This window comes from Balaenoptera ricei, chromosome 17 (assembly GCF_028023285.1).
Source record: "Balaenoptera ricei isolate mBalRic1 chromosome 17, mBalRic1.hap2, whole genome shotgun sequence".
Lineage (NCBI taxonomy): Eukaryota > Metazoa > Chordata > Mammalia > Artiodactyla > Balaenopteridae > Balaenoptera > Balaenoptera ricei.
This window is the reverse complement of record NC_082655.1, coordinates 48,943,271-49,015,359: the sequence shown is the minus strand read 5'-3', so window position 1 is coordinate 49,015,359 and position 72,089 is coordinate 48,943,271.

Genomic DNA, 72,089 nt, shown 5'->3' with positions numbered 1-72,089 from the left:
TGTTTTTCTGACAAGAAATAGAGGGATGGAAACTAGGTCTCATAAGGAAAGGTCAAAGTAAATACTTTTTCATTTATTCATTTGTTTTCTGTTTTGTTTTTCAAAGGAAGAAAAAAGGGTGAGAAGTTATTTTTAATATATGAAAACTTAATTTCTGAAAAAGTCCTAAACAGATTTTCTTTTCAGTGGCAAATAAAATAAGGACATACAGAATTTAATGAGCAGGTGATTTTTCCTTAGAGATAAAGTACGTCTTCCTGACCACCAGAAGGAAAAATATACTAAGGGACCTATAGAGAAGATTATGGAATTTTAGTCCCTAGAGATCTTCCAGGTCATTAGAAGGTTTGGACATTCACCTTGCTAATGGCAGTGTGTTATGCCAGATTGGAATTAGCTCATTCCTGTTCAGAATTTTGCAGTTGCTTCCAGGAATGCTGCAGGAGTTTCCTCTAGAAACCAGCACCCATTTTAATCAGAGGTGACTACAGCAATATTACTAGGACCTGATGGCTTTGTGGTAGAATTCTCCATGCCTGTTCAAGGCTTTGATTATTCCAAGAGGACAGGGTTAAGCTAGACCAAATCTTCTGAGCATTTGCTCAATGACCTGCAAGTGCCCTTGCTGGATTTCATAGGCAGGTGACTGCAAAAGCCCCCTCCTGACCTAGAGGCTTCCTTGCTCCCTAGGATTTTGTTCTGGTTTCATTATGGAGATCATCAAATTGCAGTCCCATCCTTTTGACTGTTTTCTGCTTCTCTGACTTTGGGAAGTTCACCTTACTAAACTGTCAAGATCTTTGCACTTAGGGAAGGCTTTTAGTATGTAAAGGAGGTTAACCTCGGAGACTGCAGGGAAATAACTTTGGCCTATTTCAGGGTAAAGCAACTTGACAACAAAGGCACACAATCTCAGTATTACTGGTTCATGTTCATGCTTTTAGAACCAATCAGGGTAACTTTTTCAAGGACTTGGAATAACTTTCACAGGCTATTAAAGCCATTTCTAAGATGGCTGAAGGTTTATTCTATGGCTATCTTCCAGGTTTGCTTTTTGTATTTTTAACATCTTTATTGGAGTATAATTGCTTTACAATGGTGTGCTAGTTTCTGCTATATAACAAAGTGAATCAGCTATATGTATACAATTATCCCCATATCCCCCCCTCTTGTATCTCCCTCCCACACTCCCTATCCCATCCCTCTATGTGGTCACACAGCACTGAGCTGATCTCCCTGTATGATGCAGCTGCTTCCCACTAGCTATCCATTTTACATTTGGTAGTGTATATATATCCATGCCACTCTCTCACTTCGTCCCAGCTTACCCTTCCTCCTCCCTGTGTCCACAAGTCCATTCTCTACGTCTGCATCTGTATTCCTGTCCTGCCCTTAGGTTCGTCAGGTCCTTTTTTTTTTTTAGATTCCATATATATGTGTTGGCATATGGTATTCATTTTTCTCTTTCTGACTTACTTCACTCTGCATGACAGACTTTAGGTCCAGCCACCTCACTACAAATAACTCAGTATTGTTTCTTTTTATGGAGAGTAATATTCCATTGTATATATGTGCCATATCTTCTTTATCCATTCATCTGTCAATGGACACTTAGGTTGCTTCCATATCCTGGCTATTGTAAATAGTGTTGCAATGAACATTGTGTTACATGACTCTTTTTGAATTATGTTTTTCTCAGGTTTGCTTTTTTTAAAAATTGTTTTTAACACTTTTATTGGAGTATAATTGCTTTACAGTGTTGTGTTAGTTTCTGCTGTATAACAAAGTGAATAAGTTATATGTATACATATATCCCCATATACCCTCCCTCTTGTGTCTCCCTCCCACCCTCCCTATCCCGCCCCTCTAGGTGGTCACAGAGCACCGAGCTGATCTCCCTGTGCTATGCGGCTGCTTCCCACTAGCTATCTATTTTACATTTGGTTGTGTATATATGTCAATGCCACTCTCTCACTTTGTCCCAGCTTCCCCTTCCCCTTCCCCATGTCCTCAAGTCCATTCTCTACATCTGCATCTTTATTCCTGTCCTTCCCCTAGCTTCTTCAGAACCATTTTTTAAAATTAGTTTCCATATATATGTGTTAGCATATGGTATTTTTTTTCTCTTTCTGACTTACTTCACTATGTATGACAGACTCTAGGTAGTTTTGCTTTTGAGTTTCCAACTTTGCCTGGGTTAAATGGGCTGAAGGAAATAGAACTTTCCTCTATCTTGTGGTGATAGGAGATGGCAGCTCTCACCTGGCTGTTTCTTGCTCATAACCTCAGGATATGGAAGAAATTTTCTGACAGATGAAATGTATTTAGAATCAAGATTTAGAATCTTTAAATGTGAATGAAAATAAAATACAAAGAATAGATTAAAATTATGTCATATTTTGTTTAAATAAATATTTTGAAATATATTCATATACAACAAAACTTTTTAAAGCACACATAGTTATCTAATTTTATATCATTGCTTAAACAGATATGTGGTGTAGTTTAATTCTTGGATTTAGAAAGTTTGGTTTTGTATAGTTAAAATTATTCGAGAGGTGAATGAATGATTTAAATAGTACTAAACAATAATATCTTATTTTTGCATGGTGCTTTTAAGCTTTTTTTTTTTTTTAAACATCTTTATTGAAGTATAATTGCCTTACAATGGTGTGTTAGTTTCTGCTTTATAACAAAGTGAATCAGTTATACATATACAATATGTTCCCATTTCTCTTCCCTCTTGCATCTCCCTCCCTCCCACCCTCCCCATCCCACCCCTCTAGGTGGTCACAAAGCACCAAGCTGATCTCCCTGTGCTATGCAGCTGCTTCCCACTAGCTATCTATTTTACATTTGGTAGTGTATATATGTCCATGACACACTCTTACCCTGTTACATCTCACCCCACCCCCTCCCCATATCCTCAAGTCCATTCTCTGGTAGGTCTGTGTCTTTATTCCCGTCTTGCCACTAGGTTCTTCATGGCCATTTTTTTTTTTTCCCTTAGATTCCGTATATATGTGTTAGCATACTGTATTTGTTTTTCTCTTTCTGACTTACTTCACTCTGTATGACAGACTCTAACTCCATCCACCTCATTACAAATACCTCCATTTCATTTCTTTTTATGGCTGAGTAATATCCCACTGTATATATGTGCCACATCTTCTTTATCCATTCATCTGTCGATGGACATTTAGGTTGCTACCATGTCCTGGCTATTGTAAATAGAGCTGCAATGAACATTGTGGTACATGTCTCTTTTCAAATTATGGTATTCTCAGGGTATATGCCCAATAGTGGGATTGCTGGGTCGTATGGTAGCTCTATTTGTAGTTTTTTAAGGAACTTCCATACTGTTCTCCATAGTGGCTGTATCAATTTACATTCCCACCAACAGTGCAAGAGTGTTCCCTTTCCTCCACACACTCTCCAGCATTTATTGTTTCTAGATTTTTTGATGATGGCCATTCTCACCGGTGTGAGATGATATCTCATTGTAGTTTTGATTTGCATTTCTCTAATGATTAATGATGTTGAGCATTCTTTCATGTGTCTGTAGGCAATCTGTATATCTTCTTTGGATAAATGTCTATTTAGGTCTTCTGCCCATTTTTGGATTAGGTTGTTCGTTTTTTTGTTATTGAGCTGCATGAGCTGCTTGTAAATCTTGGAGATTAATCCTGTGTCAGTTGCTTTATTTGCAAATATTTTCTCCCATTCTGATGGTTGTCTTTTGGTCTTGTTTATGGTTTCCTTTGCTGTGCAAAAGCTTTTAAGTTTCATTAGGTCCCATTTGTTTATTTGTGTTCTTATTTCCATTTCTCTGGGAGCTGGGTCAAAAAGAATCTTGCTGTGATGTATGTCATAGAGTGTTCTGCCTATGTTTTCCTCTAAGAGTTTGATAGTGTCTGGCCTTACACTTAGGTCTTTAATCCATTTTGAGTTTACTTTTGTGCATGGTGTCAGAGAGTGTTCTAATTTCATACTTTTACATGTACCTGTCCAATTTTCCCAGCACCACTTATTGAAGAGGCTGTCTTTTCTCCACTGTATATGCTTGCCTCCTTTATCAAAGATAAGGTGACCATATGTGTGTGGGTTTATCTCTGGGCTTTCTATCCTGTTCCATTGATCTATATTTCTGTTTTTGTGCCAGTACCAAACTGTCTTGATTACTGAAGCTTTGTAATATAGTCTGAAGTCAGGGAGCCTGATTCCCCCAGCTCCATTTTTCGTTCTCAAGATTGCTTTGGCTATTCGGGGTCTTTTGTGTTTCCATACAAACTGTGAAATTTTTTGTTCTAGTTCTGTGAAAAATGCCAGTGGTAGTTTGATAGGGATTGCATTGAATCTGTAGATTGCTTTGGGTAGTAGAGTCATTTTCACAATGTTGATCCTTCCAATCCAGGAACATGGTATATCTCTCCATCTATTTGTATCATCTTTAATTTCTTTCATCAGTGTCTTATAATTTTCTGTATACAGGTCTTTTGTCTCCTTAGGTAGGTTTATTCCTAGATATTTTATTCTTTTTGTTGCAATGGTAAACGGGAGTGTTTTCTTAATTTCACTTTCAGATTTTTCGTCATTAGTGTATAGAAATGCAAGAGATTTCTGTGCATTAATTTTGTATCCTGCTACTTTACCAAATTCATTGATTAGCTCTAGTAGTTTTCTGGTAGCATCTTTAGGATTCTCTATGTATAGTATCATGTCATCTGCAAATAGTGAGAGCTTTACTTCTTCTTTTCCGATTTGGATTCCTTTTATTTCTTTGTCTTCTCTGATTGCTGTGGCTAACACTTCCAAAACTATGTTGAATAATAGTGGTGAGAGTGGGCAACCTTGTCTTGTTCCTGATCATAGTGGAAATGGTTTCAGTTTTTCACCACTGAGGACAATGTTGGCTATGGGTTTGTCATATATGGCCTTTATTATGTTGAGGAAAGTTCCCTCTATTCCTACTTTCTGCAGGGCTTTTATCATAAATGGGTGTTGAATTTTGTCGAAAGCTTTCTCTGCATCTATTGAGATGATCATATGGGTTTTCTCCTTCAATTTGTTAATATGGTGTATCACGTTGATTAATTTGCGTATATTGAAGAATCCTTGCATTCCTGGGGTAAACCCCACTTGATCATGGTGTATGATCCTTTTAATATGCTGTTGGATTCTGTTTGCTAGTATTTTGTTGAGGATTTTTGCATCTATGTTCATTAGTGATACTGGCCTGTAGTTTTCTTTCTTTGTGACATCTTTGTCTGGTTTTGGTATCAGGGTGATGGTGGCCTCGTAGAATGAGTTTGGGAGTGTTCCTCCCTCTGCAATATTTTGGAAGAGTTTGAGAAGGATAGGTGTTAGCTCTTCTCTAAATGTTTGATAGAATTCACCTGTGAAGCCATCTGGTCCTGGGCTTTTGTTTCTTGGAAGGTTTTTAATCACAGTTTCTATTTCAGTGCTTGTGATTGGTCTGTTCATATTTTCTATTTCTTCCTAGTTCAGTCTCGTCAGTTTGTGCATTTCTAAGACTCTGTCCATTTCTTCCAGGTTGTCCATTTTATTGGCATAGAGTTGCTTGTAGTAATCTCTCATGATCGTTTGTATTTCTGCAGTGTCAGTGGTTACTTCTCCTTTTTCATTTCTAATTCTATTGATTTGAGTCTTCTCCCTTTTTCTCTTGATGAGTCTGGCTAATGGTTTATCAATTTTGTTTATCTTCTCAAAGAACCAGCTTTTAGTTTTATTGATTTTTGCTATTGTTTCCTTCATTTCTTTTTCATTTATTTCTGACCTAATCTTTATGATTTCTTTCCTTCTGCTGGCTTTGGGGGTTTTTTGTTCTTCTTTCTCTAATTGCTTTAGGTGCAAGGTTAGGTTGTTTATTCGAGATGTTTCCTGTTTCTTGAGGTAGGCTTGTATTGCTATAAACTTCCCTCTTAGCACTGCTTTTGCTGCGTCCCATAGGTTTTGGGTGGTCGTATCTCCATTGTCATTTGTTTCTAGGTATTTTTTGATTTCCCCTTTGATTTCTTCAGTGATCACTTCATTATTAAGTAGTGTATTGTGTAGCCTCCATGTGTTTGTATTTTTTACAGATCTTTTCCTGTAATCGATATCTAGTCTCATAGCGTTGTGGTCGGAAAAGATACTTGATACGATTTCAATTTTCTTAAATTTACCAAGGCTTGATTTGTGACCCAAGATATGATCTATCCTGGAGAATGTTCCATGAGCACTTGAGAAAAATGTGTATTCTGTTGTTTTTGGGTGGAATGTCCTATAAATATCAATTAAGTCCATCTTGTTTAATGTATCATTTAAAGCTTGTGTTTCCTTATTTATTTTCATTTTGGATGATCTGTCCATTGGTGAAAGTGGGGTGTTAAAGTCCCCTACTATGATTGTGTTGCTGTCGATTTCCCCTTTTATGGCTGTTAGTATTTGCCTTATGTATTGAGGTGCTCCTATGTTGGGTGCATAAATATTTACAATTGTAATACCTTCCTCTTGAATCTATCCCTTGATCATTATATAGTGTCCTTCTTTGTCTCTTGTAATAGTCTTTATTTTAAAGTCTATTTTGTCTGATATGAGAATTGCTACTCCAGCTTTCATTTGATTTCCATTTGCATGGAATATCTTTTTCCATCCCCTCACTTTCAGTCTGTATGTGTCTCTAGGTCTGAAGTGGGTCTCTTGTAGACAGCATATATATGGGTCTTCTTTTTGTATCCATTCAGCCAGCCTGTGTCTTTTGGGGGGAGCATTTAATCCATTTACATTCAAGGTAATTATCGATATGTATGTTCCTATTCCCATTTTCTTAAATGTTTTGGGTTTGTTATTGTAGGTGTTTTCCTTCTCTTGTGTTTCTTGCCTAGAGAAGTTCCTTTAGCATTTGTTGTAAAGCTGGTTTGGTGGTGCTGAACTCTCTCAGCTTTTGCTTGTTTGTAAAGGTTTTAATTTCTCCATCAAATCTGAATGAGATCCTTGCTGGGTAGAGTAATCTTGGTTGTAGCTTTTTCTCCTTCATCACTTTAACTATATCCTGCCACTCCCTTCTGGCTTGCAGAGTTTCTGCTGAAAGATCAGCTGTTAACCTTATGGGGATTCCCTTGCGTGTTATTTGTTTTTTTTTCCCTTGCTGCTTTTAATATGTTTTCCTTACATTTAATTTTTGACAGTTTGATTAATATGTGTCTTGGCGTGTTTCTCCTTGGGTTTATCCTGTATGGGACTCTCTGTGCTTCCAGGACTTGGTTAACTATTTCCTTTCCCATATTAGGGAAGTTTTCAACTATAATCTCTTCAAATATTTTCTCAGTCCCTTTCTTTTTCTCTTCTTCTTCTGGGACCCCTATCATTCGAATGTTGGTGTATTTAATGTTGTCCCAGTGGTCTCTGAGACTGTCCTCAGTTCTTTTCATTCTTTTTTCTTTATCCTGCTCTGCAGTAGTTATTTCCACCATTTTATCTTCCCGGTCACTTATCCTTTCTTCTGCCTCAGTTATTCTGCTATTGATCCCATCTAGAGTATTTTTAATTTCATTTATTGTGTTTTTCATTGTTGCTTGGTTCCTCTTTAGTTCTTCTACATTCTTGTTAAATGTTTCTTGCATTTTGTCTATTCTATTTCCCAGATTTTGGATCATCCTTACTATCATTATTCTGAATTCTTTTTCAGGTAGACTACCTATTTCCTCTTCATTTGTTAAGTCTGGTGTGTTTTGACCTTGTTCCTTCATCTGCTGTGTGTTTTTCTGTTGTCTCATTTTGCTTATCTTACTGTATTTGGGGTCTCCTTTTCACAGGCTACAGGTTCGTAGTTCCCGTTGTTTTTGGTATCTGTCCCCAGTGGCTAAGGTTGGTTTAGTGGGTTGTGAAGGCTTCCTGGTGGAGGGAACTAGTGCCTGAGTTCTGGGGGATGAGGCTGGATCTTGTCTTTCTGGTGGGCACGTCCACGTCTGGTGGTGTGTTTTGGGGTGTCTGTGGCCTTATTATGATTTTAGGCAGCCTCTCTGCTAATAGATGGGGCTGTGTTCCTGTCTTGCTAGTTGTTTGGCATAGGGTGTTCAGCACTGTAGCTTGCTGGTCATTGATTGATCCTGGGTCTTGATGTTGAGATGGAGATCTCTGAGAGATTTTTGCCGTTTGGTATTACGTGGAGCTGGGAGGTCTCTTGTGGACCATGTCCTGAAGTTGGCTCTCCCACCTCAGAGGTACGGCCCTGATGCCTGGCTGGAGCACCAAGAGCCTTTCGTCCACACGGCTCAGAGTAAAAGGGAGAAAAAATAGAAAGAAAGAAAGAAAGAGGCTATAATATAGTGAAGTAAAATAACGCTATTATAAAGCAAAGCTATACAGACAAAATCTCACCCAGAAGCGTATATATATACACTCACAAAAAAAGGAAAAGGGGAAAAATTAATATATCCTGCTCCCAAAGTCCACCTCCTGAATTTGGGATGATTCGTTCTCTATTCAGGTATTCAAAAGATGCAGGCACATCAAGTTGTTTGTGGAGTTTTAATCCACTGCTTCTGATGCTACTGGGAGAGATTTCCCCTTCTCTTCTCTGTTCGCACAGCTCCCAGGGTTCAGCTTTGGATTTGGACCCGCCTCTGCATGTTGGTCGCCTGAGGGTGTCTGTTCCCCACCCAGACAGGACGGGGTTAAAGGAGCAGCTGCTTCGGGGGCTCTGGCTCACCCAGGCCGCGGGGAGGGAGGGGTACAGAGGAGGCGGGGCGAGCCTGTGGCGTCAGAGACCGGCGTGACGTTGCAGCAGCCTGAGGCGCACAGTGCATTCTCCCGGGGAAGTTGTCCCTGGATCACGGGACCCTGGCAGTGGCGGGCTGCATGGGCTCCTGGGAGGGGCGGTGTGGAGAGTGACCTGTGCTCGCACACAGGAATTTTGGAGGTGGCGGCAGCAGCCCCAGCGTCTCACGCCCGACTCTGGGGTCCGCGCTGATAGCCGCGGCTCGTGCCAGTCTCTGGAGTTCGTTTAGGCGGTGATCTGAATCCCCTCTCCTTGCGTGCCACGAAACAAAGAAGCAAGAAAAAGTCTCTTGCCTCTTCGGCAGCTGCAGACTTTTTCCCGGTCTCCCTCCCAGCTAGCTGTGGTGCACTAACCCCTTCAGGCTGTGTTCACACGGCCAACCCCAGCCCTCTCCCTGGGATCCGACCGAAGCCCAAGCCTCAGCTCCCAGCCCCGCCCGCCCCGGCGGGTAAGCAGACAAGCCTCTTGGGCTGGTGAGTGCTGGTCGGCGCCCAGCCTCTGTGAGGGAATCTCTCCGCTTTGCCCTCCGCACCCCTGTGGCTGCGCTCTCCTCCGTGGCTCCGAAGCTTCCCCCCTCTGCCACCCGCAGTCTCTGCCCACGAAGGTCCTTCCTAGTGCGTGGAAATCTTTCCTCCTTCACAGCTCCCTCCCACTGGTGCAGGTGCCGTCCCTATTCTTTTGTCTCTGTTATTTCTTTTTTCTTTTGCCCTACCCAAGTACGGGGGGAGTTTCTTGCCTTTTGGGAGGTCTGACGTTTTCTGCCAGCGTTCAGTGGGTGTTCTGTAGGAGCAGTTCCACGTGTAGATGTATTTCTACTGTATCTGTGGGAAGGAAGGTGATCTCCGCGTCTTACTATTCTGCCATCTTCTCCCCAACCCCCGCTTTTAAGCTTTTAAAACATTTTTGTATAACTCATTTATTTGATTACTCACTCATATTTAAATATCGTTCATATGCTTCTAAATACAGAAAATTAAATTTAAAAAATGTTACCTCACTCAACAAAGGCAATTTTTATCCCTAGAAATTAGAAAGCTTCTAGGTGCTTTACACAAGATAAATATTAATTGCTAAATGATTACAGTCATTTTGGTAACTGAAACTCAATTTAAAATAATAATTAATTCTACTCGCTCTTTTAATTCATGTAACACACTTCCTGGGAAAGGCTCCAAGTTTACAAGTTTATATTCATACATTTAACCCCACTATGTTTCTCAGAACATAAGTCAGGCAGATTTTACCACTTCCATTTTATGGATGGAAAATCAGTTCACAATAAGACGCCCATTTGTTAGACAGAGTTGCCCTAGTTAACACAGCAGAACAGGACATGGTTTTCCTACAGGTATCCTGTGCTACCACCTTTCTCCAGTGGCTCAAGACCACCCTCTGGAGCTCTTCACTTAAGTGTGCCCTCCCAGATGTTGCCTTCCCATGGTATCATCCCTTCTACCCAATCCTTTCCCTCACCCTCAATCCTACATCAAGTCTGTTCATTGTTGGGCTTTCAGGGATCTTCTAACCCTTAAGTTCAGTCTAAAGAGCCAAAGGTTGTTAATACTTTATGTTTGACTCCACCATATGTCACACATGCATTAGCCTGATTCCTTGACTAGTCTTCCAACCATTGGATGATATAACTTCTGTGTTTATCACATATTCACTTTATTAACAAAAGTTGTAGAACACATATACACACACACATAGGCCCACACACACTTTTTCCAAAATTGTGTAGCACTCACTATCAACCAGGGAATTGAAAACCCCCTTTAAACATTTTATGACTGAGGTTTCCAAAGTGACTTGGAGAGAACTTCTGCAATGGCAACACTTTTTCCCACGTCCCAGAAGTTTTATTTTTAGCTCAAAACTATAACTTATGCAGAAATATAAGTAAATGAACACTTTAGATACACTTTTATGCCCAGGAGCCTCAAGAGAGTCTCACAATTAAAAAATTCAATTTTCTATATTCTTTAAATATCAGTAAATACAAGAAAGACAAGTGTATGTAATATTCATGAAAAACATTTCCTATTAATGGGCTCAGATGTGAAAAATAGGTCGTTTTAATAATTCTGATTTTTGATGCATAGGCGGACCATAATTCTACTTTTTGCTATTAAAATCTATCTATCTATCTATCTATCTATATACATATAGTGACAAAATTATATATATATAATATATATATTATATATATATATATAGTGACAAAAGCAACATCATTATCTGAAGAAAATACCTGATGTGTAATATTATTAAGAAATTATTATTAAGAAATGTAAACTTCTTAGATTACTAAAACCTATCTTTACAAAGCATTCTATGTTTCAAGAAAGCTAACTGTTTCCCCAGAGGAGGAGCATTTAGAGGATATTTCTCATTGGACACTTTTTGGTTCCTAGAAAGGAGGTCTGTTCATGTGTAGATGGTGGTAATGGGTGAGATATTTTGATATTTCTTCTAGTTGGTCCCTGACTGAATTCACTGCCTCTCTGGAGAGGGTGAATGATGGTTTAAAGTTATCTGTTTAGCTTCATAGTTATTGGACTCTTGGAGGGCATTCTGTCATATTGCATTTACGAACTTTCATCCTCTCCTGTAAATAAGTATTTCTAAGGTCACATGGTTTATTTGCTTCCTTCAGGCTTCAGAAGCTGGAGGCTGACCTTCCTCCTTCCTTCCAAGGAGATCTGAATAGAAAAACTTCAAGGTTGGAAACCACATGATGGCAAGATTGAATCTAAGTTCTTCTGTTTAGCAGGTAAGCAGGGGAACGTTCTTACCTTCAGGAATTAAGTTCATTATCTAAAAGTTTAGTTAATATTACCTTCCTCATAAGATGTTGTAAAAATTAAAGAAATAAAATACATGAAATGATGGGTACATTGTCAAAACTCAATACATGTTGGTCTCTCCTAGAAAGTAAAAATCTGTTACTATATATAGAAAACCCAAAGGATCCCACACAAAAACTACTAAATCTAATAAATGAATTCAGTGAAGTAACAGGATACACAATTAACATTCAGAAATCGTTGCATTCCTTTACACTAACAATGAAATATCAGAAAAAGAATGTAAAAAAAAAAAAAACCTTTTAAAACCACACCGAAGAGCAGAAGAAAGAAGACCTACAATCCTGCAGCCTGTGGAACAAAAAACACATTCACAGAAAGATAGACAAGATGAAAAGGCAGAGGGCTATATACCAGATGAAAGAACAAGATAAAACCCCAGAAAAACAACTAAAGGAAGTGGAGATAGACAACCTTCCAGAAACAGAATTCAGAATAATGGTAGTGAAGATGATCCAGGACCTCGGAAAAAGAATGGAGGCAAAGATCGAGAAGATGCTAGAAATGTTTAACAAACACCTAGAAGAATTAAAGAACAAACAAACAGAGATGAACAATACAATAACTGAAATGAAAACCAAACTAGAAGAAATCAATAGCAGAATAACTGAGGCAGAAGAACGGATAAGTGACCTGGAAGACAGAATGGTGGAATTCACTGCTGTGGAACAGACTAAAGAAAAAAGAATGAAAAGAAATGAAGACAGCCTAAGAGACCTCTGAGACAACATTAAGCCCAACAACATTCACATTACAGGGGTCCCAGAATGAGAAGAGAGAGAGAAAGGACCAGACAAAATATTTGAAGAGATTATAGTCCAAAACTTCCCTAACATGGGAAAGGAAATAGCCACCCAAGTCCAGGAAAAGCAGTGAGTCCCATACAGGATAAACCCAAGGAGAAACACTCCAAGACACATAGTAATCACAGGGGCAAAAATTAAAGACAAAGAAAAAGTATTGAAAGCAGCAAGGGAAAAATGACAAATGACATACAAGGGAACTCCCATGAGGTTAACAGCTGATTTCTCAGCAGAAACTCTACAAGCCAGAAGGGAGTGGCATGATATACTTAAAGTGATGAAAGGGAAGAACCTACAACCAAGATTACTCTACCCAGCAAGGATTTCATTCAGATTCGATGGAGAAAATAAAACCTTTACAGACAAGCAAAAGCTAAGACAATTCAGTACCACTAAACCAGCTCTACAGCAAATGCTAAGTGGGAAACACAAGAGAAGAAAAGGACCTACAAAAACAAACCAAAAACAATTAAGAAAATGGCCATAGGAACATACATATAGATAATTACCTTAAATGTGGATGGATTAAATGCTCCAACCAAAAGACACAGGATTGCTGAATGGATACAAAAACAGGACCCATATATATGCTGTCTACAAGAGACCCACTTCAGACCAAGGGACATATACAGACTGAAAGTGAGGGAATGGAAAAAGATATTCCATGCAAATGGAAATCAAAAGAAAGCTGGAGTAGCAATCCTCATATCAGATAAAGTAGACTTTAAAGTAAAGAATATTACAAGAGACAGGAAAGGACACTACATAATGATCAAGGGATCAATCCAAGAAGATATAACAATTATAAATATATATGCACCCAACATAGAAGCACCTCAATACATAAGGCAACTGCTAACAGCTATAGAAGAGAAAATCGACAGTAACACAATAATAGTGGGGGACTTTAACACCTCACTTACACCAATGGACAGATCATCCAAAGAGAAAGTTAATAAGGAAACACAAGCTTTAAATGACACAATAGACCAGATAGATTTAATTGATATTTATAGGACATTCCATCCAAAAACAGCAGATTACACTTTCTTCTCAAGTGCACATGGAACATTTTCCAGGATAGATAACATCTTGGGTCACAAATCAAGCCTCAGTAAATTTAAGAAAATTGAAATCATACCAAGCATCTTTTCTGACCACAACACTATGAGATTAGAAATGAATTACAGGGGAAAAAACGTAAAAACCACAAACACATGGAGGCTAAACAATACGTTACTAAATAACCAAGAGATCACTGAAGAAATCAAAGAGGAAATCAAAAAATACCTAGAGACAAATGACAATGAAAATACGACGATCCAAAATCTATGGGATGCAGCAAAAGAAGTTCTAAGAGGGAAGTTTGTAGCTATACAAGCCTACCTAAAGAAACAAGAAAAATCTCAAGTAAACAATCTAACCTTACACCTAAAGGAACTAGAGAAAGAAGAACAAACAAAACCCAAAGTTAGCAGAAGGAAAGAAATCATAAAGATCAGAGCAGGAATAAACGAAATAGATACAAAGAAAACAATAGCAAAGATTAATAAAATTAAAAGCTGGTTCTTTGAGAAGATAAAATTGATAAGCCATTAGCCAGACTCATCAAGAAAAAGAGGGAGAGGACTCAAATCAATAAAATTAGAAATGAAAAAGGAGAAGTTACAACAGACACTGCAGAAATACAAAGCATCTTAAGAGACTACTACAAGCAACTCTATGCCAATAAAATGGACAACCTGGAAGAAGTGGACAAATTCTTAGAAAGGTAGAACCTTCCAAGAATGAACCAGGAATAGAAAATATGAACAGACCAATCACAATTAATGAAATTGAAATTGTTATTAAAAATCTTCCAACAAACAAAAGTCAAGGATCAGATGGCTTCACAGGGAAATTCTATCAAACATTTAGAGAAGAGCTAACACCCATCCTTCTCAAACTCTTCCAGAAAATTGCAGAGGAAGGAACACTCCTAAACTCATTCTATGAGACCACCATCACCCTGATACCAAAACCAGACAAAGATACTACAAAATAAGAAAATTACAGACCAATATCCCTGATGAATATAGATGCAAAAATCCTCAACCAAATACTAGCAAACAAAATCCAACAACACAATAAAAAGATCATACACCACGATTAAGTCAGATTTATCCCAGGGATGCAAGGATTCTTCACTATACGCATATCAATCAATGTGATACACCATATTAACAAATTGAAGAATAAAACCCATATGATCATCTCAATACATGCAGAAAAAGCTTTTGACAAAATTCAACACCCATTTATGATAAAAAACTCTCCAGAAAGCGGGCATAGAGGGAACCTACCTCACATGATAAAGGCCATATATGACAAACCCACAGCAAACATCATTCTCAATGGTAAAAACTGAAAGCACTTCCTCTAAGATCGGGAATGTGGCAAGGATGTCCACTCTAATCACTATTATTCAACATAGTTTTGGAAGTCCTAGCCACAGCAATCAAAGAAGAAAAAGAAATAAAAGGAATAAAAATTGGAAAAGAAGAATTAAAACTGTCAGTGTTTGCAGATCACGTGATACTATACAGAGAGAATCCTAAAAATGCGACCAGAAGACTACTAGAGCTAATCAATGAATTTGGTAAAGTTGCAGGATACAAAATTAATGCACAGAAATCTCTTGCATTCCTGTACACTAATGATGAAAAATCTGAAAAAGAAATTATGGAAACACTCCCATTTACCATTTCAACAAAAAGAATAAAATACCTAGGAATAAACCTACGTGGGGAGACAAAGAACGTGTATACAGAAAACTATACGACACTGATGAAAGAAATTAAAGATGATACCAACAGATGGAGAGATATACCATATTCTTGGATTGGAAGAATCAATATTGTGAAAATGACTCTACTACCTAAAGCAATCTACAGATTCAATGCAATCCCTATCAAATTACCAATGGCATTTTTTATGGAACTAGAACAAATCATCTTAAAATTTGTTGGAGACACAAAAGACCCCAAATAGCCAAAGCAGTTCTTGAGAGAAAAAAACGGAGGTGGAGGTATCAGACTCCCTGACTTCAGACTATACTACAAAGCTACAGTAATCAAGACAACATGGTACTGGCACAAAACCAGAAACATAGATCAATGGAACAAGATAGAAAGTCTAGAGATAAACTCACACACCTGTGGTCAACTAATCTATGACAAAGAAGGTAAAGATATACAATGGAGAAAAGACAGTCTCTTCAATAAGTGGTGCTGGGAATACTGGACAGCTACATGTAAAAGAATGAAATTAGAACACTCCCTAACACCATACAGAAAAATAAACTCAAAATGGATTCAAGACCTAAATGCAAGACCAGACACTATAAAACTCTTAGAGGAAAATATAGGAAGAACACTCTTTGACATAAATCACAGCAAGATCTTTTTTGATCCACCTCCTAGAGTAATGGAAATATAAACAAAAATAAACAAATGGGACCTAATGTAAATTAAAAGCTTTTGCACAGCAAAGGAAACCATAAACAAGACGAAAAGACAACCCTCAGAATGGGAGGAAATATTTGCAAATGAATCAATGGACAAAGGATTAATCTCCAAAATATATAAACAACTCATGCAGCTCAATATTAAAGAAACAAACATCTCAATCCAAAAATGGGCAGAAGATGTAAATAGACATGTCTCCAAAGAAGACATACAGATGGCCAAGAAGCACAAGAAAAGCTGCTCAACATCACTAATTATTAGAGAAATGCAAATCAAAACTACAGTGAGGTATCACATCACACCAGTTAGAATGGGCATCATCAGAAAATCTACAAACAACAAATGCTGGAGAGGGTGTGGAGAAAAGGGAACCCTCTTGCACTGTTGGTGGGAATGTAAATTGATACAGCCACTATGGAGAATGGTATGGAGGTTCCTTAAAAAACTAAAAATAGAATTACCATATGACCCAGCAATCCCACTACTGGGCATATACCCAGAGAAAACCATAATTCAAAAAGACACATGCACCCCAATGTTCATTGCAGCAGTATTTACAATAGTCAAGTCATGGAAGCAACCTAAATGCCCATCGACAGACGAATGGATAAAGAAGTCGTGGTACATATATACAATAGAATATTACTCAACCATAAAAAAGGAACAAAATTGAGTCATTTGTTGAGACATGGATGGATCTATAGACTGTCACAGAATGAAGTAAGTCAGAAAGAGAAAAACAAATATCGTATATTAACACATGTATGTGGAACCTTGAAAAATGTTACAGATGAACCAGTTTGCAGGGCAGAAATGAGACACAGATGTAGAGAACAAACGTATGAACACCAACGGGGGAAACCTGCAGTGGGGTGGGGATTGTGGTGTGCTGAATTGGGTGATTGGAATTGACATGTATACACTGATATGTATAAAATTGATGACTAATAAGAACCTGCAGTATAAAAAAACAGAGAAACAAATAAAACAAGTAATACTAAATTTTTTTGGGTTATTTGTATGGAAATATGTTAATATAAATGTTTCAGACTTTACATGAAATTTTATAAAATCTTACATGTTCTGATATAATGTTATGTCATAATTCTAGAAAAAAATTATTATAATTAATAAATGATTTCAGCAAGGTTGCAAGACATAAGATTAGTATACAGAAATTTGTTGCATTTCTATACACAATAATGAAATATCAGAAAGGGAAAGTTAAAAAAAAATCCTGTTTAAAATGTCATGAAAAAAAAATTAACTCAGAATAAAGTTAATCAACAGGGGTAAAGACCTGTGCTTTGAAAACTATAAAACATTGATGAAGGAGATTGAATATGATTCAAAGAAATGGAAAGATATCCTGTGTTCTTTGATTGGAAAAATCAATATTATTAAAATGGCCATACTACCCAAAGCAATCCACAGATTTAATGAAATCCCTGTCAAAATACCCAGTATATTTTTCGTAGAACGAGAACAAATAATATTAGAATTTGTGTGGAATTACAAAAGACTCTGAATTGCCAAAGCAATCCTGAGAAAAAGATCAAAGCTAGAGGTATAACTCTAGCAGACTTTAGACTCTACTACAAAACTACAGTAATCAAAACAGCATGGTATTAGCACAAGAAAAGATACATTGATCAACAGAAGAGAATAGAGAACCCAGAAATAAACCCATGCACAACCAGTCAATTAATATATGACAAAGGAGGCAAGAATATACAATGGACAAAGACAATCTATTCAACAAGTGGTGCTGGGAAAACTGGAAAGCCACACATAAAACAATGAACTTAGAACATTTCCTCACACCATATACAAAAATAAATTTAGGTTTAAAGACATAAATGTAGAACATGAAACCATAAAACTCCTAGTAGAGAAATGGATGAAACACTCTTTAACAAAAATTGTGGCAATATTTTCTAAAATCAGTCTCCTAAGGCAAAATAAATAAAAACAGAAACAAACAAATGGAACCTAATCAAACTTAAAAGTTTTTGCACAGCAAAGGAAACCATAAACAAAACGAAAAGAAAATCTACAGGATGGAAAAAAAAATTTGCAAATGATGCAACTGACAAGGAGTTAATATCCAAAATATACAAACTGCTCATACAAGACAATATCAAAAACAAAAACGAAAAACAAGTCCAATCAAAAATTAGACTGAAGTCTTGAATAGACATTTTTTTCCAGAGAAGACATACAGATAGGCAACATGAAAAGATGCTCATCATTCTCTAGTTACTAGAAATATACAAATCAAAACTCAAATAAGATATCACCTCACACCTGTTAGAATGGCTATTCTCAAAAAGTCTACAAATAACAAATGTTGGAAAGGTGGCAGAGAAAAGAGAACCCTCATACACTGTTAGTGATAGTGCAAATTGTTGCAGCCATATGGAAAACAGTAAGGAGATTCCTCAAAAAACTAAAAATAGAAGTACCATAAAATCGAGCAATTCCAGTTCTGGGTATACATCCAGAAAAAAATGAAAACCCTATTTTGAAAAGGCACATGCACAATAATGTTCATATCAGTACTATTTACAATCACCAAGAGATGGAAGCAACCCAAGTGCCTATCAACAGACAATTGGATTAAGAAGTGTTTGTATATATATAAACACACACAACATTCACACAGCACAACATTTGCACAACACAACATTAAACACACCAGCATTCACATTATGGGGTCCCAGAAGGAGAAGAGAGAAAAAGGGGCTGAGAATATATTTGAAGAGATAATAGCTGAAAATTTTCCTAACATGGGAAAGGAAAAACTCACCAAAGTCCAGGAAGCACAGAGAGTCACATACAGGATAAACCCAAGGAGGAACAGGCCAAGACACATATTAATCAAACTTACAAAAATTAAAAACAAAGAGAAAATATTAAAAACAACAAGGGAAAAGCAACAAATAACATACAAGGGAATTCCTATAAGGTTATAGACTGATTTTTCAGCAGAAAATCTGTAGGCCAGAAGGGAGTGGGATGATCTATTTAAAGTGATGAAAGGGAAAAAACTACAACCAAGAATTATCTACCCAGTAAGGCTCTTGTTCAGATTTGAAGGAGAAAGCAAAAGCATTACAGACAAGCAAAAGATAAGAGAATTCAGCACCACCATCCAGCTTTACAAAAAATGCTAAAGGAAATTCCACAGGCAAAAAAGAAGAGGCCACAGTTAGAAACAAGAAAATTATGAATGGGAAAGCTCACTCGTAAAGGCAAAAGTACAGTAAAGGTAGGAAATCATTCAAACACAAATATGATAACAAAACCAGCAATTGTGAGGAGAGTACAAATGCATTATATTGAAATGTATTTGAAATTAAAAGAACAGCAACTTAAAACAGTTATATATATATATATATATATATATATATATATATATATATATATATATATATATATATAGACTGCTATATCAAACTTCATAGGAGAGACTTCCTTGGTGGCACAGTGGTTAAGAATCTGACTGCCAATACAGGGGTCATGGGTTCAATTCCTGGTCTGGGAAGACCCCACATGCCGTGGAGAAACTTAAGTCCGTGTGCCACAATTACTGAGCCAGTGCTCTAGAGCCTGCGAGCCACAACTACTGAGCCCACATGCCGCAACTATTGAAGACTGTGCACATAGAGCCCATGCTCTGCAACAAGAGAAGTCACCACAATAAGAAGCCCCTGCACCACAACGAAGAGTAACCCCTGCTTGCCACAAATAGAGAAAGCATGAGCACAGACAAAAATAAATAAATAAATAAATTTATTAAAAAAATAAAAATAAAAACTTCATGGGAACAGAAAGCTGAAAATCTACAATTGATACATACACACACACACACAAAGGAATCCAAATAAACAATATGTTTAGTCATCAAATCACAAGAGAAGAAAACAAAAGAGGAAAGGAAACAAAAAAATACAAAAACAAATCTAAAACAATTAATAAAATGGCAAAAAATGCATATTTATGATTACCTTAAATGCAAATGGATTAAATGCTCTAACCAAAAGACATAGACCGGCTAAATGGATACAAAAACAAGAACCATATATACGCTGTCTACAAGAGACCCACTTCAAGTCTAGGAACACATACAGAATGAAAGTGAGGGAATGGAAAAAGGTGTTCCATGCAAATGGAAATCAAAAGAAAGCTGGAGTAGCAATGCTTATATCACACATCCAATATAGGAGCACCTCAATATATAAGGAAAACATTAACAGACTGAACCAGGAAGAAACAGAAAATATGAACAGACCAATCACAATTAATGAAATTTAAACTGTGATTAAAATACAAAAGTCCAGGACCAGATGGCTTCACAGGGAAATTCTATCAAACATTTAGAGAAGAGCTAACATCTATGCTTCTCAAACTCTTCCACAAAATTGCAGAGGGAGGAACATTCCTAAACTCATTCTATGATGCCACCATCGCACCGGTACCAAAACCAAACAAAGATATCACAAAAAAAGAAAATTACAGACCAATATCACTGATGAACATAGATGCAAAAATCTTCAACAAAATACTAGCAAACCAAATACAACAACACATTAAAAAGATCATACACCATGATCAAGTGGGATTTATCCCAGGGATGCAAGGATTCTTCAATATACACAAACCAATAACTATGATACATCATATTAAAAATTGAAGAATTAAAAACCATGCGATCATCTCAATAGATGCAGAAAAAACTTGTGACAAAATTCAACACTGATTTATGATAAAAAAACTCTCCAGGAAGTGAGCATAGAGGGAACCAGCATCAACATAATAAAGGACATATATGATGAACCCACAGCAAGCATTATTCTCAATGGTGAAAAACTGAAAGCATTTCCTCTAAAATCAGGAACAAGAAAAGTGTGCCCACTTTTGCCACTATTATTCAACATAGTTTTGGAAGTCTTAGCCATTGCAATCAGAGAAGAAAAAGAAATAAAAGGAATACAAATTGGAAAAGAAGAAGCAAAACTGACACTGTTTGCAGATGACATGATACTACATATAGAAAATCCTAAAGATGTCACCAGAAAACTACTAGAGCTAATCAATGAATTTAGTAAAGTCACAGAATACAAAATTAATACAAAGAAATCTCTTGCATTCCTATACACTAACAACAATATATCAGAAAGTGAAATTAAGGAAACAATCCCATTTACCATTGCAACAAAAAGAGTAAAATACTTAGGAATAAACCTACTGAAGGAGGTAAAAGAACTGTACTCAGAAAACTATAAGGTGATGATGAAAAAAATCAAAGATGAAACAAACAGATGGAGAAATACATCATGTTCTTGGATTGGAAGAATCGACATTTTCAAAATGAATATACTACCCAAAATAATCTGCAGATTTAATGAAATCCCTATCAAATTACCAATGACATTTTTCACAGAATTAGAACAAAAAATTTTACAATTTGTATGGAAACACAAAAGACCCCAAATAGAGAAAGCAATCATGAGAAACAAAAACACAGAACTGGAGGAATCAGGCTCCCTGACTTCAGACTATAGTACAAAGCTACAGTAATTAAGACAGTATGATACTGGCACAAAAACAGAAATATAGATCGATGTAACAGGATAGAGAGCCCAGAGATAAACCCACGCACCTATGGTCACCTAACCCATGACAAAGAAGGTGAGAATATACAGTGGATCAGACAATCTCTTCAATAAGTGGTGCTGGGAAAACTGGATAACTACATGTAAAAAAAAAAAAAATGAAATTAGAACACTCTCTAAAACCATACACAAAAGTATACTCAAAATGGATTAAAGACCTAAATATAAGGCAAGACACTATAAAACTTAAAGGAAAACATAAGCAGAACACTCTGACATAAATCGCAGCAAGATCTTTCTTGAGCCATCTCCTAGAGTAATAAGAATAAAAACAAAAATAAACAAATGGGACCTAATGAAACTTAAAAGCTTTTGCACAACAAAGGAAACCATAAACAAGACGAAAAGACAACCCTCAGAATGGGAGAAAATATTTGCAAATGAAGCAAGTGACAAAGGATTAATCTCCAAAATATACAAACAACTCATGAAGCTCAATATCAAAAAAAACAACAACCCAGTAAAAAAAAATGGGCGGTAGGCCTAAATAGACAGTTCACCAAAGAAGACATACAGATGGCCAAGAGGTACAAGAAGAGATGCTCAACATCATTAATTATTAGAGAAATGCAAATCAAAACTACAATGAGGTGTCACCTCACACTGGTCAGATTGGCCATCATTAAAAAATATACAAACAATAAATACTGGAAAGGGTGTGGAGAAAAGGGAACTCTCTTGCACTGCTGGTGGGAATGTATATTGATACAACCACTATGGAGAACAGTATGGAGGTTCCTTAAAAATCTTAAAATAGAACTAACATATAACCCAGCAATCCCACTTCTGGGCATATACTTAGAGAAAACCATATTCAAAAATACACATGCACCCCAATGTTCATTGGAGCACTATTTACAATAGCTAGGACATGGAATCAACATAAATGTCCATTAACAGAGGAATGGATAAATAAGATGTGGTACATATATACAATGGAATATTACTCGGCCATAAAAAAGAGAAAAATTGGGTCATGTAGAGACATAGATGGACCTTGAGACTGTCAAACAGAGTGAAGTATGTCAGAAAGAGAAAAACAAATTTTATATATTAACAAATATATGTGGAATCTGAAAAAATTGGTATAGACTATCTTATTTGCAAAGCAGAAATAGAGACAGAGACATAGAGAACAAAAGTATGGATATAAAGGGGGAAAGTGGGGTTGGATGAATTGGGAGATTGAGATTGACATATATACATTACTACATATAAAATAGATAACTAGTGAGAAACTACTGTATAGCACAGGGAACTCTACTCAGTGCTCTCTGGTGAACTAAATGAGACGGATATCCAAAAAAGAGGGGATATATGTATAGGTGTTGCTGATTCACTTTGTTGTACAGTAGAAACTATCACAATATTGTAAAACAAGTATACTCCAATAAAAGTTTATTAAGAAGTTATTCTAGGCAAAAGGAAATCAAAAGAAAGCCTGAATAGCACTACGTATATCAGGCAAAACAGTCTTTAAAATAAATGATGTTACATAGACAAAGAAGTACATTACATAATGATTAAGGGAGCCATCCAAGAAGAAGATAACAAAATTGTAAATATATATGCATCAAACATAGGAGCACCTCAATATATTAGGCAAATAGTAACAGCCATAAAGGGAGAAATCAACAGTAACACAATAATAGTGGGGGGGTTTAACACCCCACTTTCATCAACAGACAGATCATCCAGACCGAAAATCAATAAGGAAATGCAGGTCTTAAATGAACACTACATCAGATGGATTTAATTGACATTTATAGAACATTCCATTCAAAAACAGCAGAATACACATTCTTCTCAAGTGCACATGAAACATCCTCCAGGATAGATCAAATGCTGGGGCAGAAAGCAAACCTCGGTAAACTTAAGAAAACAAATCATATCAACCATCTTTTTTGCTCACAATTAGAAATCAAATACAAAAAAAAAAAAAAACCATGCAAAACACACAAACACATGGAGGCTGAACAATAAGCTACTAACGCACCAACAGATCACTGAAGAAATCAAAGAGTAAATCAAAAATACCTAGAGACAAATGAAAATGAAAACACGATGATTCAAAACCTATGGAACACAGCAAAAGTAGTTCTAAAAGGGAAGTTTACAGCAATACAATTGTACCTTGAATTGAAACAAGAAAAATCTCAAATTAACAACCTAACCTTACACCTAAAGGAACTAGAGAAAGAAGAACAAACAAAACCTAAAGTTAGTGGAATGAAAGAAATCATAAATATCAGGGCAGAAATAAATGAAATAGAGACAAAGAAAATGAAAAAGAGACATAGACGAGATCAGTGAAACTAAAATCTGTTTCTTTTAAAAGTCAAATAAAATTGATAAAACTTTAGCCAGAATCACCAGGAAAAAAGGGAAAATGCTCAAATCAATGAAATTAGAAATGAAAAAGAAGTTACAATGGACACTACAGAAATACAAAGGACCATAAGAGACTATTACAAGCAACTATATGCCAATAAAATGGACAACCTAGAAGAAGAGGAAAAAATTCATAAAAGGTACTATCTCTGAAAACTGAAGCAGAAAAAAATAGAAAATATGAACAGACAAATCACAAGGAATGAAATTGAATCTGTCATTTAAAAAATTCCAAGAAGCAAAAGTTCAGGACCAGATGGCTTCATAGGCATATTCTATCAAACATTTAAGGAAGAGGTAACGCTTATCCTTCTGAAATTATTCCAAAAAATTGTAGAGGAAGAAACACTCCCACACTCATTCTATGAGGTCGCTATCTCCCTGATACCAAAACCAGACAAAGTATCACAAAAAAGGAAATTACAAGTCAATATCACTGATGAACATAGACGTAAAATTCCTCAACAAAATACTAGGAAGCTGACTCCAACGATACATAAAAAGGATCATACACCATGATCAAGTGGAATTTATTCCATGGATGCAAGTATTTTTCAATATGTGCAAATCAAACATTGTGACACACCACATTAAGAAACTGAAGAATAAAATCTCTATGATCATCTTAATAGAGGCAGAAAAAGCTTTTGACAAAATTCAACACATATTTAATCATTAAAACTCTCCAGAAAGTGGGGATGGAGGGAACCTATCACAACCTTAAAAAGGCCATATATGACAAACCCACAGGTAACATCATACTCAATGGTGAAAAGCTGAAAACATTTCCTCTAAGATCAGGAACAAGACAAGGATGCCCACTTTCACCATTCTTATTCAACATAGTTTTGGAAGTCCTAGCCTTGGCAATCAGAGAAGAAAAAGAAATAAAAGACATCCAAGTTGGAAAAGAAGTAAAACTGTCACTGTTGCAGATGACATGACACTATACATAGAAAATCCTAAAGATGTTACCAGAAAACTACTAGAACTCATCAATGGATTTGGTAAAGTTGCAGGATACAAAATTAATATACAGAAATCTGTTGCATTTCTACACCTTACCAAGGAAAGATCAGAGAGAGAAATTAAGGAAACAATCCCATTACGATTGCAACAAAAAGAATAAAATACATAGGAATAAACCTACCTAATGAGGCAAAAGCCTGTACTCAGAGAACTAGAAGATACTGATGAAAGAAATCAAAGATGGCACAAACAGATGGAGAGATATACCATGTTCTTGGATTGGAAGAATCAATATTGAAAAAATGACTATACTGCCCAAAGTAATCTACAGATTCAATGTAATCCCTATCATATTACCAAAGGCATTTTCCACAGAATTAGAACCAAAAATTTTACAATTTGTATGGAAACACAAAAGACCCCGAATAGCCAAAGCAATATTGAGAAAGAAAAACAGAGCTGGAGGAATCAGGCTCCCTGACTTCAGACTATACTACAAAGCTACAGTAATCAAAACTGTATGGTGCTGGCACAAAAAAAGAAATGTAGATCCATGGAACAGGATAGAAAGTCTAGAGATAAACCCACATGCCCATGGTCACTTAATCCATGACAAAGGAGGCAAGACTATACAATGGAGAAAAGACAGTCTCCTCAATAAGTGGTGCTGGGAAAACTGGACAGCTACATATAAAATAATGCAATTAGAACATTCACTAACACCACATAAAAAATAAACTCAAAATGGATTAAAGATCTAAATGTAAGGCCAGACACTATAAAACTCTGAGAGGAAAACGTAGGATGAACACCCCTTGACATAAATTGCAGCAATATCTTTTTGGATCTGTCTCCTAGAGTAATGGAAATTAAACCAGAAATAAACAAATGGGACGTAATTGAACTTCAGAGCTTTCACACTGCAAGGGAAACCATAAACAAAATGGAAAGACTACACACAGAATAGGAAAACCTATTTGCAAATGATGCAACTGATAAGCGATTAATCTCCAAAATATACAAACAGCTCATGTAGCTCAATACCAAATAGGAAACAACCCAATTAAAAAATGGGTAGAAGATCTAAATAGACATTTCTCCAAAGAAGATTTACAGATGGTCAACAAACACATGAAAAGATGCTCAGCATCACTAATGATTAGAGAAATGCAAATCAAAACTACAATATGTTATCATCTCACACCAGTCAGAATGACCATCATCAAAAACAAATGCTGGAGAGGGTGTGGAGAAAATGGAAGCCTCTTGCACTGTTGGTGGGAATGTAAATTGATACAGCCACTATGGAGAACAGTATGGAGGTTCCATAAAAATCTAAAATTAGGGCTAGAATATGATCCAGCAACTTAACTTCTGAGCATATATCTGGAGAAAGCCTAATTTGAAAAGATACACGCACCCCAATGTTCATTGCAGCACTATTTAAAATAGCCAAGACATGGAAGCAACCTAAATGTCCATTGACAGATGAATGGATAAAGAAGATTTGGCTCATTTATACAATGGAATATTACCCAGCCTCAAAAAAAAATGAAATAATGCCATTTGTAGCAACATGGATGGACCTAGAGATTATCATACTAAGTGAATAAGTGAGACAGAGAAAGACAAATATCATATAGTATCACTTATATGTGATATCTTAAAAAGTGATACAAATTAGCTTATTTACATAACAAATAGACTCACAGACTTAGAAAACAAACTTTTGTTACCAGAGGAGAAAGGTGTGGGGTGAGGGATAAATTAGGAGATTGAGATTGACATATACATACTACTATGTATAAAATAGATAGCTAATAAGAACCTACTGTATAGCACAGGGAACTCTACTCAATATTCTGCAATAACCTAAATTGGAAAAGAATCTGAAAAAGGATAAATATGTGTATATGTATAAATGAATCACTTTGCTGTAGACCTGAAACTAACACAACATTGTAAATCATCTCTACTCCAATATAAAATAAAAGTTAAAAGAAAATGGTTGTCTAAATATAAATTGCATAAAATAAGGAGGGAAAATATAATTTGTCATATATTTACAAAATACTGGCTTTAGCAAACAAGTGCCTATATAAAAATTCTCAAAAATATAGTAAAAAACTAACTCAAATGATTTTCAAATTCACATGATCTAGCATGATATTTAGTAAATTAAAGCTAATTTTAAGATTGTCAATTAATACAGTTGTGTCTTCAGAGTTAGCATTAAATATAATACATTTATTCAACTTTCATTCTACCTAGATTTTCTAGTCAAACGGGCTAATTTTGTCTCTATTGTAAAATTTGTTGGTAAAAAAGAAAAAAAAACACAAAATTAAGGAAATGGCAAACTGCATTAGTGTCTCGTGAAATTTTCATGAGTAATCTTTGCATGATTGTTAAGAACAAATAAATTAAATAGACCTAAATGCGATGAGTTTTTTTTTTTAACATCTTTATTGGAGTATAATTGCTTTACAATGGTGTGTTAGCTTCCACTTTATAGCAAAGTGAATCAGTTATACATATACATATGTTCCCATATCTCTTCCCTCTTGCATCTCCCTCCCTCCCACCCTCCCTCTCCCACCCCTCTTGGTGGTCACAAAGCACCGAGCTGATCTCCCTGTGCTATGTGGCTGCTTCCCACTAGCTATCTATTTTACGTTTGGTAGTGTATATATGTCCATGCCACTCTCTCACTTTGTCACAGCTTACCCTTCCCCCTCCCCATATCCTCAAGTCCATACTCTATGACATAAATCACAGCAAGATCCTTTTTTGACCCAGCTCCTAGAGAAATGGAAATAAAAACAAAAATAAACAAATGGGACCTAATGAAACTTAAAAGCTTTTGCACAGCAAAGGAAACCATAAACAAAACCAAAAGACAACCCTCAGAATGGGAGAAAATATTTGCAAATGAAGTAACTGACAAAGGATTAATCTCCAAGATTTACAAGCAGCTCATGCAGCTCAATAACAAAAAAAGAAACAACCCAATCCAAAAATGGGCAGAAGCTATAAGAGTTTTTAAGTGAACTTTTTAACAATAGTTTTTCTAGATATGTCTACTTAAATAATTTCCTAAATCTCTTTGGTAATTTACATCCTTAGAGTTTCGCTAAGTTAAATTATGTGTTAAATTGTTTCTAGAAAGTATAAAATGTGTTTACAAGTTTGCCAAGCCACAAAATGTTAATAAAGTTCACAATTGTTAACTTCTTTCTTTTTGTGAAAAAATTAAGATTTCAAAGGATTATGAATTTTAAGTAATATGTGTGGTTACACTACCAGTTATAATAATATAAATTGGATGTATTTTGGGGTAAGAAAAGGTATAAGATCTGGAAATATTTTGTTAAGTATAAAGAAAGTGATTTTATCCTAAAGCTGGTTATTTCTAAATGGGAAAGAAAATGAGAGACAAACTAAAATGGACATAGAAAGTTGCAAAATGTTTCTGAATAAAGAATCTTTGGAAAAGAATTTTATGTGTGGTCAGGACTGGACAAGATTGCAATTAATTTAAATAGGTAAATGATTTTTAATATTAAAGTAAACTGATGCAAAAATTGGAATTTGGTTTTCTCTCTAAGGACAAAGTTGTGCATTTTTTATTGATCTGTTCTTGATAGTAAGAGATTATGAAAGGTTTTTCTTTACCTTTAAGTAACTTACCTATTAAAAAAATTTCTTGTGTCTTTTCAAACTAATCAATTATGTTCTGTATTATCTTTATCAGGTCTTTGATTATTTAAGCAAACCTAGTCCTCGTTGTATTAAAATAACTAAATTTTTTTTAGCTATAACTTATATTTACCTATAAAGTCTTTAATTGTTATTTTGGTTAAGTGGATAACTAAGCATGGTAAATTAAACAACCAGTTGGGGCTATGGGAAACCCAAGACAGCACTTGTTTCTTCTTGGCTCTGGAAAACCACATTTAAAAATTTGCATTCCTTCACCCACCATAGTGCATTTAAGATGATTCAAATTGTAACTATTGGTGGGAAGATGTCTATAATGTTGTGAAAACAGTTTACCAGCAATATCTGACCTGTCAGGTTTATAACTTAGGGGAAAAAAATCTATTTTTGTCCACAAAGGCCTCAGACTTCCTTCCTCTGAACCCATTAAACACCAGCAACTGAACTTCTTTCATCTCCTACCTAGTATGGGTTGTCAAAATGTTCTTGTTATTGTACATATGTTTTCTAGATGTGTTGAAGTCTTCCCTGGCTACAAGGCTGATGCCCTCACAGTAGCAATAAAACTGTTAGATGTGTTTTCCACTTGAGGTATGCTTTCAACAGTATTCAGTGATCAAGACACCAACTTGACTGGTCAAATCATAGGAGGATATTTTGAGAAGATGGCGGAAGAGTTAGATGCAGAGATCACCTTCCTACCCACAGATACAAGAGAAATACATCTACACGTGGAACTGCTCCTATAGAACACCCACTGAACGCTGGCAGAAGACCTCAGACCTCCCAAAAGGCAAGAAACTCCCCACATACCTGGGTAGGGCAAAAGAAAAATGATAAAACAGAGACAAAAGAATAGGGACAGGACCAGCACCAGTGGGAAGGAGCTGTGAAGGAGGAAAGGTTTCCACACACTAGAAGCCCCTTTACAGGCAAAGACAGGGGGTGGCGGGGGAGAAGCTTCAGAGCCATGGAGGAGAGTGCAGCAACAGGGGTGCAGAGGGCAAAGCAGAGAGATTCCCACACAGAGGATCAGTGCCGACCAGCACTCACCAGACTGAGAGGCTTGTCTGCTCACCCTCCAGGGCGGGGGAGGGCTGGGAGCTGAGGCTCGGGTTTCGGAGGCCAGATCCCAGGGAGAGGACTGGGGTTGGCTGCGTGAACACAACCTGAAGGGGACTAGTGCATCACAGCTAGCCAAGACGGAGTCTGGGAAAAAGTCTGGAACTACCTAAGAGGCAAAAGACAATTGTTTCAGGGTGCATGAGGAGAGGGGATTCAGAACACCACCAAAAGGAGCTCCAGAGATTGGTGCAAGCCACGGCAATCATCACGGACATCAAAGACGGGCATGAAACCCTAAGGCTGCCACTGCAAACACAAAGAATCCTAGGTGTAAGCACATGTCACTATCCACACGTCCCCTCCTGGGAGCCTGTGCAGCCCACCACTGCCTGGGTCCCATAATCCAGGGACAAATTCCCCAGGAAGTTGCAGTGTCACCAGCACTCATGCTTGTCTGCTCAACCTCTGGGGCAGGCGGGGGCTGGGAGCTGAGGCTCAGGCTTCAGTTGGATTGCAGGGAGAGGACTGGGGCTGGCGGTGTGAACACAGCCTGAAGGGGTTAGTGCGCCACTGCTAGCTGGGAGGGAGTCCAGAACAAAGTCTGGAGCTGCCGAAGAGACAAGAGACTTTTTTTTGACTCTTTGTTTCCTGATGCGCGAGGAGAGGGGATTAAGAGCACGGCTTAAAGGAGCTCCAGAGACGGGCGTGAGCCACGGCTATCAGCGCAGACCCCAGAGACGGGCATGAGATGCTAAGTCTGCTGCTGCAGCCACCAAGAAGCCTGTGTGCGAACACAGGTCACTATCCCCACCTCCCCTCCTGGGAGCCTGTGAAGCCCACCACTGCCAGGGTCCTGTGACCCAGGGACAACATCCCCAGGAGACCGCAAGGTGCACCTCAGGCTGGTGCAACATCATGCCGGCCTCTGCTCCTGCAGGCTCACCACGCATCCGTACCCCTCCCTCCCCACAGCCTGAGTGAGCCAGAGCCATCAAATCAGCTGCTCCTTTAACCCTGTCCTGTCTGAGTGAAGAACAGATGCCCTCAGGTGACCTACATGCAGAGGTGGGGCCAAATCCAAAGCTGAACCCCAGGAGCTGTGTGAACAAAGAAGAGAAAGGGAAATTTCTCCCAGCAGCCTCAGAAACAGCAGATTAAAACTCCACAATCAGCTTGATGTACCCTGCACCTGTGGAATGCCTGTATAGGCAACGAATCATCCCAAATTGAGGAGGTGGACTTTGGGAGCAAGATATATTATTTTTCCCCTTTTTCGCTTTTTGTGAGTGTGTATGTGTATGCTTCTGTGTGAGATTTTGTCTGTATAGCTTTGCTTTCACCATTTTTCATAGGGTTCTGTCCGTCCGGTTTCTTTTTCTTTTTCCTTTTTTTTTTTTTAATTAAAAAAAAATTTTCCATATTAATTATTTTTTATTTTTTACTTTAATAAAATTATTTTATTTCATCTTCCTTTATTTTATTTTATCTTCTTTCTTTCCTTCTTTCTTTCTTTCTTTCTTTCTTTCTTTCTTTCTTTCTTTCTTTCTATTTTTTTTCCCTTTTATTCTGAGCCGTGTGGAGGACAGGCTCTTGGTGCTCCAGCCAGGCGTCAGGGCTGTGCCACTGAGGTGAGAGAGCCAACTTCAGGACACTGGTCCACAAAAGACCTCCCAGCTCCGTGTAATACCAAATGGCGAAAATCTCCAAGAGATCTCCATCTCAACACCAAGACCCAGCTTCACTCAACAACCAGCAAGCTACAGTGCTGGACACCCTATGCCAAACAAACAGCAAAACAGAAACACAGCCCCATCCATTAGCAGAGAGGCTGCCTAAAATCATAATAAGGCCACAGACAACCCAAAACACACCACCAGACGTGGACCTGCCCACCAGAAAGAAAAGATCCAGCTGCATCCACCAGAACATAGGCACTAGTCCCCTCCACCAGGAAACCTACACATCCCACTGAACCAACCTTAGCCACTGGGGACAGACACCAAAAACAACGGGAACTACAAACCTGCAGCCTGTGAAAAGGAGACCCCAAACACAGTAAGATAAGCAAAATGAAAAGACAGAAAAACACACAGCAGATGAAGGAGCAAGGTAAAAACCCACCAGACCTAATAAATGAAGAGGAAATAGGAAGTTTACCTAAAAAAGAATTCAGAATAATGATAGTAAAGATGATCCAAAATCTTGGAAATAGAATAGAGAAAATGCACAAAACATTTAACAAGGACCTAGAAGAACTAAAGAGGAAACAAGCAATGATGAACACACAATACATGAAATTAAAAACACTCTAGAAGGGATCAATTGCAGAATAACTGAGGCAGAAGAACGGATAAGTGACCTGGAAGATAAAATAGTGGAAATAACTGCTGCAGAGCAGAATAAAGAAAAAAGAATGAAAAGAACTGAGGACAGTCTCAGAGACCACTGGGACAACATTAAACACACCAACATTCGAATTATAGGGGTCCCAGAAGAAGAAGAGAAAAAGAAAGGGACTGAGAAAATATTTGAAGAGATTATAGTTGAAAACTTCCCTAATATGGGAAAGGAAATAGTTAATCAAGTCCAGGAAACACAGAGAGTCCCATACAGGATAAATCCAAGTTGAAACACGCCAAGATACATATTAATCAAACTATCAAAAATTAAATACAAAAAAAAAACATATTAAACAGAGCAAGGGAAAAACAACAAATAACACACAAGAGAATCCCCATAAGGTTAACAGCTGATCTTTCAGCAGAAACTCTGCAAGCCAGACGGGAGTGGCAGGATATACTTAAAGTGATGAAGGAGAAAAACCTACAACCAAGATTACTCTACCAGCAAGGATCTCATTCAGATTTGATGGAGAAATTCAAACGTTTACAGACAAGCAAAAGCTGAGAGAGTTCAGCACCACCAAACCAGCTTTACAACAAATGCTAAAGGAACTTCTCTAGGCAAAAAACACAAGAGAAGGAAAAGACCTACAATAACAAACCCAAAACAATTAAGAAAATGGGAATATGAACATACATATTGATAATTATCTTAAATGTAAATGGATTAAATGTTCCCACCAAAAGACACAGACTGGCTGAATGGATACCAAAACGAGACCCCTAGATATGCTGTCTACAAGAGACCCACTTCAGACCTAGGGATACATACAGACTGAAAGTGAGGGGATGGAAAAAGATATTCCATTCAAGTGGAAATCAGAAGAAAGCTGGAGTAGCAATTCTCATATCAGACAAAATAGACTTAAAAAAAAAGACTATTACAGGAGACAAAGAAGGACACTACATAATGATCAAGGGATTGATCCAAGAAGAAAATATAACAATTGTAAGTATTTATGCACCTAACAAAGGAGCACCTCAATACATAAGGCAAATACTAACAGCCATAAAAGGGGAAATCGACAGTAACACAATCATAGTAGGAGACTTTAACACCCCACTTTCACCAATGGACAGATCATCCAAAATGAAAATAAATAAGGAAACACAAGCTTTAAATGATACATTAAACAAGATGGACTTAATTGATATTTATAGGACATTCCACCCAAAAACAACAGAATACACTTTCTTCTCACGTGCTCATGGACCATTCTCCAGGATAGATCATATCTTGGGTCACAAATCAAGCCTTGGTAAATTTAAGAAAATTGAAATTGTATCAAGTGTCTTTTCCAACCACAACGCTATGAGACTAGATATCAATTACAGGAAAATATCTGTAAAAAATACAAACACATGGAGGCTACACAATACACTACTTAATAACGAATTGACCACTGAAGAAATCAAAGAGGAAATCAAAAAATACCTAGAAACAAATGACAATGGAGACATGACAACCCAAAACCTATGGGATGCAGCAAAAGCAGTTCTAAGAGGGGAGTTTATAGCAATACAATCCTACCTTAAGAGACAAGAAACATCTAAAATAAACAACCTAACCTTGCACCTAAAGCAATTAGAGAAAGAAGAACAAAAATACTCCAAAGTTAGCAGAAGGAAAGAAATCATAAATATCAGATCACAGATAAATGAAAAAGAAATGAAGGAAATGATAGCAAAGACCAATAAAACTAAAAGGTGGTTCTTTGAGAAGATAAACAAAATTGATAAACCATTAGCCAGACTCATGAAGAGAAAAAGGGAGAAGACTCAAATCAATAGAATTAGAAATGAAAAAGGAGAAGTAACCACTGACACTGTAGAAATACAAAGGATCATGAGAGATTACTACAAGCAACTCTATGCCAATAAAATGGACAACCTGGAAGAAATGGACAAATTCTTAGAAATGCACAACCTTCAGAGACGGAGCAAGAAGAAATAGAAAATATGCACAGAACAATCACAAGCACTGAAATTTAAACTGTGATAAAAATCTTCCAACAAACAAAAGCCCACGACCAGATGGCTTCACAGGCAAATTCTATCAAACATTTAGAGAAGAGTTAACACCTATCCTCCTCAAACTCTTCCAAATTATAGCAGAGGGTGGAACACTCCCAAACTCATTCTACAAGGGCACCATCACCCTGATACCAAAACCAGACAAAGATGTCACAAAGAAACAAAACTACAGGCCAATATCACTGATGAACATAGATGCAAAATCCTCAACAAAATACTAGCAAACAGAATCCAACAGCACATTAAAAGGATCATACACCATGATCAAGTGGGGTTTATTCCAGGAATGCAAGGATTCTTCAATATACACAAATCAATCAACGTGATAAACCATATTAACAAATTGAAGGCGAAAAACCATACGATCATCTCAATAGATGCAGAGAAAGCTTTTGACAAAATTCAACACTCATTTATGATAAAAACCCTGCAGAAAGTAGGCATAGAGGGAACTTTCCTCAATATAATAAAGGCCATATATGACAAACCCACAGCCAACATTGTCCTCAATGGTGAAAAACTGAAACCATTTCCACTAAGATCAGGAACAAGACAAGGTTGCCCACTCTCACCACTCTTATTCAACATAGGTTTGGAAGTCCTAGCCACAGCAATCAGAGAAGAAAAAGAAATAAAAGGAATCCAAATCAGAAAAGAAGAAGTAAAGCTGTCACTGTTTGCAGATGACATGATACTATACATAGAGAATCCTAAAGATGTTACCAGAAAACTACTAGAGCTAATCAATGAATTTGGTAAAGTAGAAGGATACAAAATTATTCCACAGAAATCTCTGGCATTCTTATACACTAATGATGAAAAATCTGAAAGTGAAATTAAAAAAACACTCCCATTTACCATTGCAACAAAAAGAATAAAATATCTAGGAATAAAACTACCTAAGGAGACAAAAGACCTGTATGCAGAAAATTATAAGACACTGATGAAAGAAATTAAAGATGATACAAATAGATGGAGAGATATACCATGTTCTTGGATTGGAAGAATCAACATTGTGAAAATGACTGTACTACCCAAAGCAATCTACAGATTCAATGCAATCCCTATCCAACTACTGTTGGCATTTTTCACAGAACTAGAACAGAATATTTCACAATTTGTATGGAAACACAAAAGGCCCCGTTTAGCCAAAGCAATCTTGAGAACGGAAAATGGAGCTGGAGGAATCAGGTTCCCTGACTTCAGACTATACTACAAAGCCACAGTAATAAAGACAGTATGGTACTGGCACAAAAACAGAAATATAGATCAATGGAACAGGATAGAAAGCCCGAGATAAACCCACACACATATGGTCACCTTATCTTTGATAAAGGAAGCAAGAATATACAGTGGAGAAAAGACAGCCTCTTCAATAAGTGGTGCTGGGAAAATTGGGCAGGTACATGTAAAAGTATGAAATTAGAACAATCCCTAACACCATACACAAAACTAAACTCAAAATGGATTAAAGACCTAAATGTAAGGCCAGACACTATCAAACTCTTAGAGGAAAACATAGGCAGAACACTCCATGACATAAATCACAGCAAGATCCTTTTTGACCCACCTCCTAGACAAATGGAAATAAAAACAAAAATAAACAAATGGGACATAATGAAACTTAAAAGCTTTTACACAGTGAAGGAAGTCATAAACAAGACCAAAAGACAACCCTCAGCATGGGAGAAAATATTTGCAAATGAAGCAACTGACAAAGGATTAATCTCCAAAATATGTAAACAGCTCATGCAGCTCAATATTAACGAAACAAACAACCCATTCCAAAAGTGGGCAGAAGACCTAAGTAGACATTTCTCCAAAGAAGATATACAGATTGCCAACAAGCACATGAAAGAATGCTCAACATCATTAATCATTAGAGAAATGCTAATCAAAACTACAATGAGATATCCTCTCACATCGGTCAGAAAGTCCATCATCAAAAAAATCTAGAAACAAGAAGTGCTGGAGAGGGTGTGGAGAAAAGGGAACACTCTTGCATTTTTGGTGGGAACGTAAGTTGATACAACCACTATGGAGAACAGTATGGAGGTTCCTTAAAAACTAAAAATAGAACTACCATATGACCCAGAAATCCCACTATGGTCATATAAGCTGAGAAAACCATAATTCAAAAAGAGTCATGTACCAAAATATTCTTTGCAGCTCTATTTACAATAGCCAGGACATGGAAGCAACCTAAGTGTCTACCAACAGATGAATGGATAAAGAAGATGTGGCACATATATACAATGGAATATTACTCAGCCAGAAAAAGAAACGAAATTGAGTCATTTGTAGTGAGGTGGATGGACCTAGAGTCTGTCATACAGAGTGAAGTAAGTCAGAAAGAGAAAAACAAATACCATATGCTAACACATATATATGGAATCTAAGAAAAAAAATAAGGTCATGAAGTACTTAGGGGTAAGACAGGAATAAAGACACAGACCTACTAGAGAATGGACTTGAGGATATGGGGAGAGAGAAGGGTAAGCTGTGACAAAGTGAGAGAGTGGCATGGACATATTTACACTACTAAACGTAAAATAGATAGCTAGTGGGAAGGAGCCACATAGCACAGGGAGATCAGCTAGGTGGTTTGGGACCACCTAAAGCAGTGGGATAGGGAGGTTTGGAGGCAGGGAGACCAAGAGAGAAGAGATATGGGACCATATGTATATGCATAACTGATTCACTTTGTTATAAAGCAGAAAGTAACACACCATTGTAAAGCAATTATACTCCAATAAAGATGTTTAAAAAAAAGCAAGGTATAGAAGAGTATATAGATTATGACAGCATATATGGAGGAAAATTTTATATACACATGCACACTCACACACACACACATGCAGGTACACAGAAAATCTCTGGAAGGATTCACAGGAAAAGGAAGGAAACTGAGTAGTTGGGAAATAGTTGTAGGAGAGAGATTGATTTTTCATCATATACTCATGTGTACATTTTGAACTTTGAATCAAGAATAAATTTTACTTATTAAAAAAAATCTTAGGAGCCTTAACAAAAAACTTGCAAACTTCTTGGAATTATCAGTGTCACTACCACCCTCAGTAATCAGGCAAGGTGTCAGAACTAACAGAAAACTAGACTCAAGCAGAACAAGAAGTAATTACACGGGATTGAATGAATTGATGAATATGGACTTAATTTTTTATAACTCTGTCTAAAATATTACTAGTTTTTAAAATCTTTGCTTTCCAGATACAAGGATATTTTAAAGATTTATAGAAATATTATGAATTATACATTTGTAGGCAGAATTGAAACATTTATGTTTTTCTCCCTACCATATCCCTTCAGAATTCAGAAACCCTCTATAAGTATTCTTATTTTCTTGGCAATATATTTATTTTCATAGTTTCAGTAAGAATCTATTCTGTGTACAGTTATACAGTACACAGTTGGAAGCATTGGTTATATTACCAATGCTTTGACTGGAATGTCATATTTGAGAGAGGCACATATACACACAGGCACATATACACACACAGAAAGGCACGATCAGAGAGCTTGAAGGAACCAAGGTTGACTTAATGGAACCGTTAAAACCTCTTGGAAAAACAGCCTGGTACCTTGCTCACAGGGTTCCCAGCAGGCTTACTGGTGAATAAGATAACTTCCTGGCAGGCACAGAAACTCCTGGATATTTGGGGTACCTCCAGAAGGGAGGAATGTACCCAAATCTGTGAGCATTGCAGGTGAAGACTGATGGCAGTTGTTCAGCTTAGCTCCTTAGCTTCAAGAAACTATTAAAAATTCAATCTGGAAATTCCATATAAAAAGTTCCACCAAAGCAGATTTATTTATTATTAACATATTTATTGGAGTGTAATGGCTTTAAAATGTTGTGTTAGTTTCTGCTGAATAACAAAGTGAATCAGCTATATGTATACATATATCCCCATATACCCTCCCTCTTTCACCTCCCTCCCACCCTCCTTATTCCACCTCTCTAGGTGGTCACAAAACACAGAACTGATCTTCCTGAGCTATGCAGCTGCTTCCCAATAGCTATCTATTTTACATTTGGTAGTGTATATATGTCAGTGCTACTCTCTCACTTCGTCCCAGCTTACCCTTCCCCCTCCCCATGTCCTCAAGTCCATTCTCTATGTCTGTGTCTTTATTCTTGTCCTGGGTTCGTCAGAACCTTTTTTTTTTTTCATTTTTAGATCCCATCTATATGTGTTAGCATATGGTATTTATTTTTCACTTTCTGACTTACTTCACTCTGTATGACAGACTCTAGGTCCATTCACCTCACTAGAAATAATTCAATTTCGTTTCTTTTTCTGGCTGAGTAATATTCCATTGTATATATGTGCCACATCTTCTTTATCCATTCACCTGTCGATGGACACTTAGGTTGCTTCCATGTCCTGGCTATTGTAAATAGTGTTGCAATGAACATTGTGGTACATGTCTCTTTTCAAATTATGGTATTCTCAAGGTATATGTCCAGTAGTGGGATTGCTGGTTCATATGGTAGTTCTATTTTTAGTTTTTTAAGGAACCTCCATAGTGTTTTCCATTGTAGCTGTATCAATTTACATTCCCACCAACAGTGCAAGAGGGTTCCCTTTTCTCCACACCCTCTCCAGCATTTATTTTTTATACATTTTTTTGATGATGGCCATTCTGACCAGTGTGAGGTGATACCTCATTGTAGTTTTGATTTGCATTTCTCTAATGATTAGTGATGTTGAGCGTCCTTTCATGTGTTTGTTGGCATGCTGTATATCTTCTTTGGAGAAGTGTCTATTTATGTCTTCTGCTTATTCTTGGATTGCATCATTTGCTTTTTTGATATTGAGCTGCATCTGCTACTTGTATTTGGAGATACATCCTTTGGAGATTAATCCTTTATCAGTTGCTTCATTTGCAAATATTTTCTCCCATTCTAAGGGCTGTCTTTCCGTCTTGTTTATGGTTTCCTTTGTTGTGCAAAAGCTATTGTTTCATTAGGTCCCATTTGTTTGTTTTTGTTTTTATATCTATTTCTCTAGGAGGTGGGTCAAGAATAGTCTTGCTGTGATTTATGTCATAGAGTGTTCTGCCTATGTTTTCCTCAAAGAGTTTTGTAGTGTCTGGCCTTACATTTAAGTCTTTATTCCATTTTGAGTTTATTTTTGTGTGTGGTGTTAGGAAGTGTTCTAATTTCATTCTTTTACATGTACCTGTCCAGTTTTCCCAGCACCACTTATTGAAGAGGCTGTCTTTTCTCCTTTGTATAATCTTGCCTCCTTTATCAAAGATAAGGTGACCATATGTGTGTGGGTTTATCTCTGGGCTTTCTATCCTGTTCCATTGATCTATATTTCTGTTTTTGTGCCAGTACCATATTGTCTTGATTACAGTACCTTTGTAGTATAGTCTGAAGTCACGGAGCCTGATTCCTCTAGCTCCATTTTTCTTTCTCAAGATTGCTTTATCTATTTGTGTTTCCATATTAATTGTGAAATTTTTTGTTCTAAATCTGTGAAAAATGCCATTGGCAGTCTGATAGGGATTGCATTGAATCTGTAGATTGCTTTGGGTAGTATAGTCATTTTCACAGTGTTGATTCTTTCAATGCAAGAACATGGTATATCTCTCTATCTCTTTGTATCATCTTTAATTTCTTTCATTAGTGTCTTATAGTTTTCTGCCTACAGGTGTTTTGTCTCCTTTGGTAGGTTTATTCCTAGATATTATATTCTTTTTGTTGGAATGGTAAATGGGAGTGTTTCTTTAATTTTTCTTTCAGATTTTTCAGTTGTTAGGATATAGGAATGCAAGAGATTTCTGTGCATTAATTTTGTATCCTACTACTCTACCAAATTCATTGATTAGCTCTAGTACTTTTCTGGTAGCATCTTTAGGATTCTCTATGTACAGTATCAGGTCATCTGTAAACAGTGACAGTTTTATTTCTTTTCCGATTTCGATTCCTTATATTTCTCTTTGTTCTCTGATTGTCCTTTTTAAAACTTCCAAATCTATGTTGAATAATAGTGGTGAGAGTGGGCAACCTTGTCTTGTTCCTTATCTTAGAGGAAATATTTTCAGGTTTTCACCATTGAGAACGATGTTGGCTTTTGGTTTGTCATATATGGCCTTTATTATGTTGCAGCAAATTCCCTCTATGCCCACTTTCTGGAGAGTTTTTACCATAAATGTGTGTTGAATTTTCTTGAAAGCTTTTTCTGCATCTGTTGAGATGATAACATGGTTTTTATCCTTCAGTTTTTTAATATGGTGTATCACATTGATTGATTTGCATAGACGGAAGAATGCTTGCATTCCTGGGATAAACCCCACTTGATCATGGTGTATGATCCTTTTAATGTGCTGTTGGATTCTGCTTGCTGGTATTTTGTTGAGGATTTTTACAGCTATGTTCATCAGTGATATTAGCCTGTAGTTTTCTTTTTGGGACATGTTTTTCTGGTTTTGGTAACAGCGTGATGGTGGCCTTGTAGAATGAATTTGGGAGTGTTCCTCCCTCTCCTATATTTTGAAAGGGTTTGAGAAGGACAGGTGTTAGTTCTATTCTAAATGTTCACACAATTCACCTCTGAAGCCATCTGGTCCTGGGCTTTTGTTTGTAGGAAGATTTTTAATCACAGTTTCAATTTCAGTGCTTGTGAATGGTCTGTTCATATTATCTATTTCTTCCTGGTTCAGTCTTGGAAGGTTGTGCATTTCTAAGAATTTGTCCATTTCTTCCAGGTTGTCCATTTTATTGGCATATAGTTATTTGTAATAATCTCTGATGATCCCTGTATTTCTGCAGTGTCAGTTTTTACTCCTCCTTTTTCATTCCTAATTCTGTTGATTTGAGTCTTCTATCTTTTTTCTTGATGGTTCTGGCTAATGGTTTATCAATTTTGTTTATTTTCTCAAAGAACCAGCTTTTAGTTTTATGGATCTTCGTTATTGTTTTCTTCATTTCTTTTTCATTTATTTCTGATCTGATTTTTATGACTTCTTTCCTTCTACTGACTTTGGGCTTTTTTTGTTCTTCTTTCTCTAATTGCTTTAGGTGTAAGGTTATGTTGTTTATTTGAGATTTTTTTTGTTTCTTGAGGTAGGATTGTATTGTTATAAACTTCCCTCGTAGAACTTTCTTGCTGTATCCCATGGATCTTGGGTGGTCGTGTTTTCATTGTCATTGGTTTCTAGGTAATTTTTGATTTCCTGTTTGATTTCTTCAGTGATCTCTTGGGTATTTAGTAGCATATTGTTTAGCTTCCATGTGTTTGTATTTTTTAGTTTTTTTCGTGTAATTTATCTCTAGTCTCATAACGTTGTGGTTGGAAAATATACTTGATATGATTTCAATTTTCTTAAATTTATTGAGGTTTGATTTGTGACCCAAGCTATGATCTATCCTGGAGAAGGTTCCATGAGCACTTGAGAAGAAAGTGTATTCTGTTGTTTTGGATGGAATGTACTATAAATATCAACTAAGTCCATCTTGTCTAATGTGTCATTTAAAGCTTGTGTTTCCTTATTTATTTGCATTTTGGATGATCTGTCCATTGGTGAAAGTGGGGTGTTATAGTTCCCTACTATTTTTATGTTAATGTCTATTTCCCCTTTTATGGCTGTTAGCACTTGCCTTATGTATTGCGGTGCTCCTATGTTGGGTAGATAAATATTTACATTTGTTATATGTTGTTCTTGGATTGTACCTTGCTCATTTTATTTGGTACATTTATTTATTTATTTATTTATTTATTTATTTATTTATTTATTTATTTATTTATTTTTGGCTGCTTTGGATCTTCATTGCAGCACCTGGGCATTCTCTATTTGCAGCAAGCAGGGGCTATTCTTGGTTTTGGTGTGCAGGTTTCTCATTGTGGTGGCTTCTCTTGTTGCAGAGCACAGGCTCTAGACATACAGGCTTCAGTAGTTGTGGCATGTGGGCTCAGTAGTTGTGGCTCACAGTCTCTAGGGTGCAAGCTCAATAGTTGTGGCACACAGGCTTAGTTGCTCTGCAGCAGGTGGGATATTCCCAGACCAGGGCTCGAACCCATGCCCCCTGCATTGGCAGGTGTATTCTTAACCACTATGCCAAAAGGAAGTTCCAATCCCTTGATTATTATGAAGTATCCTTCTTTGTGCCTTGTAATAGTCTTTATTTTATAGTCTGTTTTGTCTGATATGAGAATTGCTACTCCAGCTTTCTTTTGATTTCCATTTGCATGGAATATCATTTTCCATCCCCTCACTTTCAGTCTGCATGTGTCCCCAGGTCTGAAGTGGGTCTCTTGTAGACAGTATATATACAGGTCTTGTTTTTGTAACCATTCAGCTAGTCTGTTTCTTTTGGTTGGAGCATTTAATCCATTTACATTTAAAATAATTATCAATGTGTATGTTCTTATTACCATTTTCTTAATTGTTTTGGGTTTGCTTTTGTAGATCTTTTCCTTCTCTTGTTTCCTGCCTAGAAAAGTTCCTTTAACATTTGTTGTAAAGCTGGTTTGGTGGTGCTGAATTCTCTTAACTTTTGCTTATGTGCAAAGGTTTTAATTTCTCCATCAAATCTGAATGAGATCCTTGCTGGGTAGAGTAATGTTGGTTGTAGGTTTTTCCCTTTCATCACTCTATTTATGTCCTGCCACTCCCTTCTGGCTTGCAGAGTTTCTGCTGAAGGATCAGCTGTTAACCTTATGGGGATTCCCTTTTATGTTATTTGTTGCTTTTCCTTTGCTGCTTTTTAATATTTTTTCTTTGTATTTAGTTTTTGATTGCTTGATTAATATGTGTCTTGGTGTGTTTCTCCTTGGATTTATCCTGTATGGGATTCTCTGTGCTTCCTGGCCTTGATTGACTATTTCCTTTCCCATGTTAAGGAAGTTTTCAACTATAATCTCTGAAATATTTCCTCATACCCTTTTTTTTTTTCTGTTCTTCTTCTGGGACTCTTATAATTCTAATGTTGGTTCATTAATATTTTCCCAGGGTTCTCTGAGACTGTCCTCAATTCTTTTCATTCTTTTTTCTTTATTCTGCTCTGTGGCAGTTATTTCCATTATTTTGTCTTCCAAGTCACTTATCTGTTCTTCTTCCTCAGTTATTCTGCTATTGATTCCTTCTAGAGAATTTTAAATTTCATTTATTGTGTTGTTCATCATTGTTTGTTTACTCTTTACTTCTTCCAGTCCTTGTTAAAAGTTTCTTGTATTTTCTCCATTCTATTTCCAAGATTTTGGATCATCTTTACTATCATTACTCTGAATACTTTTTCAGGTAGACTGTCTATTTCCTCTTCATTTGTTTGGTCTGGTGGGTTTTCACCTTGCTCCTGTTGAACATTTCTCTGTCTTCTCATTTTGTTTTACTTACTGTGTTTGGGCTCTCCATTTCGCAGGCTCCAGGTTTGTAGTTTCCATTGTTTTTGGTGTCTGCTCTCAGTGAGTGAAGTTGGTTCAGTGCCTTGTGTAGGCTTCCTGGTGGAGGGGACTGATGCCTGTGTTCTGGTGGGTGGGACTGGATCTTGTCTTTCTGGTGTGCAGGGCCATATCCCATGGTGTGTTTTGGGGTGTCTGTGAACTTAGTATGAATTTAGGCAGCTTCTCTGCTAATGGGTGGGTTTGTGTTCGTGTCTTGCTAGTTGTTTGGCATGGGGCATCCAGCGCTGGACCTTGTTGGCCGTTGGGTGGAGCTGGGTCTTAGCGTTGAGACGGAGATCTCTGGGAGAGCTTTCACTGATCGATATTATGTGGGGCAGGGAAGTCTCTGGTGGTCCAATGTTCTGGACTTGGTTCTCCCACCTCGGAGGCTCAGGCCTGACACCCAGCCGGAACACCAAGACCCTGTCAGCCACATGGCTCAGAAGAAAAGGAAGAAACAAAAGGCAGAAAAATAAAATAAAATAAAATAAAATGAATAATAAAATTTAAAAAAATAAATAAAAAATAGAAAAAATAAAAGAAAGAAGAGAGCAATCAAACCGATAAACAAATCCACCAGTGATAACAAGCACTAGAAACTATACTAAGATAAACATAAAAATCAGCAACAAATCAGTTGCAGACAGCAGACCCCAAGTCTACAGTTTCTCCCAAAGTCCACTGTCTCAATTTTGGGATGAATCATTGTCTTTTCAGGTATTCCACAGATGCAGGGTTCATCAAGTTGGCTGTGAGGATTTAATCTGCTGCTCCTGAGGTTGCTGGGAGAAATTTCCCTTTCTCCTCTTTGTTCACACAGCTCCTGGGGTTCAGCTTTGGTTTTGGCCCCCCTCTGTGTGTAGGTCGGCTTCAGGCATCTGTTCCCCTCCCAGACAGGAAGGGGTTAGAGGAGGAGCTGATTAGGGCTCTCTTTCTCTCTCAGGCCGTGGGGAGGGAGGGGTACAGTATTCATAATTGGAATGCAGGGCAAGCCTGAGGCAGCAGAGGCCAGCATGACATTGCAACAGCCTGAGGCATGCCATGTGTTCTCCCAGGGAAGTTGTCCCTGGGTCTTGGGACCCTGGCACTGGCATGCTGCACAGGCTTCCAGGGGGTTGTGGGTAGTGACCTGTGTGCTTGCACACAGGATTTTTGGTGACAGTGGCAGTAGTGTTAGTGTTTCATGCCTGTCTCTGGGGTCTGAGCTGATAGCTGTGGTTCACGCCCTTCTCTGAATCTCGCTTAGGTGGTGCCCTGTCTTCTGTCGGTACATGAGGAAGGAATCCCCTCTCCTCACGCACCCTGAAACAATGGTCTCTTGCCTCTTTGGCAGGTCCAGCCGTTTCCCCTGACTCCCTCCCAGCTAGTTGTGGTGCACTTTGGGCTCTCTTCACACAGCCAACCCCAGTCCCCTCCCTGGGGTCTGACCTCTGCAGTCCGAGCCTCAGCTCTGAGCCCGTATTTGCTCTGGCATGTGAGCAGACAAGTGTCTCAGGTTGGTGAGTGCTGGTCGACATGGTTCCTCTGTGCGGGAATCTCTCCAGTTTGCCCTTTTCACCCCTGTTTCTGTGCTCTCCTCTGTGGCTCCAAAGCCTCCCCCCACCTACTCGCCATCCCCACCAGTGAAGGGACTTCCTAGTGTGTGGAAACTTTTCCTCCTTCACTGCTCCCTCTCAGAGGTGTAGGTCCCATCCCTATTCTTTTGTGTCTGCTTTTTCTTTTTACTTTTGCCCTACCCAGGTACTTGCAGATTTTCTTGCCTTTTGGGAAGTCTGAGTCCTTCTGCCAGCGTTCAGTAAGTGTTCTGTAGGAGTTGTTCCACATGTAGATGTATTTTTGATGTGTTTTGATGTATTTGTATTTTTGATCTCCACATCTTACTCCTGCACCATCTCGAAGGTCCCCCATAAAGCAGATTTAAAAGACCCTAAAGGGTGGATTGCTATTCTCATTTGACTTATATAATCAGACCAAGTTTACTAAATCTAGATGTATTTTGCAAACAAATTAGTCTTAATTTTGTTATCTTTCCTAGAAATGAAGGTGATTTTACAGAGAAAAAATATATTTTGATTAAACTATAATATGCACTTGTGGATATCAGAATCTAGTGCTATCAATTTTCCTTTACGTTTTGTTATTTACCTGAAAAGTGGACTGGATTGAATTTTTTAGTTTCCTCCCATATCTGATACAAATCCCTAAATTATGTTTCCAATTTTCTCCCAACTTTGACTTGGAATCATTGAGAACAGTTAAAAACTGCCCCTTTTATTGAAGCCCCACAAATTATAGTTAGATGACTTGATGTAAATCTCAGAGAAATTGCCACAACAGCTCATATTTAAACAATCCTCATGCCTGTTTCTGTATGAGTCATTCAGAAAGTTTACCTGAACACCTGATGACATCATAAGCATTTCCAACATTTCCAGAAGGTACTTTGACCCAGAAATCTAGAAATATCCTTGATTGACTGTCCCTTGGGCTCAAAAAGTGATTTATATTCTTCTTCAATTTTTAACCTTTTTTTTCTTTTGTTTCCATAGCAGTTCCTTTTATTAAATACCCAATTGCTTTCATCATAGGCTTAACTTTTGGAGCCCATCTGCATCACTGCCTCCTGTAATGAAATACAACTGTTTTACTGAACTGACCTGTTCTCAGAACTAAGAAACTAGTTCAATGAAATGGAAGACTCTACTAATGCATTCTCTCTATATATAATCACCAGCTCCACTTTTAATATGTGAATCTTCCAGGGAAGTTTCAGAAGAAGAACTGATGGGGCCAGGGTAGGTCACACCATGCCTCAATGTTATATTATTTTGAATTAAAGTTACTTAAGAAATAGCCAGTGCAAGAGGGACACTCTGACACTTCTTTCTGACTCCCTAAAAGCATAAAGTAAATTTCTCATGCAAAAGGTGTACTCCCTGCATCTGGAGGTAAAAGAACACCCTTATAGCAAGAGATAGGGAATTTGGGGCTGAAAAAATTGTATAAATAAACTTTGTTACTTCCTTAATTTACTTCCTCAAGCTGAAACTCTGTTTAGATTCTTCATTAATCAGGCCTCCAAAACCTCAGTTTCTTTGTCCTATCAATTGCACATGTTAGAACAGGCATATAGCTAAGTATGAACAGAGAAAAGTGGACACAGGCTAAATGGCAGAAAACCATACATCTTGTGAACAATGGGCATGCTTGGGCAGACAAAGAAAAACAGGAACCTCTAGACTGACAGGAAACCACACATTCTGGGGTGACAAAGGTGCGGGAGGCAAACAAAGAATGGTGGAAAAGGTGGGGATCTTTGGTGCCCAAATGTAACCTTTTGCTCATTATGCCCTCAGTACAATAACATTAGCTTTGCATATAAGAAGCACCCATCTTGCCCTGATGTCATGGCACTTCCTATCAAGGCTAAATAAGGACAAAAATCCCTCCTCCTCTTGGGAAGGTGGAGCTGGGATGAAAATCAGGAAACATAACCCCAAACCCCTCCCTCCTCAATGAATATTCCACGCATTCATTTTCACATCCCATAAACCAGCTTGCCAAAAAACTCAGGGCAGGCAGCTACTCACCTGATTCTGCTCATTCTCCCCTTGAGTGTACTATCACTTAATAAATCCTCATTTTGCTCTCTTGACCTTCATGTCTCATCTCTGAATACTTTCTGCAATGAGATAAGAATCTACTCTATGTTAACACTCACACATTTATTGTTTCTTTGTCTAAAAATATAAAAGCTGTCTGCTTTGGTCACTTCTTGGTTGGTGTAAGGGTACATGGGGCAAAGGCTGGATCATCTGTGGCTTATATAATCCATGATGCTTCTGGACCTGGTAATACATAGCTAAGCAGAGAAGAGAAGGGAGGCAATTTCAGGTGGGGTAAACAGCTTGGGCAAATACTGAATATACCTGTTTAGCCAAGGCATTCGCAGAAAGTAATATTATGGATAAAAGCATTAATCTTGGTTATAGAAGAAATTATCAAGCATTTCATAAGCTGTCGACATTTTTAAACATATGGCTCTGCCCATGCTCCCAGAAACAAGTTCTGGTTTCTCTGAAGGAGTTTATAAAATATTTGGTCCTAAAAAATATTTGGTCCTAAATAATATTTAGTCCTAAAAACAAGTATTTTTCTCCCCTGTTACTTTGGTGGTAGATATCCAAGGATCATAAGCCTTCTCACAAGTGTTATGTTGTTTCAGTTTGCTTCCAAATGCTTGAGTTTTTCAATGTTTTAGTGTTTTCCTTCTGGAAAGCGGTTGCCAAGGATGATTACAAAATGTTCTTTGAAACATGACTAGCAGTACATTGAAAGAGGCTATTTCAGTGGATCTACATGACTGCCTCTCACATTTGGAATCTACCTACCAATAGGACGGGAAGTAGGAAGCATATTTCTTCAGTCTGGAAACTTGCATTCATTGTCTGTGCTAGCTACACAAGAGGGTTAGTGGGTATTTATATCACTGTTCTGATTTCAGGGCACTTTTGATTGCTCATGAATGATGTTTGGAGAGTTGTGAAAAGAAATAGAACAGCATACAGTTATTTTCATTGACTTCCTTCAAAGTAGTATAATTACTACAAGTAATGCCTTAGTCTCCTACTGAGACAATCACAACCTAATTTCAGATAGAATAGAATGAAAGTAAAAGAAAAAGAATGTCTTAAACGAGCCAATATTTCTATACTACGATAGAATTTTAAAATACATATTTAGTAGGACCCTATTTACTTACAAGTGCTAATTTCAATTTAGTATGGGATTTAGGAATGTGTTGGAAATAAGGTTGTTTTTCCTTCCACTTCATACTTTTCTATTGGTTTCTATTGGTGTCTGTGTACAGACATCATTTTTGCTATTTTCTTTTTGCTCATACTTGGATAACACACAGAAAGAATTTAAAATCTCCAGGCTTCCTTCTTGGGTGAAGGGGCTTCCAACACTTCTGCATCCCTTCATGAATGTATCAGCAGAGCCAGGAATCCTTAAAACATATATGTTGTGACCAAGATGTCAAATGCTGCCTTGCAGTGGAAAATTTTAATACTAACTAAATAAATAATTATGTTAAAAATAGTATGCACAAGTGTTTGAATTTTTTTCAAAGTCTTTTCTGAATAGCGATATATATATATATATATATATATATATATATATATATATATACACATATGCATATGTATACATATATAAATATACATACATATATACATATATACATACATATATATATATACATATACGTACATATATATGGATATATATACACGTATATTTCTTTGAATTCTTTCACAGGGAGGTTTTTCTTTCTTTCTTTCTCATTTACCCAGAGAGGCCAAGAGGTAAAGTAAATGTGTGAGGAAAGCCATGGGAAAGACTGTAAGGCATTATGGCAACTGTGACAAACTGAAGAGCATAGCTAGTCCTAACCTTATTGTTTCCCATATAAAAATGTGGGCTAATCGAATATTCAATTTTGTAAAAGTAGCTAGAATACTAGAATTTGATATAAAATTTCCCTATTAAAAATAGTTGTATGCATGGCTGTGAGGGTATCTAGGCTTCAGGGCCACTATTAATATGTTTTGTAAACTTTGTATGGTAATAAATCTGGCAAATGTTTGGCCTCCTGGAGAGTAAAAACCAATTAACTGTGTCCAAGATCCGTGCTGAAAACGACTATTTTATTGAAAAATAAAAGTGTTAGTTACAAATGATTCATATAATCTTACATTATTTATCAGTACTTAAGCGTTTTATACTTTATCTCCAATTAACTAACCACCTATCTGCCAATAAACATATACCTATGAAGTGTAGCTGTCCAAGTAAGTCTAAGCTCCAGAATCAGACTGTTGAGGACTAAATCTTAACTCTGCCAACTGTTAGTGAACCTCTCAGCGTCTTAGTTTCCTCATTTGTATAATGAGTCACTAGGGCATAGAGTTATTCTGAAGACTGAGATTACTTTTGGCTCTGGTTTTCCAATAACGTTCTTAACTTTATGGGCATTTTCATGTCTGCTGCTAGGGAACAAACAAGTGATCTCATTGATTCCCTTTCTACCCACTCGTGTGAGATGCTCTGATAAAAGCAGAAAAAGAGAGCAAGAGCTCTCTAGTTATGGGTTGTACTGTACAAACTTCTTTATAGAGTTTGAGGAAGAAAATTTTGTCATAAAGCACTTAGCCATTAGAATTTCTGAGACCCCAGTGATAAGCTACTTTAAAAATAAGCCATGCATGTCTATATTTTTTTTCAGATGGTGGCTTATAGGCTTGTTATGTAGGCATGTCTTTCTTAAAATATACCTGTTCTCTCTCTCTCTCATATCTATTTCACAAAATGGAAATGAATTCTTTATGTTACAAGAGAATTTAGAGTAGTGTTTCTTTAAATAGCAGGATTTCAGTGCATTCAAAGTATGAATCAATTTATGAAAAATTGATTTACACACAACTTTACATGAATAGGAACCTATTGCATAAAAGCTGATACAGAACTCAACCTAAAAAGCTTTAACAGATGTGGAGTCATTGTCTAAAAACAAATTATTCATGACCCACCCACACTCCACCCCAATTCTCTCAAGCAGGCTTTTGTTTAGCCTTTTGAATTGGTGTCCAAACTGAGTGGACATTGCAAGAAAATTCCATAATAGTGGATATACAGTCCAGATATAGAATTAAATGTTTTGGAAGAGAGACTATTATTCTACTTATTGATTGCCTATCAGTAAAAATTAATTGATGATTTTCCAAAGCAAAAAATAAACATAAAATTTCAAATTAGTATGGGTAAATTGCTCTACTCCACATGAACTGCATGGCTGATTTGTGTTGCTGTTTTGCTAGTTATTTATTGGTCCTAAAAGAAAACAAAATTCATGCCTAAAAGCATCCATCAGTGGGAAAGTCTGATAGACCATCCTGACAGACCATCAAAGTGCTATTTAGCATACTAGGTATAAGCATGTAAATAATACCCTTGTAGCCAGGTGAACACAAAAATCAAAAACAAGAACACACTGAACTCCCCTCCCTGAGGTGAACCCTCATTTCCGTCTCCCTGGTCATTCAAGGCTTATTGTACCATTAATTACCACTTGTGCTTCTGGTAGCAAATGTAAAAGTGTTTGGCTTACTTGCATTGACATATAATTAATACATGTAACTGGATGATAAATGGTACCTTTCCTGTTCTCTCAGTGTTTAGCTGAGGGGTCCAAAGTTAAGGATAATAGGTGTTAAATGCCGACAAGTTTTAAAGAGAGATGTTAGCACTTAGATTTGAAATTGAGCAGGATCCCATGGGGCCTTCCTGGGTGTAAGTCCCTCTGTGTCCCCTGAGTCTTTTTAAAAAATTTTTTATTGGAGTATAGTTGATTTACAATGTTGTGTTAGTTTCTGGTGTATAGAAAAGTGAATCAGTTATATGTATGTGTGTATGTATATATATATATATATATATATCTCCACTCTTTTTTTAGATTTTTTCCCAAGTAGGCCATTACAGAATATTGAGTAGAGTTCCAAACCTGTGCTATACAGCAGGTTATTGTTAGTTATCTATTCTATATATAGTAGTGTGTATATGTCAGTCCCAACCTCACAATTTATCTTCCAACCCCTTATTCCCTGGTAACCATAAGTTTGTTTTCTACATACTTGGCTCTACTTATATTTTGTAAATAAGTTCATTTGTACCCCCCCTTTTTTTTAGATTCCACATATAAGCAGTATCATGGGACATTTGTCTTTCTCTCTCTGACTTACTTCACTCATTATGACAATCTCTAGGTCCACCCATGTTGCTGCAAATGGTATTATTTTGTTCTTTTTTTTATAGCTGAGTAATATTCTATTGTATATATGTACAATGTCTTCTTTATCCATTCCTCTGTTGATGGACATTTAGGTTGCTTCCACATCCTGACTATTGTAAATAGTGTTGCAATGAACATTGGGGTGCATGTATCTTTTTGAATTATGGTTTTCTCCAGGTATATGCCCAGGAGTGGGATTGCTGGGTTATATGGTATTTCTAGTTTTAGTTTGTTAAGGAACCTCCATACTGTTCTCCATAGTGACTGTACCAATTTACATTCCCACCAACATTCCCTTTTCCCCACCCCTTCTCCAGCATTTATTGTTTGTAGAATTTTTGATGATGGCTATTCTGACCAGTGTGAGGTGATACCTCATTGTAGTTTTGATTTGCATTTCTCTTATAATTAATGATGTTGAGCATCTTTCCATGGGCTTTTTGGTCATCTGTATATCTTCTTTGGAGGAATGTCTATTTAGATCTTCCACTTATTTTTTGACAGGGTTATTTGTTTTTTTGATATTGAGCTTCATGAGCTGTTTGTGTAGTTTGGAGATTAATCCCTTGTCAGTTGCTTTGTTTGCAAATATATTTTCTCAATCTAAGGGTTGCCTTTTTGTTTTGTTTATGGTTTCATCTACCATGCAAAAGCTTTTAAGTTTAATTAGATCCCATTTGTTTATTTTTGTTTTTATTTTCATTATTCTAGGAGCTGGATCATAAAAGATCTTGCTGTGATTTATGTCAGAGAGTGTTCTGCCTATGTTTTCTTCTAAGAGTTTTATAGTGTCCAACCTTACATTTAGGTCTTTAATTCATTTTGAGTTTATCTTTGTGTGTGGTGTTAGGGAGTGTTCTAATTTCATTCTTTTACATGTAGCTGTCCAGTTTTTCCAGAATGACTTATTAAAGAGACAGTCTTTTCTCCATTGTATAGTCTTGCCTCCTTTGTCATGGATTAGGTGACCATGGGTGTGTGGGTTTATCTCTGGACTTTCTATCCTGTTCCACTGATCTACAGCTCTGTTTTTGTGCCAGTACCATACTGTCTTGATTACTGTAGCTTTGTAGTATAGTCTGAAGTCAGGGAGCCTGATTCCTCCAGCTCTGTTTTTGTTTCTCAAGATTGCTTTTTGTAGTCGGGGACTTTTGTGTTTCCATACAAATTGTGAAATTTTTTGTTCTAATTCTGTGAAAAATACCATTGGTAATTTGATAAGGATTGCATTAAATCTGTAGATTGCTTTGGGTAGTATAGTCATTTTGACAATATTGATTCTTCCAATCCAAGAACATGGTATATCTCTCCATCCATTAATGTTGTCTTTGATTTCTTTCATCAGTATCTTATAGTTTTCTGAGTACAGGTCTTTTACCTCCTTAGGTAGGTTTATTCCTAGGTATTTTATTCTTTTTGATGTCATGGTAAATGGGATTGTTTCCTTAATGTTACTTTCTGATCTTTCCTTGGTAGGGTATAGAAATGCAAGAAATTTCTGTGTTTTAATTTTGTATCCTGCAACTTTACCAAATTTAGTGATTAACTCTTGTAGTTTTCTGGTATCATCTTTAGGATTTTCTATGTATAGTGTCATGTCATCTGCAAACAGTGTCAGTTTTACTTCTTCTTTTCCAACTTGGATTCCTTTTATTTTGTTTTCTTCTCTGATTGCCATGGCTATGACTTCCAAAACTATATTGAATAAGAGTAGTGAGAGTAGACATCCTCGTCTAGTTCCAGATCTTAGAGGAAATGCTTTCAGTTTTTCACCATTGAGAATGATGTTTACTGGGGGTTTGTTGTATGCCCTACTTCTTGTTTGTAGAAAAAGCTTTAGTGTCCTAGGATTTCCCTGAGTTCCAAGGAGCAGACTCAAGCAATTAATAATTAGAGAAGTGAGAGAATGCAGAAACAAAGGAAAAGCAGTTAAGCAAGAAAAGTAATAATAGTTTAAACAACAGTTTAGCCATAAAACAATCACAGGATTCCTCAAGGGATATAAAAAACAATCTGATACATATCCTTGAGTTGTTTTTCAGAAACAAAGAATCATACACCCACCCCACCCCCAGGTGGAGGATGTTGACTACATGCTGACCACAAGCACATAAACCCCAGACTAGTTGGAACCAGAAGGTTGATGACTAAGTTTACCAAAATATCACCTTGTCACCTCACCACCAGCCAATCAGCTGATTATATACCTTGTAACCTTTACCCTTAGTGTTGCCTTCAAAAACACTTGCCCATAAGCCATCAGGGAGTTGAGGTCCTTTGAACATTAACTGCCTGTACTCCCTGCTTGGCACCCTGCAAATAAACACTGTACTTTTCTTCATCACAACTTGGTGTCAGTAGATTGATTTTGTTGTGCATAGGATGAGTGAACTGGAGTTCCATTTGATAACATACTTAGTAAGGTGTAAACTTCTTCTGTGATCCTGTATAAGAATTTATATTATACATAGAATTTTATTCTATATAAGAAGTGAAAGTTTGAAAATAATTGATAGGGTAAATAAAAGAGAATTTGTGCTGCCTTGGGTTTCTTGAGAAAACTAGTCCTGTGTCTACTAGAGTATCTGGTGGTGTGTTCCAGAGACTATGTTTTTTGTTTGTTTTACTTTGATTTGGAAATGCCCAAAGTTAAGGGGCTTTGTGAAGATGACTATAAGGGAAAGTGAGGGTCAGGGCCAGTGGGAGGAGTCAGAGTTGGGAAGAGCAAGGATATGCTTTGCTTCCCAATGGCCAGAGTGGACAAGTAGCTGTGTTTAAGCCATTTGAGTGTATGTTGTTTGAGAGGACTGCCTGCCAAAGATGTGACCACAGAAGCAAGAACCTAAATGGGTGTGCCTTTGGAGCAATTACTGAGTGTTTGTCACAAAGCCAGAAGGAAAGGTAATGGCTAGGGCAGGCAACATGGCAGACTCCTGGATTTCTATGGGGTCACAGAGAGGCCCTGCCTATTACCTAGACAAGGATGTCAGGGAAAAACAGCCTCAATTAAGTAAAATTTTCCTCTCTTTCTCCCCCTTCCCCATTCTGGAAGGGCCAGAGGCAGCATAGCCAGTTGGCAGGAGGTGGAAAAAGGAGCAGGAAGCAATAAATCACCTGCCTGCCACCTTCACTGCAGGAGAGATCTTTCCATTGGATGGAAGTTGATATTATGATTTAGATCTGATGATATGTTAATACTGAAAATGGAATTTTTCTGTTGTTTATAATTGGAATCTTCCAGGGACACTGTTAGAGACAGGGAAGAGAGATTAGAAGGTAGATTAGCTAAAGTGAGTTTGAAGGACTTTCATGAAGAGAGGAAGATTTTTCTGATTGGCATAACTTGAGTTGGCCTATTCAATGAATTTTTATGCACGCAATGGAATAAGCTAAAATAGCCTTTTATTAATTAAGAAATGACAATACAGCAGGATTTACATAGTTCTCTGAAATAAAATGCCATAAGCATAATGATAATTAGAAATGTTAAAAATATTATTCAACATTTATTGTAAAAGAAGTTTGCCAAAGTTCATGACAATGATGCCAAGTCTCAGCCTCTGTGCACCAGTGCTGAATTGAATCTTGGAGGAAGAGTTTTGGGTGAAGTAGAAAAGAATAACTTTATTGCTTTGCCAGGGAAAGGGGGACACAGCAAGCTCCTGTCCTCAAAACCTTTGTGTCCCCATCTGGGAGAATTTGATGAGGAGTTTTATAGTAACAGTTCAAGGGTGGGGTTTCTGATAAGATCAGGGTGTATGCAGGACCTGCACTCCTCTAATCTGGTTTCAGGGAATCTTCTTGATGAGCTTCTCTGGTATGAAGAATGCTGATGTCTTCTATTTGTTGGGTTTTAATTCTATAAAGAGCTTAAAGACATTGTTATGTGTATCCCTTGAGGCAGAACCAAGACCCTGCCCCAAGGCCGCCCTATTGTTTCTTGGCTGCCCCTTCCTTGTCTTTGTATCTTTTCCCTGCCTGAATTAGTAACTGAATCTGTCCTTTGGAACTCAGGGAAGGTCATGGAGACTGGGGTCTGTTCCCTACAAAAAACAAGGGACAGATAGGCTTCAGTGCCCAGGAACCCCACAGGCTTTTGCTCGGTTTCAGTAACGGGCTCAATACTGTTGCTCAAGATGTCACCCATAACCCATCTGGGAATCACCTAGACGCTTTGTTATCCCTCATTTTCCATTTACTCAGTCACTAAATATTGTCTGTTGAAAGTCGCTTTCAAATCAGTTCCTTCTTTTCTAATCCATTCCTACTGCCCTAGTTCGAGTCTTACCTGAACTATTGCAATAGTTTCTTCTGTGGTCTCCCTGACTCCAGCCATGTCAGCTCCTGTCCATCTCTCTGAAATGCAAGTTATATCACTTTCTTAAAATCCATCAGTACTCCTTCTTGATGACAGCACAGATTCTAAAGCTTTGAGTTGGCCCTGACTCCACTCCTATTTTATCTCCTACCATTCTTTCCCTCCCAGCAACACTGATTAGTTCTCCTAAACAGTTTTATGCTTATTTTCCCTCCCTAAGATTGTTTCTATTCCTATTTTGCATAGATATCAGCCTATAGATAGTGTTGTTATTATCCAGAAGTGCCTGGGGGAGAATTCCCTGGTGGTCCAGTGGTTAGGGCTCTGTGCTTCCACTGCAGGGGACACAGGTTTGATCCCTGGTCAGGGAACTAAGATCCTGAAAGCCTTGCAGTGTGGAAAAAAGAAAAAAAGCCTGGGGGCACTCAACAGGGCCCTTACTACTTCTGGCAAGCCCCCATAGATATTTCCTTGACCAGAGCCAATGTTGTGGCTGCACCAGCCCTTGTGGTTCTTATTATAATGATTGCAAGATGCACCTCAGCAACACCACCAGGTAACTCTGAAAAAACAAGGTTTATTACTCAAAGGTCTTGGAGGGCACATGGCACACCAGGGCCACACAGCAAGGAGCGAGGTCATGGGGAAAGAGAGAGTGAGTGCATGTGAGTGAGAGAGCATAGATCTGGGATTCTGCCTTTATTAGGGTAAAGGTGGGGTGAGTAGGGTTTCATGGGTTCACTCTTTATTGGCAAATTTAAAACATAAGAGCAGGAATTAAAGTGGGGGAACAGAAAAGCAGGGTTACTCATAATGGTCAGTTATCCACGTCAAAGAGGACTTTTTTAAAGGGAAACTTCATGTAAGTTTTTTGTCTAGTTGTTTAGCTGGCAATTTGTTTGGAGTGGGTGAGTCAGTAATCAAAGCACTTACATTACAATAAAAAAAAAAAAAAAAAGCTAGTTGTCAGACACTTTACACTATATCCTGGAGTGCCCTTTCCCTGCATTCTAATTTGCCAATACCTTTGGTATCCTTTATGCTTTGCCCACCAAGGGGGTCTTCTGAGTCTGTATTAAACATGCAGACTTACAGAGCTAGCCTAAGTCACAGTTGGGACCAATTTACTCAGAGAGTGCCACAGAGGAACCATAGCTTGCCAACATGGCAAAATCAGGTGGTTTCTAGGGCAGCTGATGCAGAGATCCACTTAGCCTTTCAAGCACTATCGTTTCCCCAGGATATGACTCAGGGCCAAGCACATGAGATCCACATGGGGTAAGTGCAGGTGCTGCTCTGCCATAGAAGAAGCCACATGCCTCATAAGGCCAGTATTTCTTGTAAAAATTCCATAGGCATTGCTTCCAGTGTCACTGTGATCAGGAAAGCTCAAAGCTACCCCAAATGATTCCTCCAAGTGGTATTTGTAGTTTATTTATTGTTCTCCCAGTCTAAATATAATTTATGAGTCAAAGTCATTTTACCATAAATAAAGTTGCCTAGCAATACAGTTATAACATATCTTACCTGGCTTCCAAGTAACAGAGTTGAGGGGAGAAGGGTTAACCAAAAGTTGGATTCTTGTACAGTAAGGCAAGGGTTTTTAATCCTTCTATCCATTCCTTCCTTCCCTATCTCCACACCTCCACCGCAAATTATTGACTCCATTTTCTTTACTACTTTTGTATCTTGTACATATTTTTTTTTGTTGGACCCATCCTAGCAAATGGTAATTATTTGTTATATTAAAATATCTGCTAGGTCTAGTGTTATGGGTATGGCTGTTTGTGGTGTTGGGGAGGAAGAAATTTTCCTCTACCTTCCAGGTTCTTCTGGCTGGTCCAAGAATTAAATTGACATAAGACAAATTAACAGGAGAAAATCAAATAAACATTTAATAACATGAATACATGGGAGAGACCAAGGAAAACTGGGTAACTCACCAAAATGGCTGTAACCCTCACCTTAAATACCATCCTCAGCTAAAGACATAAGAGGATGTTTGGAGTAGTGGTTTGGGACTTCAAAAGAAGAGGAAGGCTGTTGACATGGAGATGGAAAAGCACTCGGCCCCTTCCACACCTAACCCATATCTTTATAGACATCTCTGGTGATAGCTCTATTCCAGGAACAGGCCCTCTAAATTTTTGAAGACATTTGAGAAGGAGTCAAAGTTTCTTCCTGAGTCTTTTGGGCCTTAATTGCTTTTAGCTCAAAACAATCCACATGCCAAAGAGACATTTTGGGGTGTTAAGTTTTGCTCCCCTACAGTAGGGTGGGGAGGGAGAATTGTAAATACATGGCCTCTAACACTGAAGACTTTTTAAAAATCATATTTAGTTGTGTAGGGGAGCAGAATTTGCCACCCCAAAATATGTCTCTTTGGTATATTATTTTAATTTGGTTATTTTCTAAGAAACAGCAGACATGCGAAAAACTTGCAAACCAAGAAAAAGTTACCCTTTTCTAAGAAACGTTTACATTTATAAAAAGAAATCTCCACTTGTAAGGGTGTCTCCCTTCCTGTACCAGGAAGAGGAGAATGACAAAATTTCTAGAAACTCATCAATGGAGAAAGCTATGACAAATATGCATAACAATCTTATCCTTGTTTACTGTGTTTTTCCTGGCAACTTCCCATAACTGATTCTCTCTACCTCTACATCCTCTTTTGTCTTTAACGAAGGATGTTATTTCAAGTGAGGGCTTTGGCCATTTTGGTGAGTTACTGTTTTCCTGGGTCTCTCTCATGTATACATGTTATTAAACTTGTGTTTGATTTTCTCCTGTTAATCTGTCTCATATCAATGTTAATCTGTCTCATATCAATTTAATACTTAGACCAACCAGAAGAATTTAGAAAGGTAGAGGAAATTTATTCCTTCCTGACAATTGTAACACAATAACAACAGTTGACTGTTAAAGTCCCCAGACATATTTTGTTGAATTTTGACTGTCTTTCTCATCCACTGGATGTAAAGGGTATTAGACTAGGCAATATGGATATTTTTTTAAAAATCAAATCTTTCAAAAAATATTAGCTAAAATGAAAATATGACCTAAGTAAAATTAATGCTTTAACAATTTTAATTGAGAAATGTGATTTTTTAATTAGACCAGGTCATGAATTAAAGATCACCATTAAACTATAGACCATGGAGAAAAAGATCAAGTGATGGCCTCAATCTACAGTGAATGATGACTTCTGGATTTAATGCATGTGTTATCAGCAGTTTGATCCCTTAGATTCAGTCCATGAACTTTAATCCTCTTCAAAAGATGTTCAGAATGTTTGGAAAAGTGTAGCTGGAGGTAAACAGAAGCAGCTGTTTACTAGAAAAATTCTTCCTACCTGACCTTCTGCTGAGTTAACACAGTGGTTTCTGAGAGAACATTATGACTCACTCCCTTTCTGATGTTTACCACAGACTCATATCTCATTACTCCTTCTACACTGCTTTAATCCTACTCTTACTGGGGAAAATGTTATCCACACTTGGAAACTTGACTCAACTGACTCAGCAGCCTTACAACACAGGCTAGCAGACTGCAGGTTGGCTGATCCATATTCTGCTTTGTTTGTCTCACATATCTCTCCATGACTCTGGGGAAGATTGAATGTCCTGAGGAATTCAGCTAAAGTTTGAAGCCTGGGCTCTATTGATATCTGACTCAGAGAAGGGAAGAAGAAAGGAACTGGAATAGTGATACCTAAAACCCTAATTGCTAAAGTTGGAAGAGGTAAAGAGACCAAGGAAACATGAAAGGAAAGGAAGAGACAGATACTGTCAGAGGGCTAGAACAGTGAGTTTTCACTGCAGAGAGTATGGGGAAATAAATTGCCAATGGAAGACTGAATTATTACACTTCACAGTAACATCCTGGACCAAAATACTCAGGTGGAAAGAATGACAGCTAAGACCTCTCTTGACCTGCCATACCCGTTTCAATCATTTCTATCTCTCAGTGCTTTTGTCTCATGTTTGTGGAAGGGGAGAAAACATGTGTTCTTTATTTTCTCTGAAATGTCTTTGGGGAAGTGATGAAAAATAGATCAGAAAACTGAGCCTTACATAAACTGTGAAAGAGGCTATAGTCAATGTGGAAGTACAGGTGTATCTCTGAGGTGCTATACCGAAACTACTCTTTCTCTGTGGATTTTGATTCTTACCTGCTTATTGTATATGAGTGGAAAATCCAGGCAGAAACATTCTACACCTAGTATACTGTGGACATCAATAACTTGTTAATGAGGAGAACCTTTCATGATAACGTAGAACCAAGTTTGCTTAACATAAGTATTCCTTTAGAAATGACGCCATTAAAGTTGTTTAACCATACACCTGGAAGAGTCCTTTTGCCTTTAATTATTAGAAGGCATGCAAGTAGGGATTTGTGTGTTTGAATATCCTGCCTCAGAGTTTTTATTTCGTTATTTTTCTACCCTGACTTAATTGAGTGACAGCAACATGATAGACGATGCTGAGTAAAACTCCCGGGGAAGATTTCTTTCCAGAAAAGACTTAAGAGGGAGACACAAGAAGGAAGAGATATGGGGATATATGTACACATATAGCTGATTCACTTTGTTATACAGCAGAAACTAACACACCATTGTAAAGCAATCATACTCCAATAATGATGTTTAAAAAGAAAGAATAAGATATATTTATTCACTTGTATACAAATTCAGTGAACTCTCTCTCTCTCTCTCTGGAGTCTTATTGTAAGGTATATTTTAACTTGAAACCATCTTATAATATGGTAAGTTTGGTCCATATTAATGACAACACTTAGTGTTAAGCACTGTAAGTCTCTCATTTCCTATGAACAACGCTATGTCACAGATAGTACTGTTACTCTCATTTTGTAAATAAGGAAACTGGAGCAAGAAGAGGTTATGTTGTTCGTCCAAAGTCACATACCTAATAAGTAATAGAGCTGGATGTTGAATTTCTGTAGTCTGGATCGAGAGCTCCCTCAATTTCATCACTACCCAAACTGCATCAGGAGCCTGAAAGAAAACAGGACTTGTATATCTTGGGGTGGAATATGAAGCACAACAAAGTAATACAAGTATGTGGTGAGCTTGCTACTATTTACTAGTGTGAACTGTGTTTCTTCTGACTAGTTTCTTTCTTGCTACCTTCCTAACTAGTCTTTGTCTTGCACCACCTCCCTTCTCTCCTATGTTCCTCATCTTGTTCGCTGCCTTTGCTTCATTCTAGATACTTACCCATAGCTGTCGTTTCTTCTCACCCTATCTCCTACTTCTGGTTGGTGTCATCAATTCTGAGATTAGTAATCAATAAGTAATTAACTTCCAAATATACATCTCTATATTGAGTTCCAAACCCATGTCCCACCTGACCTCTGTTAGCACTTGGTTGTCGCACTGGCTCCTGAAGCTCAGTGTGCCTAAAAATGACTCCATGGCTTATTGAATAAGTCTGACCTCAGATTTGTTTCTCGTCCTGTATTCTCTGTTTTGGTTAATGACATCATTTCCTAATTTGAAATCCACAATTGGCAATTGCTACTTATCACTCATATAAACTCTGGCCATTTGAGGTCAGAGATTCTCTCTCTCTCTTTCTCTCTCTCTCAATGGGATATAATTGATGTATAAACTTACATTAGTTTCAGGTATATACCTATTGCGAAATGATCACCATGATAAATCTAGTTAGCATCCATCATCACATATATTTACACTTTTTTTCTTGTGATGGGAATTTTTAAGATCTACTCTCATAGCAACTTTCAAATATACAATATGGTATTATTAACTGTTAAAGATGTTATCTCCTTAATTTAGCTGTTCTTCTTTTCTTTATGGCCTTTGCTTTATTATAGGTATGTATCATGCCATGTTCAGACTCTCTCCCATCAATTTTTCTCTCCTCCTTTTGCTACCTCCTCCTTTCCAGGATGATAATTCTTAAAAATGAATTTGACAATATTAATTATCTACCTAGAAACATCTGTCAGTGTTCTATCATTCACAGGATAAAGTCAAACTCAAGATGACTACCAAGCTCTTTCAAACACAGCTCCTGTGTATCTATAACAATACAAATTAAAAAAAAAAAAGATAATAAACTTGTTGTGGTGAGCTGCTTCCTGTTCCTTATGCCCCAGCAACTCAAGGGTTCAATTTACAGAGTCAAGATGAGGAAAACATCTTTGGAAGTGCATATTGAGGCTGAGAAAGAAAGAGACTGCTTTCTTTTGGATATCTCTCCTACCTTCTCCATGGTCCCTTGGCTTATTCAATTCCAAACTATTCTCTACCTTTTCACTCCCCACCCACTTACTTTATTTTGTAATCAGCCTTGAGGACTTGTAGCCACTAATGATGGAGGAGAAGTTGGTTGGAAGAGTCATCAGGACCTGAATTTAAGGTGGATTATTAAAAGCAAAACAGAACAAATAAAACCAAACCACAACAAAAATAGAAATTAAAACTTGTACACTGCCAAGATACATACTCTACTAGTATCTCTGCTATGCTTGTTTTGGGCTAAATTGTGTTCCTCCAAAATATGTATATTTAGGTTCTCACCCAATACTGCAAAATGTAATGTACTTGGAGATAAAGTCTTAAAAGAGGCAATTAAGGTAAAATGAGGTTATTAACATGGACCCTAATCCAATACAACTTCTGTCAGTATAAAAAGAGGTGATTAGGACACAGGCACATTCACTAAAAAGAATATACGAAGACACAGGAAGAATTGGAATTTTAACCTTGAGAAGTTTGAATGTACACACTGCTGCCCTGCCCCACCCCCTCCTACATTCTACCCCTCCTACATCCTGTTTTGACCATAATTCTGGAGTTTTTAAAAAGACTTTGCAGATGATACTTTTTCTTCCAATAAATAATATTAATCCTCCTCTGCTCTTGACCAAAGTAAAATTTTATTTTCACTATGAGACAGATAAAGTCTCTTCCCTGGATGCTTATTGCACTGTGTGTATCCCTTATCATAACCTCTACATTGATTTTAATTGAGGCCTTGCTCTCCCTCATTAGACTATTAACAATATGGTATCAGGAGCAGATTTAACATTATATTTTCCTAAAGACAGTCTCTTCAATAAGTGGTGTGGGGAAAACTGGACAGATATATGTAAAAGAATGAAATTAGAACACTCCCTAACACCACACACAAAAATAAACTCAAAATGGATTAAAGGACTAAATGTAAGGCCAGACACTATAAAGCTCTTAGAGGAAAACATAGGCAGAACACTCTTTGACATAAATCACAGCAAGATCTTTTTTGACCCACCTCCTAGAGTAATGGAAAAAAAACCCCAAAAGTAAACAAATGGGACCTAATGAAACTTAAAAGCTTTTACACAGCAAAGGAAACCATAAGCAAGATGAAAAGACAACCCTCAGAGTGGGAGAAAATATTTACAAAATGAAGCAACTGATGAAGGATTAATCTCCAAAATATACAAACAGCTCATGCAGCTCAATAACAACAACAAAACAACCTAGTCAAAAAATGGGTAGAAGACCTAAATAGATATTTCTCCAAAGAAGACATACAGATGGCTAACGAACACATGAAAAGATGCTCAACATCACTAATTATTAAAGAAATACAAATCAAAACTACAGTGAGCTATCACCTCACACCAGTCAGAATGACCATTATCAAAAAAATCTACAACAATTAATGCTGGAGAGGGTATGGAGAAAAGGGAACCCTCCTGCATCATTGGTGGTAATGTACATTGGTACAGCCACTATGGAGAACAGTATGGACGTTCCTTAAAACACTAAAAATGGAACTACCATATGACTCAATAATCCCCCTCCTGGACATATACCTGGAGAAAACCATAATTCAAAAAGATACATGCACCCTGACGTTCATTGCAGCACTCTTTACAATAACCAGGACATGGAAGCAACCTAAATGTCCATCAACAGAGGAATGGATAAAGAAGATGTGGTATATATATACAATGGAATATTACTCAGCCATAAAAATGAACGAAGGTGGGTCATTTGTAGAGACGTGGATGGACCTAGAGACTATCATACAGAGTGAAGTAAGTCAGAAAGAGAAAAACAAATATTGTATATTAACATATATGTGTGGAATCTAGAAAAATGGTATAGATGAACTTATTTGCAAGCAGAAATAAAGACACAGAGAACAAATGTATGGATAGCAAGGTAGAAGGAGTGGGTGGGATGGATTGGGAGACTGGGATTGACATATATACACTACTATGTATAAAATAGATAACTAATGAGAACAGACTGTATAGCACAGGGAACTCTACTGAACACTTGTGGTGACCTAAATAGGAAGGAAATCCAAGGAAGAGGGGATATATATATACATGTGGCTGATTCACTTTGCTGTACAGCAGAAACTAACACAACATTGTAAAGCAACTATACTCCAATTTAAAAAGACAAAAAAAAAAAAAAAAAAAACATTATATTCTCCTGAATCATTGAGGTCCTAAATCTTGAGACATATTAGGTGGCTAACAAACATTTGTTGACAGAACCCTAACTTTTGATTGCACTCTTTTACTGGATTCCTTTTAGTGTTTGTGATAGACCCTTTCTCTCTCTCTCTCTAATTAATAGATCAAAATGAGGACCCTGATGTTTTGTAAATCAAACCTGTAAATGATAGGTTTTATATCATTGAAACTTACTAAAATAACAGTGTTGTAGGTACCATACTAGAGCTGAGTCATGCTTTAATGAACTCTATACTTAAACTATCACTCTTCCTTATATGTGCACGTTTTCTTCATCACAACTGACACTGTAAGTTACTTTATATCTTTTTTCTTTCTCATCTGTAATGTTATTTCTAACCATAGCCTCATATTATTGAATCTCAATTTTCTTATGTTTACATTTCTTTAGTGTATATATATATATATATATATATATATATGCCACAAAAATTTGTGCATGCATTTTTACCTTATTCTTTCCTACAAACTATTTTCATGTATTCTCAAGGAATTTTATAACCTTTATATATAATCATGTATTCTAACATTATAACACACTTTTGAAAGCCCTTCTACATATCTAGCCCAAATCTTTCATGTTGTCCTGTAGTTGCCTTTCCTTCCTTGTAATATATTAGGTAGACACTAATATTAGGTTACCATCTTGAAAGTAGTCAAGGTCATTGTGTTGTTGGTCCTCCAGGTTCTTTTCTAGCCCTTTAGTAACTGAGATCTCTTTCTTAAACTGTTTGCACATCCCATTCTTCTTGGTCATAATACAGTAATAAAGAAGATATCTCTTCTTTTAGCACTTACTCCTGCCAGGAGTTTTATATAAATTATTTCAAGTGATCTTTAGTAAGGAAAGTGGATGCCCAGAAAAGATAATGACTTGTCCAAGTTTACATGAAAATAAGTAATAGAGTCAGATTGAAATTTCATCTAGCAAATTCCTAAGCTTAATTTACCAGTACTTGTGGCCATTAAACAAACCAAAAATATTTATTCAATATGTTTTATGTATTTCTCTGGAGAGAAAATAAATGAGAAATAATAAAACATGGTCCCTGTCCTCAGTGAATTCATAGCATATTTGGTGAGCTAGGAATACTACATAGGGAAATATTTCAGGTATTCTTAATCATGTTCTTAATATGATATTAATAATGTTCTAAATATAGAATACTTAAGTAAAAAAAGTATCTGGGTCATATATGAAGCCTATAAGTTTTAACTTGATTTAATTTTGACTTAGCATTGATGTAGGGCAGAAGGCATGCCATATGGTCAAGCTGGAAGGCATAGTTGGGTAAAGATTCTTGGAGAGATATGACTTCAGTGGGGCTTGCATTTTTTCCCCATCATTGGATTTTCCTGCTCCAGGGCAATTTCTTGAAGATCCATTCATTGAGCCTCTTCAGCTTATTTTGAATCACTTATGAATCCACCTAGGTCATTTGGAATACTGAATCTTTTCCCCAAGGTGCTGGCTACATCTCCCCAAACCCGAGCAACAAGTAAATGTTCCATTGATGTCTCTATCTATTATGCAACCACTGAAAATACTGTTATGGAAGGGTAAATTTCCTCCTCTACACCTTTGAGTTCTTGTGGCTGGACTAATACAATTGACACAAGACAGATTAAAGGAGAAAAGTAAACGAATTTTAATCATATGCATGGACGTCTCATAGAAATGAGACCTAAGAAGTGGTCAAAGCAGACAGCTTTTATACATTTTCTTTTATAAAAAGAAATTTAGATTTTGAATGCCCAGTAGTTAAGAATCTAAACAGAGTTTGGGCTTGTGTAGTAAATTAAAGAAGTTACATGGTTTGTTTATACAGGCTTCTCAGCCCCAAATTCCCTATCTTTAGCATTAAGGGTGTCCTTTTACCTCCAGATGCAGTGAGTTCACCTTTCACCTGAGAGATTTATTTTCTGTTTTCAGGGAGACAGAAAGGAGAGTCAGAGTGTCCCTCTTGTGCTGGTCCTCTGTTTCACTGACCAGTTTTTTTGTTCTGAGAACAGATCAGTTCAGTTAAACAGTTATATCTTATTTCAGGAAGCAGTGATGCAGATGGGCTCCCAAAGCTAGGCATATGGTGCAAGTAATTGGGTATTTAGTAAGAGACAATTCTATGAAAACAAAGGGGAAAAAAATTAATGATTGGAGCAGATTATAAACTAGTTTCTGAGCCCAGGAGGCAGTCAGTCAAGAAGATTTCTAGATGTCAGGGTCAAACCATCTTTTGCAGTTGGAAATGTCTTTGATGATGTTAGCAGGTGTTAAGGTATCTGAGTATCTCATACAGCAACAGACATGAGGATTGTTTAAATATGAGCTGTTGTGGCAATATCTCTTAAGTTTATATCAAATTGTCCAACTTCAATTTTCAGGGAGATGGCAGTTTTAGTTCTCAGTGATTTCAAGTCAAAGGGTGGGAGAAAATTGGAAATGTTAGTTTAGAGAGTTGTAGTCAGTTATTGGAGGAAACTAGAAAAATTCAGGTTCTAGTCTGGTTTGCAGGTAAATAACAAAACCTAAAGGAAAATTAATAGTACTAGAATCTAATATCCACTAGTGTATTATAGTTTTTATTGAAACATTTTTCTCTCTAAAATCACCTTCATTTCTACCAAAGATAACCAAATTAAGCCTTTAAAAAAAAATAAGTCTATAGTCAATAAATTTGGCCTAATTATTTGTAAGTCCAGCAAGAATAGCAATGGTCATATAGGCTCATTTAAATATGCTTTGCTTTTCAGGTTGAACTTTTAATAGCCTCTCAAGTCCAGAGAGCCATGCCAAAGACTTGTCATCAGACTCACCTGTATACCAGTAATTTGGGTATAAAAACTGTTTAATTTACCACGATTGTGTATCCATCTTAATTTCTCTGACTCAAGAGCAGACTGCTGCTCTGGTACAAGGACATCAGCATGACAAAAGTCTGGAAATAAGGGGTCAGGTTTGTATTTGTTTTTGTTTTTGGCAGAAGTAGTATGGACTTCACCCACATGTCACAATCTTTTAGATATTTTTGTTTCTGCTGCCTTTGCATGAAAGGGCATTTCTCTGTTCCCTGGGTTCAGTTTTTTTAGTGAGCCTCAATTTTGATAACAGATAACATTTTATGCCAGGGTATATAAAACTTCCAGGAAATTCACACAATTTCTGGAATACTTACAGACACAGGCTCAATGTTGCTTCTTATTTGATAATGCTTCCCATGTAATTTAACATATGAAATATGCCTAATGAGTCTAATCTCTCTTTATAAGGAAAGAAAACAAATCTTTGAGATATTTCAGGGACCTCTGAAGTATCTCATATCACAAAGTTAGTTCTAAGTCAAAAAAATTCATTTAGAATTTGATTTGGGGGAAGTTTGTCAAGAATATCAAAAGGGTTTTAAAACATTTTGTCAAATAAGTCACTATGAAACAATGCTTAACTACCCTTTTAACCAAAACAATAATTAAAGACTTCATAGGTAAATATAGAAGGTTAAATAGTTGAGCAAACTTAACTCTTTTAATATCAAGAAGACTAGGTTTGCTAAGTAATCAAAGATCTGATAAAGACAACACAGAATATAAGAAGTTATTTTGACAAGACACAAAATCTTGTGGGTTTTTTTTTGTGTGTGTGTGTGTGTGTCTGGTAGCTATAACCACGCATATTAATTAGAATTCTTAATCCTTTGAAATCTTAATTTTTTAGTGAAAATAAAGAATTAAACAATTGTGAACTGTATTAACATCATTTTGTGGCTTGGTGAACTTGTAAACACATTTTGTAATTTCTAGAAGCATATGCTACTTTATAGTACAATATTTCAATAAAGCACAAGATATATTTACTGATAGAGCCAAACATACTTAGTGTACCTGTAACAAGAGGTCAAAAGTAGGTGTAAACTTACACTTGTTTAGCAACTAATGTTTCAATATTTTAACTCATTTGAAAATGATCTGGACATTCAATGAATTCCCACTATTTAATTTATTTAGTAAAACTCCATAGATGTAAATTACCAAAGAGATTTATGTCAAATCATAAAACAATTGTTAAAATGTTCACCTAAAATATTTACATCTATTTAATCTATTTGTTCTTAACAATCATACATATGTTACTCATGAAAACGTTATGAGACATTAAAGCAGTTAGTCATTACCATGGTTTTATTTTGTTGTTTATTTGTTTATTTTGGGTTTTTTGGCCGAAAAACTGCAACAGAGACAATATTAACCCATTTGGCTGGTAAACCCAGGTAGAACAAAATTTGTTTATCTGCATTATATTTGATGCTAACTCTGAAGTCTTACCTGTATTAATTGAACAAAGAAGATTAAAATTAGCTTCTATTTACTAAAGATTATCCTAGATCATGTGAAGTTGAAAATTATTTGGGTAGGTTTTTATTATATTTTTGAGAATTTTTACTAATAGTGCTTAAATCAATTAAATAGAACTCTTTTACAATTAATTTTGGCAATACAATCCAGAAGTAAAATACATATAGACATATAGATGGACATAACCAGAGATCTAGTTTTTATTTAGAATCAGGTACAATTAAAAAAAAACCTCACTAGTTTACAAATAACAGTTGGAAAAATAAGATTATTTAATGAGATGGCTAAAGTTTTCTTATTTGTGGGGAAAACTTTTAAGATCTGTTTTTGCCATTGACAAACAATTTTAAGAAGTTTGTTGGGCAAGAGAGTTTTTTAAGTAGTGTTTTAAAAGGCTTTTTTTTGTATTAATATTATTTTTGCTGTTGTTATTATTATTATTAATTTCAGGTTCTTCCAATTGAGTTAATCTTGGCTCAGGCTCAGGCTATGTGCAATGCATTTACATTTCAAATACATGATAAGATTTATGACTTTAAGGGTTATTTTAACTTTAAGTGGTAGAGCTAAATAAAATGTAAATTTTCTCTTAGCAGTTTTGGAGTATATTTGTTTGTTATCATAAGTCTTAGGGTAAATATTATTTAATTTTTTTCTTAAGTACAGGAAAATTTTGCTCCAATATACTGATCTATTATAGTGTCTACAAGTATTTTGAGAGGAGTATATGAGGCCCTGGAACTGGTAAAATTAGATGGGCTTTGACTTGTTTCTAGAGTTGTACTTTTGGTCTTGTAGAGATTTGCAAGACAAAGACAGTTGTTTCTATTCTCTTGAGTGTTAGATTACAGTTGATTTATTTCCTGATTATTTGTAAGAAGGCCTGGGGAACTGCTGAGGAGATGGGCCAATTTTTAAAAAAGAGAGTTTATGTTGAATTTCTGTTTTAAGTCTAATTTCTGTTCTTTCATCTTAATGAGGGATTCTTTAAGACTAGTCCTTATAACTCTTTCTTTTTTTCTTTCAGTTTTATCCTCCCATAAATACCAATATGACAAGTGTTTATGATGAGGGCTCTCAAAAATTTTTTTCCTTTTATTTTATTTTATTTTTTATTAAATTTTTATTTTATATTGGAGTATAGTTGATTAACAATGTTGTGTTAGTTTCAGGTGTACAGCAAAGTGATTCAGTTTTACATACACATGTCTTTATTCTTTTTCAAATTCTTGTCCCATGTAGGTTATTATAGAATATTGAGCAGAGGTCCCTGTGCTATACAGTAGGTCCTTGTTGGTTATCTATTTTAAATATAGCAGTGTGTACAGGTCAATCTCAAACTCCCAATCTATCCCCACCCACCCTTCCCTCCGGTAACTATAATTTCACTCTCTAAGTCTATGAGTCTTTCTGTTTTGTAAATAAGTATGTTTGTATCACTTTTTAAAAAATTATTCATATAAGTGATATCATATGATATTTGTCTTTCTCTGTCTGACTTAATTCACTTAGTATGATAATCTCCAGGTTCATCCATGTTGCTGCAAATGGCATTATTTCATTCTTTTTAATGGCTGAGTAATATTCCATTGTATATATGTACCACATCTTCTTTATCCATTCATCTGCCAATGGACATTTAGGTTGCTTCCATGTCTTGGCTACTGTAAACAGTGCTGCAATGAACATGGAGGTGCATATATCCTTTCAAACCATGTTTTTCTCCAGATATATTCTCAGGAGTTGGATTGCTGGATCATGTCAAAAGGATTACTCTCCAAAATTTACAAACAGCACATGTGGCTCAATATTGTAAAAACAAACAACCCAATCAAAAAATGGGCAGAAGACCTAAATAGACATTTCTCCAAAGAAGACATACAGATGGCCAACGAACACATGAAAAGATGCTCAACATCACTAATTATTAGAGAAATGCAAATCAAAACTACAATGACCTCACTCCAGTCAGAATGGCTATCATCAAAAAAAGTCTACAAACGATAAATGCTGGAGAGGGTGTGGAGAGAAGGGAATGCTCCTACACTGTTGGTGGGAATGTAAGTTGGTACAGCCACTATGGAGAACGGTATGGAGGTTCCTTAAAAAAACCAAAAATTTTTTCCTTTCAAATATAGCCAATCTAAATGATCCATCCTGTGCCTATTGACAAGTAGGATCTTATATTAACATCAAATAGTGACTCATACCACTATTTTATTATTACTTAAACAAAGATGCAAGAGTTATCTCACAAGAGTATTTAGCCCTCATAAGATCCAGAAAGTTCACTCCCAAGTTAGTCTAGGAAAAAAGCCCTTCATTGCTACAGTGGTGTAGTGGAGATCGTGTCTCTGGCATCCCACAAAACTGTGGGATGCCTCCAGCCATATCCCACTAATTTACGGAACCAGGCAGGCACTACTGGAATGGGACTTTTCCAGCACTAACAAGCAATGAAGACAGATGACAAAGGCCCCTTATGAACTGGGACCCCTTATGACAAACCCCCTGATAGCTGGCATAACTGGACAAAGAGAGTGCTGCTTGTCACTTTGTGTCTTGGAAGCCCAGTCAATTTGACTGGCCACCAGATGAACCCTGGTAAATCACCTTTCAGATGGTGGAGACTAAAGAGAATATTCTCACCAGATACAAAGCCAAGCTCTCAGGACATAGAACAAGATGGAAGGGAAAACCTCATCCATTTTTTCATAGAGGACCCACAGCAAAGTTTGCCTGAATAGATGTTGGTCTGGTGAGAACAGTTAATTGACCAGTCTGTGAGACCAGCTCAAATAAAAGGCTTACAGGGCCTACTCCTGCCTTCTGTCCTATGGTTCTTCTTCCTTATGACAGAAAAAACAACAGACAGAGACAAAAACAGTGACCATGCCTGAGAGAAAAAAATCCCCAAGAGTTGTTAATCAAGGAACTGCTCTACAAATACTTTCCCTTGGTAATCTAAATTTATAGAGAGAAAAGGGACTCTCACCACTTTCCCTTCCACCACAGCTTGCAGGCAGAGATCCAGAATGCTGATATGATAAGAAATCGTACCTTCTGCAGACCTTTGTCACATGTTCCCAGGATCTCTCAGCTGGAGCAGCCTCAGGACAGGAAACAGGGTCCAGCCAGCCTCCTGTCTGGCTCACCCAGGCAGGAGAGGGATTTCACCCTCTAGCCTTCTTGAGTTCTTGTGGCTGGACTAGTAATAAAATTGACATGAGACAGATTAACAGGAGAAAATGAAACAAAATTGTAATTTGTGCACATGGAGTTCTCATAGAAATGGGACCTGAGATGTGGCCAAAGCAGGCAGCTTTTATATTTTTTAGGCAGAGAATCAATAAATTTGTTAGGAATTGACAGGACAAAGAAACTTAGGTTTGGGGTGCCCAATTAGTGAAGAATCTAAA